Source organism: Callospermophilus lateralis, chromosome 7, assembly GCF_048772815.1.
Source record: "Callospermophilus lateralis isolate mCalLat2 chromosome 7, mCalLat2.hap1, whole genome shotgun sequence".
NCBI classification, from domain to species: Eukaryota; Metazoa; Chordata; class Mammalia; order Rodentia; family Sciuridae; genus Callospermophilus; species Callospermophilus lateralis.
In genome coordinates, this window is record NC_135311.1 from 71796317 (window position 1) to 71868405 (window position 72089).

Below are 72089 nucleotides of genomic sequence, written 5' to 3' on the forward strand. Positions count from 1 at the left end.
AAAAAAAAAAAAAAAATTACACTGGGGGAATAAATATAAAGGGAATCAGGAAAGGGGGACATGACTGTAGCCCAGGATTACTCAGAAGGCTCTCTGGTACACTGGCCACAGGTTGTGACCTTACCACAGGGACGTGGCTCTCTACTGCTCCTCATAGTTTGGACTGAGATCTAATCTGCTGTCCTTAAAAACTTGGTGGCAGGCACCAAAGAACATGGGGAACCATGGCCAATTTTTAGTAACCTATTTAATGGACTATAGGGGTTCTGGGAACTCTATCATCTTTTCTTTTCTGATTGGACAAAATCACTCCCACTTGAAGAAAAAGTTTCAGTACTCTCTTGCATCAGGCTTATTTTTTTCCTTTAAAATGTCCTTGGAAATGCTGCCTAGATATGTTGGTGTTTTATTCAAGGTCACACGTAACATTGTCACATGCAAAAGATGTATACTATTCATGTTACAAGCACCTAACTTTATCAACCTAATTTTATTTATTTTTTTCTCCTTATTTTTTCCTTCCTCTAAACCATGTGTACTCTTATTTTCTGATGGTGGAACATGCTTAAACATTTTCAGCCAACTTTGGGCACCACTTGTCCCCAAGTCATAAGGCTTTGTTCTTTATTCTTCCCTCACTTGTAATGACCTCATAAAAATCTGTTAATTATGTGTGGCCTCCCTTAGACTCTCAGCCCAACTGTTGGAAAAGTTTTGCCCCATGGCAGAGGATGTCTTGAAATCTCCCTGATTTTAACTGAATGCACAGGGGTAGGTACAAGAGTAAGATAAAGAGCCACTGCTTTGTGGTATTGTAGTATAAATTGGCTTTCTTCTAGATTGGTGTTGGCAGGATTCTTAGGGGTTGTTTTCTTACCATTTCCATCCATGAATGCATATATGTAAGACACACATGCATGCACACACACTTAAACCTTGATTCGGAGATGGAAGCTGAGCCACAGTTATGGTAAAACACTCTTATTAGTAAGCTCTTTGGGGGGAAACTAAGATGAAGCACCATAACAGCAGAACATAATGTTGAGTGCATTCTCTTTGTTGCCCTTTATTTACTTAATGCCTTGATTTACTCTTTTTTCAAATGAAGGTAACAACAGTACCTGCCTTACAGGGTACATGAATTACTACATATAAAGCACTGGGGACAAGGTGTGACCTGTCATAACTGTTACATAGGTGTTTAGTAAATTGATAAAATAATGTAAATCAAGAGCCCATGACACAGCACATCTCCACATGTGTTATTGAACAAGTCTTTAGTTATTCTCTGAAGATCTCTCACCCCCTTCAAGGAGCCACTAACTCAGGGTTTTTTGGTAAGCTGTAGCTGGGTAGTGAGACAGTTCCATGTTCACACCTTCGCCATGTGGTACTACTTTAGACACCCTTTAGGAAGTACTTAAGTTAAAGCAGATACAACCTGCCTCAAACCTGGAGAGCACCCCCATCCTGAAGTTGGGATAAGGCTTAAATACATTGATTTTAAAAAGTGTAAAGGTACCAGCTTTTTCTCTGAGTTCAACAGACCAGTATGTAGCAGATTTTTTTTGATGGTGACCTACAGTTAAAAAAAAAAAAAAAATGTTTTCTATTGTGATCCAGAGCACTGCTACATAATATAGCTGAGACAAAAACTTTCTAAAGTAATGCTTGTGCTATATACACCACACTTGGATAGTTTCCCTTTCTTCTAGTTCATTTTTTTTTAAAGAGAGAGTGAGAGAGGGGGAGTGAGAGAGAATTTTTAATATTTATTTTTTAGTTATCGGCGGACACAACATCTTTGTTTTGTATGTGGTGCTGAGGATCGAACCCAGGCCGCACACATGCCAGGCGAGTGCGCTACCGCTTGAGCCACATCCCCAGTCCCTCTTCTAGTTCATTTTTGAAATACTGCTTTTGACCATTAAATTGATTTCATAGCCCACCAATGGGTCATGATCTGCAGTTTGACAAACACCAAAAGTATCTTTAGGAATGGAATAATAATAAGAAATGGGATCCTATAAAAGACCCTAAAAGTTCTTTAATGGAAGAAAGATGACTATTGATTTGGGTCTGTGTATCCATGTTTCATTCTCCTTGAGAATTTAAATTGCAAAGATAAATTCTCAGCTGCAGGTGCATTTAAAAAAAAAAATGTTTTCTCTTCATAAAATACAAGTTCCAGTAGTGACACATCAGGCAGAGCTCTGGGACACACAGGTTTCTCTACAACAAGTAATTATAGTGAAGATTATCCAATTGAACTCCAAATAGGCATAACCATGTAATAGAGCATGGTAGAAACAGGGATATCAGTTGGTTCTCCCTGGCCCTGTTCCCGATTTACAAAAATCTGTGAAATACACCTGCATTTTATAACCTGCTAGCACTTCTGGCAAATGACATGAAAATGAAAGGAAGAAGTCCCATTCCTATTGGACTCTGATTTCCTCTATATAACAAACATCAGTAATGCTTTACTTCTATAGAGTACTTGTCAATTTATGAAGTGTTTTAATGCATATTATCTCAACCTCATAATAATCCTGTGAGGTATACTGGGCAGGTATTTTTGTACATTGTATTTATGACCCTAATGTCATTTAAGACTTAACTGTTTCCATTTTCATCATAAGGAGGGAGACTTTTGAAACACGCTATTGGTTAATGGTGAAGAGGAACACAATGTGGAAAGAACACTAGGTCTGGCCTCAAAGACATGAGTTAAAATCTGCCATGTGCTCCTTAATGGGTGTGTAACCTTAAGCCTGTCTCCTAAGCTCTAGTCTCATGATAAATTTTGTTAAGTATAGAGACAGAATTCATTCTCACAAGAAAAAGACTCATGTGGTGGAAAGTTACATGACCTTGAATAATGGGAAGAACAGAATTCAAATCCTGGCTTTGGCACAAAATATGGTCAACTTAGGTAACTCTGAATTGTATATTTTCTTCTTCTGTAAAATAGGCATTATCATAAAATATCACTGGCCAATTAAAATGTCCTCCTAATTGATATACTGTACCTTCTTCCAAATGCCTTTAATTTGTTTTCCTATTGCCAATTTTTAAAAGTACATATCTATTCCAGTCTCCTACTTAAAAATCTTGCATGGTTTTTAAGTAGGCTAAAACCTTTGTCTTCGTCTACATGGCCCCGAATAACACAGTTTCCATCTCCTCAGCTTCACGTCAAACCACTCTCTCTCCTTCTATCCCAAACATTCAGTTCATACTGGTTTTCATTGAATTTTTGTAGCTCTAGGTATCTTGCCTTTAGAACCCCGATACTTACCTTTACTCTCTTACTTACTCTCTTCCTGGAGGTCTCAATGTCAATGTTATTACCTGAGGAAGATGTTCCTGAATTTCTCCACCTGGTCAGAGCTTCATATTTCGTATCATCACAAGAGCCTATTCTTGCCTTTAAGCCTGTACCACAGATATAATTGAATTAATTGTTTGTATAACTCTTTGTTTAATATAGGTGCCCCCCCTACACACATATACACACATACACTGAAATTTAAATTCCAGGAAGGTAGTGACTGTAATCATTTTGCTCATGGCTGTCACCTGAGGCAGTGGTTTCAGGAATCAGACTCCTCTCATTTGAATCTCTGTAGCTGGGTAACCTTCAAAAAATCACTTTTCCCCTGTGTGCCTCACTTCCTCTTGGTAAAGTGGGCATGTAGGGTTACATGAAGATGAAACAATGAGAAGATATAAGATGAAATGCTATAGTCCCATGTTCAACCTGGAACAACAGATACTTGTTGGAGATCATAAGTGTTGGCTGCAGTAATATTCAAAGTAGTTAATTAAATCAAGTAAAAATTGTAAAGAACCACAGATGAGGCCTGGAATAATAGTAGACAATAAATGTGAGTGACACCCTCCCTTCAGTCTTGAAAGAATCCCTTAAGGCAAGCTGTCACCAGAGCTGAAGAAAATATGAAGTTATAGGGGGGAAAAAAATATGGGAGTTTGCTATTACCCAAGTAGCTGACTCAGCTGGCTACTTGGTCATTCCTGATACCACTGAGTGTCAATTTCAACAATGGATTGGGAAAGGAAGGAAGCCTGTGGTGGGCTGAGGGTTTGGGGACCAATCTCAGCACTTGGCTAGTGTGGGAAAGTGGCAAGCTGTGCACGAGGGCGCCCAGGGTCCCTGGAACCTGGTGACTGATATGAATGAGGACTTGGAATAGAAGCTGTAAGAAGAGCTGAGTCTCCACAGATCTTGAAGCACTGGAAGTAGGAAGAAGACAAGCTCCTATGGGAGCTTGAAGAAAAGAAGTAAAGGTAATGGAAAGTCTTCATCCCTGCCAGTTCCCATAAAAGAGAAGGAAGTTTCTCATGATAAAAAAAAAAAAGCACAGAATGAAAAATGAAACTAGTTCAGCCTCGGCTACCTGAAGCATTTCTTTGAACAAGAAATAATAGAAAGTATGTGCAGAAATTAAAAGGAAAATCACAGTTGTTAAGAGGCTGGTGTGCTGCATAGATAGGATTGGATAGTGAGAGCAATCTGGGGCTTCAGCAGAAGATCCAGGGAAGAGGAGGAAGTGGAGATGGAGCCAAAGAATTGCCAGTAGGGATTAAATACAGATAGCAGCTAAGAAGGCCATTGATGTGTAAATAAATAACTGAATGATAATAAACACCAGTCAAGATTACATAAGAGGGTAAGAAAAATAGAGTTGGTATGTTGCTAAGATTCAGGGTAAAGTTTAACTTACTCACCTCCCCCCAAGATATTGGAGAGGAGGTGTGTATATGACAAGGCTTTGGATTGAGTAAAACTTATTCATGCTCAGATCTTCCTACCTGGCCATCAACTCCTTGCCTCTACCGACAGCCCACATAGGGGACTTAATTTCTCAAGCACCATTTGGCGGCCAGGAAGGAAAGGGTTAAGGAATTGATGTTTGTGGCACAGCTGGGAGCCATTAACAATTAAGTTCTTGGGCAGAAACCCAGCAGGAAGCTGAAGGGGAGCTGAAGGAGGCTTGATGGCCTCTCAAAAGCAAAAACTTGATTCAGAAATGAATGAGCTGCCTTTACTAGTGAGCCTTCAACAGAACCCAAATCCCTCAACTAAGAATGAATAGCAGTTATTAGTTAAGAGCCTGTACCATGCCCAGCTATTAATCAGGTTCTTAATAAGAGAGAGGATGAGAAAGTTAGTGATTTCTAGAAATAGATTTTTAGCACGATATAAGTCAGAGACTTGATACTGACCTGATTTTAAAATACTACTTGATAGGCAACATAAAGTAGACTAGTATCTCCAGCCATTTATCTCACAGACTGGTTTATTTTTAATGGCAAGAAATTCAGTTTGGGAAGATAGAATAATAAATGCAGACTTCAGCATGATTCCATTACAGAACTGTGAGGTCCCATGATTTTCCCTACACTTTCTCTGCTCTTCCCACATTGAGATCCATTCTTCCTACTGATTTCTGCTGTTGGCTTTCTACTCCACCAGGGTCCAGAGTGGACATTCATGTTTCCCTAATATCTTCTGATGGAACTCAATTCATGACAAATTTGCAAAAACCCATGAGGTATTTCATATAGTTTCTCACTAGTACTCTGAAACTTTTATGTAAAATTCTAGGCCATCTTCATTTCTCCTGTCTATAGTCCTTATGGATATAGTCTCTCTCTACCATTCCCACTGATATAAACTGATCACATTCAGCTTGGCATCTAATTTTTTGTTGGTTTTGAGTCATTCTGTTGTCTAATATGTAAAATATCACCTTCTACTAAAGATAACAAACCACTTGATGTTAGGGACACGGACACGCAGCATCATGATTCATTTTTATCTTCCATACTGCTTTACATAGCTCTATTTACACAACAATAAGTACTTGTAGAACTGAACTGATCACCTGCTGAAGAAAACTATGCCAGCTGCCTTAGAAGGCAGTAAGCAGAGAAGGAGCAAAAGAGTATGTAGATATGTAAGATAGGAGGCCTGGGCAAGAAGTCTTCTTTGGATACCTACCTCACAGGAGCATATGACATGAAAAGTTAAGCAGAAGAGTATAGAGCCAAAATAATTTATATTGCTTTCACAAGACTTAATACAATGAATGGGCAGGTGAGGATGATTCCATACTTGATCACCATCATGGCTGGTTAGTACAAGACTTGACAATGTAGAGAAACTCAATCATATGTATTGAATGGATGAACAGGTGAAGATGATCAGTCAAGGACCAATGATAATGTGAATGTGTTAACAAGGGAATACTTCCTGGATAAACTGGAGGAGTATATTAATTAAATGATGAGAAGGGACTTAGTTTGAGGCTTCACAGTGAGACTGCTTAGGCAAAAGTTACGATCTAAGAAATCATGGGGATGAAAAGGTAGCAGAAAAGTTTTTGTTTGTTTTTTGTTTTGTTTTGTTTTGTTTAAGAGGGAAGATGAAGGAATGATGAGGGGAGGGTAATCATGAGTCCCAGAGAGTTATGGGCTTTGGGAATGTGAATATAAAATGAGCCTAAAAGAGAATAAGTTTTAAGTTGGTAGAGTCAGAAGCTTAAAAGGCCATCAGGAAGTTACAGTAATTATGTAAAACAAACCCAAATACATTATTTTAAAGACATTTTTTCTGCCTTCATTTGGGAGGTGAAGCCATTGAGTTCAAAGCCTATGAATGTGTTTCTTTATTCTCTTAATAAAAGGGAACTTCCCCAAAGCTCAGGGTGTGCAAATGCAAGATGCCTGAACCGGGTTGAAAGAGCTTTGCAAAATAGACGGTACCAATCAAAACTTGGAAACTTGTGCAATGAGACCAGGTTCTAACCAACAAGGCTATGTCATCTGACTGTCTTTCCCGCTAAGAACTGAAAAGTTCAGATGAAGGATCCTCTGATGATTAAGTTGTGTAACAGTGAAAACTAGATAAGGAGCCACATTTTACTAGCACCGAGAATCATCCTCACACCTTACCCCTTTGAAATGTCAATTACAATTTTGTCAGCAGACATAAAGGAGGATGAAACTATATGAAGCAATTACCAATTCATGAAAAAAAAAATGGTCAGGATAGTCTACAAGAGGTATAAAGAGTACAGATAAAAAACAAACAAACAAAAAAAAAACCCTAACAAACAAACAAAAACCTCAGCAGCATCCTGAGCTGGAAGGAAAAGATGACCACATCTCCAACATTCAGATTCATATTAATTTTTCTTTATGAATTTGACACACATTTTTCAAGCAAAAAATATTTCACTAAAGCATTTTTTTTTTAATGCTAAAGGTAGGAATTGCCTGTGCTTTCTAATTAGACCCTATAAAAAGCCAGTTCCCACATGTATGAAAGTTCCCTTGAGTTACCAATAGCAGACCTCCTAGGAATTCTGGGAAATTCAGGCAGTATCGTTGAGGCTAATCTCATGCCATCTGCTCAGCATCCTCAAAAATGCTATTCCAGAAGGCAGTTCTTCAAGTTCTTAAGCATCTTTTTGACTTGACTTAGTGTGGCTGATAAAAATAAACTTCATATTTTGAATCACAATCCCTTGCACACTTTCCTAAAAAAAAAAAAAAAAAAAAAAGGAAAAATTTTTTTCAGTCTGTGTTCTCACTCATTGTCTGTTTCATAAACAGTCCTTCTCTCTGACACCCAGTCTCCTTTCTTAATGATTGGATATTAAGAGACATTACTGTCTTGTTAAAGAGGGTGCCAAGTGGATGTCTCCCTTTGATCATTTGTTCTCTGTTTCTGTGGACTTAGAGTGAAGCAGCCTCTATTGTGTGAGTAGTTAAGTCCATATCTGCTGAACAGAGAAGCTGTTGATGTCAGGGTGAGAGGAATGTCTTTAACTATTTATTATCTGCTTTTTGTAAACTCAACTCAAATATAGAAGGAAGCAGGCAGAAACCAAAATGATGTCTTGTTAAGATTCATAGTGTTTTCTCTGAAAAGAACACATTCCTTATCAAGGACTGAAAAAGTGTCCTTTTCCCTTTTCTTTCAGCATATGAAATATTTACTTGTTAGGCCGCCTCTGAAATCACCGTTTTCCATAGAGTTATAGCGACCCAGCCCATCAGTGTGCTGGTTAATTAAGTGTGACCTAAACCAACTTGACTTGAGCTCTGCATTAAATGCACAAAACCCATTTGAGCTGACCAGCAGCAGAAGTGGTACTCAGAGAAATTGGAAAGGATTTCTCCCAAATGCTTTCTACTTACTTACAGCACTCAAGTAATGGTTGAAGATTAGCATATGACATGACAGATTACATTAAGTCATGTCTTTCCAGTGCTTTATGACAGCACTATCACATTAGCTTCTTAGCACTGGCACATCGAGGCATGCAAATGTTTTCAGACCCTCTTATTCAAATCTACAAGCTGACATGGCAGCCCTGATATGATTATTAGTCATTTGAGAGACTTTAATTCACGTCATCAGATAACAGGTTCTGCTAAAAGGTTAAAGAAACTGTCTGCTTTTAATGAAGCTCTCAAAAAAGACCCTCAAAAACCTTGTTACACACCAAGAGCCTGATTTGACTTTATTGACAAGATCCCCTCTAAGAATGAACTTGAGTGGAATAATTAAATAGGCCTTTCCACCTTGGAAATATTGTTTGCTTTTCAGAGAGAACCATGTTGGGTGGTTGTGTTTTTCTCCTTCCTCACTGTATTCCCCTCCAGCCCATTCTAATTTGACTGTGGCCTCCAGTACAGTATGGATGACCCTTAGGCATTTTTAGAATCTGATATCCAACATGAATCCAACAAGCATGCAAAGAATTATCCCCAGAACATTCGTTGCTGCTTGGGTGTGCGTAGAGCTATGACTCACAGTAACGGGTTAATGGTGTCTGGCCAAGCAGCGCACCACTAAGGGCTGAAATGACTGAAAGTTATCAGAGTTTGCAGTTCTAAGTTTGCTTGCTGTTCATCAGTTTTGTAGTCAAATGTTTAGTTTCCTAATGCAATGATCTGCACTTAGACCCCAGGAGAAACCCTCTTTTCACAATGCTTCCACAAGATCAGTGCAGTTTGACATCACTCAAGGTTATAACAAAGCAAGATGGTGCTAGGAAAGGTACTGGAAGATGAGCAGAGAGCCACAGAGTGCTTTGCAGGTGGAAAAAGAGTTTGATGAAGGAGTAAAGAGAAAAATCATTTCCTTAAACATGGAAAAGTGAATTTAAATGTTGCTATGTTGTTTTCTCTTCTTGTTTTCTTGCTAAGGTCCAAGACAGTGAATACTAAAAATCCACTGCTGAAAACTTCTGAGGAATAGACAGGAAAAGTACTGAGCTATCTCTAAAGTGTGTGTTTTTTTTTTTTGGGGGGGGGTTCTTGTTTAAAAATGTTTGGTGTCAACTTGTTTATGTAGATTTCTGAAGAAAAGAAAATATATTTGCAGTTGAAGGTAAAGTGATTCATAGTCATTCTGCTCTCTAAGAAAATGTTCAAAATAGTCTAATTCGTTCTGATTTCATTTCTTTCTATGTATAGATGTTAGCATATATTGCCTTAACTAAATTAAATGTGAATTTAATCTAATTCGTATTTCCTCTTTCTTTTCTTTGTTTCTCTTCTATTTAACAACCGTTCCTGTGATCTCATGTATGCTCTATTTAGGTCCTTGTTGCTTTTCTTCTAATCTAAATTATGCATTTTAAAGTTATCTTGGCTGAAAAGGTAAGTAAGCTACTGAATATGGAGAATATAAAGGGGCATTGATAAATGGTACTGTAAACAAGTTCTTACTTCTCTAAAAATGGTCTGGAAGAGAGGAAAGAACCCTGGAAAAAGAAGTAAAATTATATAAACTCTTGCCTGCCCTCCTCTTTTCATCATCCTTTCACTCCTTATGCACCTTCACCTGCCACCAGCTCCAGCTTGTGATAGCGAACCTTGCACCACAGGACAAAGTGCAGATGCATTCCATGTGTCTGGCACTGCTGGCTGACTGAAGAACTTGAGGAACCATCGAGAAAATGCTGCTGGTCCTCCCCTCCTCACTCTGTTTCCTGACCTTCCAAGCAAGATGGGAGTCGGCATGAACTGAATGTCTGCCCTAAATGAGAAGCATACTCTTGTCAGTGCTGAAAACTCAAGCCAAATGCACAGCAAATGTCCCAAGTAGTCTTCTCCATCTAGGTGACAGAGCAGGGAAGGCAAACAACTCTTTTTTTTTTTTCTATAGGATGATTTGATTTTGTCAAAGCCCTGCCTTTTCCGTGTTGTAAAAGCAATAATGAACCACCTTTTGTATTCCCACACTTTCCAACTCCAACTAGGTCTCTTCCTACATTTTCATGCTTTCCAACATACTTTATTTTTAATTTTTAAATGAGAGCTAACCTCCTCTTCACTTTCAATCACTTCAAAACAAAACAAAACAACAGAAAACAGAAACATTTTTTTTTCTCTTTTTAGAATATTTTTCCTGAAAACAACTTCTCTACATTCTAAGGAGGCCAAGAATAGTGGCAGTACCTTATCCATTCTTGTATGCCCTTTTTATATGCATGGTGTCTGATATGTTGCAAATGTTCATTAAGTGTCTAGGGTCTGAACAAATGAGTACGTGGAAAAATAATTTTGGAACTTTAAGTACACAAAGGTCTATATTCTCATTCCTGGTCTCATCTTCCATTGCCTCTTCTAACACAACAATCTTCCTGTACTGAAGACCTCTTGGCCTTCATATGTATGTATGAAGACATGGATATGAATGTAGATATCGCAGGTTGACTTCAACTTTAATTTAATTCCTCTACATCACACTTTAGGCATTTAGTAATATTTTTATGTTTGATTCATAGAGAGTTATCCCATGGATTGTAGCAAAATTATGAGCGCTGTATGACCAGCTCCCATTGGTATTTAATCTCTGCATCCTAGGTGCAGCAGCCACCACTGGAACCCGGATTTGTTCATTGTCACTTTGGCACACATACCTGTGCCTCCCAATATTTTTGAAATAGAGGAATTAACAAATGTTCTGAATATGTTCTTGGCTCACCTGCTTCTTCTATGGGCCTCAGAGAACAAATTCTGGCTCTCTAGGCTCCAAAACTTATAAAGAATATACAAATAATTTAAAAATATCATTTGGATGCCAACATTTAACATCCCACAAAATTTACAATGGCTTAAGCCAATTTCCCCAGCGTAATATTCTCCCATTTCTGTTCCTCTTCATCTCAGGGTTTTAAAAGAAAACAAACATCTGCATGCATAGATTAGAGCCCTCCCATAAACACATGTTCCTATCAAAACCAATCAAAGTGGAAAAAAGAAAGAACAGAATATTATACATTTTTCTTTAGATCTGATGTCTGATTTTCATTAGGTTTAACCTTATTTCTTTTAGATCCTAGGCAGTGACCCAATATTTCTTTTCCTGGCTGGGCCCTCTTCTTGCCAATATTTCACTCTAGCTCCTGGAGGAGTTCAAGGTTCTCACACTCCCTTTCTTTTCTGCTGTCCCTTGGAGACACAATATTTTTCACGTGTATCCTTCATTTCATCTCAGAGCTAATTCTGAGCCCTTTCTTTCCTTCTATTCAATAGTTCTTAATTTCTCCCTTTTTTATTGGATTTATGACTGAATTCTTTAATGTTTTTAATCATATAATGTCTTTATAACTCATTTTTTTTCTAGTAATTTACACTGGACCATATGCTTTCTGATGCTGCCTCCTGTTATATTGATCTGTAAAGTTTCTGGGGGTACTGATTAGCATGAAACAAGGGCTGCAAATGAAAGTTATACTGTTATCTTATTTGTTCTCTTTTGAATAAAATACATTTCAGCGTCCTCCATGTGGTAACAGATGTTTTTTTTTTTTTTTTAATTTTGCAGGATTTTTTATGTATATCCTCTGAAACTCAAAAAAAAAAAAAAAATAGTCTTTTTCCAATGTGGACAATGGCTTGAAGCTAACATAGACTTCAGATTCATTTGCATTTTGTAGGTCGCACTGGTCCACAAAGCCACAACTTCTCCTTGAATTCTTTATAAAAGGAGCTTGAGTCACATAGCAATTAGCTTGTTTTCAGAGGGCATTCTCTGCTATACCTGTTTGATCTGTTTGCACAGCTCACATGAGATAAAATACGGGCTAGTTCTTTGTGAACTGCAAGGATGGTATAAACATCAACGTAGAGACTGTACTCAAGGAGTGGTGCTCACCTCTCTGATTTCCTTGTGCATAAAAAGCAAAGCGGACATTAACACCAATCCTGGTAGTGTGGTGAAGATTGAAGAGACATGCATGTGAAACACCTTATGAATTGAAGTGTACAAAATATCCATAAATATTATTTAAAAAGCAAAATGTAATATATGTAACATAATTTAGAATATTTATAGTCTTTGTTCTCTGGTTTCAAAGGGAGGAAAATATGTTTATTTTAGTTCTATAAACAAAGTTTTGGCTAAGGATATTTGCGCTGACAAATAACTTGCCTTATCAACTTAAGGATATCAATCAACCCAAACTGTCCAGTGCTACTATTCCTAAAAAAGATCTTAAAAAAAAAAAAAAAATCTGTGGTTTCTTCATTGAACAAAATAACACAGGCAATAAATATCCCAATAACTGCTTAGTGGTCCTTCATAGCCTAAGACATATTGAATGTGGGAAATTTTGCAACTCCTGGTTATTTTAAGAATTAATCCTGGCCTCCTCCTTAAAGTTGAGCAACTTCCTCAACTCAGAGGGAGCCAGCCAGTGGGAAGGTTAGAATATCAATTTAAACTAGGGGCTCTGCTGCAGCACACAGTATTACTTTTCAGCCAGTTTCCTCTGCAATTCATTTTTTTTTTAGTGGATTGAATCATAGGATTACAAATTCTTTTTTTTTTTTAAGAGAGAGAGAGAGAGAGAGAGAGAGAGAGAATTTTTTAATATTTATTTTTTAGTTTTTGGTGAACACAACATTTTAAAAATTTTTTATGTGGTGCTGAGGATCGAACCCAGCGCCCCACGCATGCCAGGGGAGCAAGTTACGCGTTACCGCTTGAACCACATCCCCAGCCCTACAAATTCTTTATTAATGGAAACTTATGTTTAAATACAACTTACACAAAACCTCATTTGGTACCTAAGTCTTGCTCATATGAATTCTGCCCATGCCATTCCATATCAACTTCCCCTTTCAGGGTCACTGAAGTACCTTGGAACCCCTTTGGATGTAATGGTTTGTCCTATTCCTTCGGGCTTCTATCTAAAAGGCCATTTCTACTTTGTCCTATGTCATCAAAGGCTTTTCTATCCTCTTCCCTCCAACCCAGAAGTTCCCGTTCCTCTCTTCTTATTTGTGTACTTTTAATCTTTTTATTAGAGCATTGTTATTATACACAGTATTAAAGGGGTTATTTTGACAAAATCATACATGAAAGGAAGTTGATTTCAATCCCAATTTTCCCATCTTTTTCCTCCCCTTCTCCTCCTCCTATTCTTCCTCTTCTACTCTACTCAACTTCCTTTCTTCTATATATAAATATGAAATATTCCCTTTGGTACCTTTATATATGAATATAACATGATTTTTAAGAAATTCATTCTGTTTTCCTTCCCCTTTTCTCCCTTTCTTTGCCCTTCACTCTTATTCGCCTTCTTCTACTCCACCCATCTTCCCTGTATGTTTATGATATTTGATTCTCTCCCCAATCATCTTCTTTCCTTTATTTTGCTCTAGTTTCTACATGTGAGAGAAAATGTTTCATCCTTGATATTCTGAGTTGGCTTGTTTCACTTAGCAAGATCTTCTCCATTTCCATTCATTAACCATAAAATTCCATTATTTCATTCTTTTTTTTTTTAATGAGTGAATTAAATTCATTGTGTGAGAAATTTAGGACATATGAAGAATGGAAGGATAACAAAACAAATGTTCATATTCATGTCATAACAATATCATTTTTCTTACTCTTAATATTTTAAGAGATAAAACTTTACTTATATGCAATGTAAAATACGAAATACATTACTTGATGTATAGATTCATAAATTTAATTCAATTTAATAAAAAATTGAATAACATTTATTTTTCCTCTCCCTATGAGTGATCATTGTCTTTAATGTGCTGTGACTTTTTCCCACCATATTTTAATATGAAAACATAGTGAAACTTATATATGCTTCCATAAATAAGTGACATACATGTGAAAATTATTATTTTATATGACACATCAACAAAATTTTATAAACTTGTATGACACATAAGTGAACATTATAATTTTTACTATAATTTTATAAAATATAATGTTCTGTGTCTTATTTTTCACCCCACTTAGGGAATGAGTAATTATGTAAATAAGACATAGTCAGGTTGATTACATTTTTTTAAAACTGTATAGTTTTTTCATATGAATATTCCATATTTATTCATTTATACATTTCTATATCTATGAGCTTTTATGTAATTTCTTTCTTCCATTGAAATAATCCTAAAATATCTACTGTTATAGCTCATTCAACTCCACATACATGTAAGAGTCTCCACATTGTGCATCTAAAAGTTATATTGTTGAATTCTAAGGTATTTAATTTTGATCAATTCCTGTGAGCCTGTAATTAATTTAAAATAAGAAATGTAAAACTATCATGTATTTTTTGGAAATTCTTATTTTAATTTTCATATTACTTGCTCTTTCTGTTATTGGTTCTACTTTTGTTTGTGCCTTTTTAGGGAAGATTGCCTCTATTGTATTTAATTCTCCCTCTATATCTTTGCACCTCTTTAGAGCTCTTCTGACTACATTATCTCCCTTCATTTTTTATTCTTTTTTATGACTATCTAGTTGCCTATTCTTGTTTCAGAACCTTTCCATTATGAGTTATCTTTCATCTCTAATTCCCTAGGTGAGAATTTTTCCCTCTTTGTTATACATTTTCTATCATTGCTCGTGGGATTCTTCAATATCCTGTGATTGTTTTCTCCCAAGTGTGACCTAGATTACAGTGGTCCAGTATGGGGTGTTTTTGCAGTTACCATGTAATCAGGTCCTACAGTTTTCTAATTAATGTCTGCTCTGTAGACATCAATCATATAGTTCAAATTCAAACCTCATTCCCAAATGTGACAGATTACTATTCCCAGATCTGTCAGAGATTACTATTTTTATTTGTGGGCCCAAGAGGACAGCTAACTTAAGTCTTGAACCTAACCAGAAGGTAAAGATATTCAAATTCCTCTCTATGGAAATTAGCTTGTTACTGGATTTCAAATTTAGGTTGTGATCCCTATTCCATCTTCTTTTATATTCTGGTTGCAGTTTCAACAATTAACACTGAATGGATATTAAAACCACACCCCTAATATTTTCTTTTATAAACCATTTGAATTTCAATTAGTACTAAGATTTCTTAAACTTGTTTCATACCTTTCAATTTCCTTTTCTTGCATTCAACTTCAGATACATATTTTTGAAAAGAAAATTAATTATTTTTCTTAGCATTTCTAAGCATTTGGAAGAGAAGGGAAGTGTGTTTAATATGTTCTTTGCATCAATTTTTTGCTCCAGAATCTTGCCTTCTACCATGTATTCCTGGGCTTCTCTGAGTTTTCTTTCCTTTTTTAATGTGGGAAGAATAGCTTATTAAACTTTGAATCCCTCATGACATCCATGATATTCCCTGGCCCTGAGTAGATTCTTATTGAATAAATGCATTAATTGAAGGATGAGATGACTGGACAGAGATTTTTCTTGCCACACCCTACTTTTGATGAATACCTTTACTTAGACATGTAATTCATGAAAGATTTATTATCTCTAGATGTCTGAGATTCTGTTAATTATCTTGTCTAGTACCAAAGATAGATAGTGGTAAATAAGAACACAACAAAAATATTTAGTATGTTATTCATTCCATCCACTCCCAAGTCTATACCCTGGTTCACACTGGCTCCACGAATCTGACAGCAGTCTTCAGAGAGTTTTACTTATCCACTAATAATGCAGAGATGTCACATTTCCTGGTTAGAAAAGAGAGGATCTCCTGACTTCAAGGAAGATCCTTGTAAAAAAAAAAAAAAAAGAGAGAGAGAGAGAGAGATGGAAAGCAAGAAAATTAAGAACTCATTCTGTTTCTTTTTAGTGGCTGTGAAATTTAACTTGAACAAGTTTCTCTTGGTGTGCTATAATTCCTGAAGATTTTCTCCTTCCCTCAAATATTCATTTTTGGAAATGGTACTAAAATTAAACCCAATAGTTTGGTTGTTAGAACATGTTGAAGTCCTTGTTATTTTTCAATCATTTCATTACATAATCTTTAGTTGGCTCAAGATTATTCTGACCCATATGAGGCCTTTCTTACCAGACATAGGTAACCTCAGTCTCGTCTGTCATTCATCAAAGCTGTTGATATGTTTTCATATCTGATTTTCAAATGTTCTGGACAAGTTAGGCCCCCTGCATGTCTCTATCCTCCTACATTCATGCTGGAATGAATAGAGGTCTCCACCTCATGTCCCCAGCAAATGCCTGCCCGGGGTTTCAAGCCAGACACTAAGCCTATCCATTGCTGCTTTCTTCAGTTTTTCTTGGAAATCCTTCTACAAATTTTGATTAAAGCCTCAAATTTAAAAACTACAATATGAAATTAATTTGACAATTATACTATAAAATAAATTTATGGCTGACATTTTTGAAGTCAGACGTTTTCAAGGCAATAACTGGTACCTAGTAGGTTACCCAAAAACATTGGCTGAAAAGCAATTATTTTCAAATTTTTATGCATGCGGACATTTTCTCCATAGATTCTGACTCAATAAGGAGTGTGTGATTGGTATAGAGGAGATCTCTGTGTGGACCTGAGGTCCACTCTGCTTCTTTCACTGGGATGGCAATTTCCTTTTGCCCACCACCCACTTTTTCCTGTGTTGACCAATCCGGGACTAATTTGGGTTATTAGTAGAATGACTGTATCATCTACCACAGAGTTAATGATTATGCCAAGAGAAGAGGTATCAACTGAGGCTATCCAGAGCAAACTGGAATATGTGACTACTCTTACCCAATACTGCCCAAACTAGTATTTTTGCCTGACATTTGGAGACTAGAATTTTTCTAACTGAAGGTCGTATTCTTTAGTAATAACCCACCACTTCCAGTGCACCATTATAGAGTACATTATAATAAACTACTTCTTTTTGACAGATGAGGAAATCAAGACTGATAAATTAAGTGATTTAACTAAGACCACCCAGCTGTGAGTTGGATTTGAACATGAATCTCTCTGGCCACAAGACATCTTTTCTTTTTGCCACACAGTTCTTATTCTATACCACACCAAAGGGTCATGTAAATTCCATTGCTGCAGGCAATTTTTACAATATAAAATTTCCCTTAACCTAAGCAAGACATTTGTTAAGGCTTGGAAACATTTTGGGGGACTGAAGATTTTCTTCGATATGATGCAATCTAACTAAAACAGCTTAGATTTTCATTTTTCACTATGCCCTTCTCTAGGGGCTTCATTCACCTGCTTATTCTCTTCTGTGACGTCATCTTTTTCATTCTTCTTTATCCACTTTTCTTCTTACTATTAAAAGTCCTTGTGTAACTGTGATTCCATGAATCTCCTATTCAGAGAAATAAGCTTAGGTGTTGATTCGGCTCTTCAGCATGTTAATATACATTGCTCACAGAAATTGGACACTCCACACCTGATGAACTCGGAGTCCAGTGATTTGCAGTTGTTTCCCTAGGTTGTCTAAGATTTAACACTTATGGATGAGGGTGTAACTCCTGGGATAAGACCAGCTTTCCCAGGTGTTAGAGAACCTTGGGGCTTGGTTTAGATTAATCCTCCCTGTTGGCTGCATTTACTCTTGCAGGCAGGGCAACCTTGCGGTCCAGAGCTGCACACCAACAAGGAAAAACTCAGGGACTAACTCAGTGGCTACAAACTCCAGGTGCAGTGTGGGAGCACATCTGAGATAAGGGACAATAAAAGTGGTAGGAACTGTGAAAAATCTATTGTACAAGAGGTGAAAGGGGAGAGATTAACTGAGTAAGTTGTCAGCTCATTTTCTTACTGTGCTATCATGAGCTTTAACTTAAAAAAAAAAAATCTGTTTGATCTCCTGTGTTGGAGATGTATTTCAAGGCCTGTATCTATCACTGAAATCTACAAAGTGTGCTTCAGCTATAAATCTCTATCCTTGAATGTACACATGCAATTATCTCAGAGAGATCTGGCTTCCATAAAAATGACAATTGTCATTCCTGGTCTTGCTTTCCTTCGAATAAATATAATGTTTATGTTTAAAAATAACCTTCAATGGATAAGTAACAGAGAAATTTATGCCATTATCATATTAAATGTCATACCCTTACATGTATCTTAGGAGTCAGGAAAAATAGTCCTTTTACTTAAACTTTATTTCTTCTAGTAGGGCAGCTCCAAAAAGTCATCAGTAAAATTACTTTATAAATTAAATGTGGTGAGATTCCACAGGTTAAAAGCATTATGGATTTGCATGCATCCTGACTGTGATGTTGTTTTTAATTATGATACTGGTTTGAAACCACAATGTGTTGTCTCCAAGAACGAACTGCCATGCTACTGTCCAAGAATTGTATGGTTCTGCCACTGCCAGGGTGGGTTTTCCAAATCACTCCAAATTCTTACTTAATGGTTATGCACTGGTGGTGTTTTTCAAATATAAGAAGCTACACTAAAAATACACTTTATCAAAATGATAGAATTAAGTAGTCTTGACAAACTCGGGAGTTTTCCACTCATGGAAGTCAGGTCATGATTCTGTGGGAGCTGAGACTCTTTCCTAGCACCTCCTGGGGCTAAGTGTAGGTATTTAAAAAACATCCTTTAATGAAGTTAGCAATATTTGTTATGATAATAATAATAATAATAATAATAACAACAGATAACAAAGTACTCATGAGGCCTAGACCCTATTCTCTGTGCTACAACACACATCACCTTACCTTTCTAATAAAATTCTATGAGATATCACAAATGAGAATGTTGGAGCCCAAACACATTAAGTAGCTAGCCCAAAATCTCAGATGAGATAGGAGATAGGACAAAACAACGGTAGCTTCACTTCTAAACTCATTCTCTCAGTTACTACATTACACTGAGTGAATATTTTCGTGTTTCTATGTTAACTAACTCAGCTTAATAGCCTTCATTCCAGTGTTGATAGTAATACTAATGAGTGGTGATTATTTTTTTGAAGTTGTTATTCTGTGTCAACCTCAGTACAATGTACTCATTCTACTTATTGCACTTTGACTTTTCATCAGCTCAGAAGTCGTTGTTATTCTGATGCTGCTGATTAGGTAATGAACTCTCAAAGAAGTCGGGAACTGGCTCCAGGTCATATTACACAGGGAGCATCAAAACACAGGCTCTGAATCCAGGTCTATCATGTTCCAAAGGCCATGTCCTTCCCACCAGGATAACAAATAACTTACATGGTTAGACTATGCTTATGTGAACTAACCACATAAGATGTTATTAACACCAGTTTTATAAGAGCCAATCATCAAAAAGGGGAGACTCTCAAATGTATGCATCAGCAATGTGATTCAGATTAGATGTCAAATGTATTTTTAGGATTCTGCAGAAAAGATGAACCAATAGGTTCAACACACACACACACACACACACACACACAGTTTATTGTGGAATTGTCTCATGTTGTTGTGGGGGCTGTCAGGTGTAAAAACTTGGCAGGAGATGGCGGAGATGGCACTGCAGTCTTGAGACATAGACAATGGACTAGGATATAAAGACCTGACTTTGATATCCACTATGTCCCTCCACATTGCATACAAAAAAAGATGCTCTAGGATCCATACAAGTGATTTTCAAACTTTATCTAGTCTGTACCAGTCTCAGACTTGAGAGTGAGAGAAGCTTCGGACCAGGTTTCTGCACTTCGCACTTCATAGCACTTGCCTTGGGGGTCATAATGCACCCTACCACCCATAGGGTTATGGTCTGTCATCTGTGGGGAAGAGGGATGGGCCATTAGGAGCCAGTGCCCAAACTCTGGACTATGGTCTCAGTACTTGGGTCCCAGGATTTCTCTGGAAATAATGGTCTGAACCTAAACAGTACTTTTCCTGAAGTTTTCTCTCTCAATGAGGTACCCCAATGCCAACTGGATAAAATTGTGAACCATATTTCCAGTTGTGGGTAGAGTGTCCAGGGAATGCATGTGGAGAGTCCCACTGAAGGGATGGAGCTGGGAACAGTAGGAAATTTAAGTAGACCATGTTGGGTACCAGGCAGGGGCCAGGAGTTGGTATTCCTCATTCTAGAATTTTCCATGTAAAAATGAGGAGTCTTAAGAATTCAAGAATTCTAGAATTAAGACAATAGCTTTCTTCATCATTAATAAGATATATTTGACAAAGTTGGAGGCTAGAATATATCTTACATAATGATTTTTTTAGCTTTATTGATAAGAATTCATTTCAAAGAAGCCATATGGTCTCCATTTATCCTCTTGTCTTGGGCTCCATAAATATTAAACATGAACCTCTCTGCAGGACTTCTTGAAGATGCCTCTGGGTAACCAAAGATGAGGATGCTGAGAACATAAAGATTGGACTTCTCAGTCTTACCTTCAGTTAGAATAGTATTTTTATTTATTAGTTTTTTATGTTAGATTTTCTTGGGAAAAACAATGTTATGGACTTAAAAATAATGTTTTTAATGTTTAAAAAACATAGGCAATTATATTAAAGCTTGAAGGGACTTTAGAAGTCTTCTCCTAAGATTTCCTGAATTTTACTAAAGAGGAAGCCAAGATTCCTAGAAGACAGAACTCCAGTATCCTTACCGTTCTTTGTCTTCTTTGTTGTGATTATGTCTAATTTTGATCAAATTCCTTGAAGACATAGTGTAAGAAGGCAGTTTTGAATAGTTACTTTTTCTTTATGATAACTAGCATACCTTTTCAGATGACTCCTTATGCCTAAAACAGTGGCTTAGTTATCCTGTGTTCTCTTCTTTTGCACTGATGCTTATTGAATGGGGACAAGAAGGTACAATCATTTAGTGCAAATATAAATTATATGGTACCACTTCCTTTATTTCAATCTTTTAATTATAAAATGAGGTATTTCATGGTGACCCAACTAGGGAGGAATTTTATGTATAAATTGGAGTTAAAATTGAGGTGGGTTAGGGTGAGCTTTAAGATTTTCCATGTTACCTGGTATTTGTACCATTGAGGTCCCTCTGAAAGTAAATAATGGATAATGTGATGTAGGCTACTTAGAGAGAAGTAGAAATGTCTCTTTGTTTAAATTTCTGCCCCTTCAAGTTGCAGAGAGAGAGTTTAAGAGCAATAACCCCAATTAGCAATTATCTTACATTGCATCCTCCTACTCATCAAACTGTTGGATCTTATTGGAAGATATCTGAGAAGCTAGAAAAGAACCTTCTTACTTGGTAAACCAGGGATTTGGAGTCCATCCTTCCTGTACAGAGCACACTTATACAAATCCTGCTATTCTCAGGCCCTTTGTCCTTCTGGGCTTGATGCCAATCAATGCTTTTCCCAATCCTCCCTCACTTCTCCCTTTCACAGTTTTCAGTTCCCCATTTCCTACTCCCACATAGGGCTGATCCTTAGTTTCTTTAAAGCTCTGGGGTGCTCATTCTCTTCACAGCCTCTCCACTAGACTTTTTTCATTTTGCATTCAATGGCTCAAGTTTGTTATTTCAGGTAGGTGGTGGTTTAACTAACTGGGAGGCGGGGAGGCGGGGAATGCTGATACTGTCTAGAGCTTACATCTTACCTTACTGAAGGTCCCAAGCCCCTTGGCCTGGGGCTTTGGCGATACAGAGAGCCCTTGGTGGATGACTTTTACAATCTGGGTAGAAAGCAACTCCGTATTTGCATTTAGGAAGTGAACAGTTTGACTCCTAGAAGAACAATAGAGGAACAAAGCATAGAGAAGTCTCTGGGTTGAAGCAAATCCTGCATGTAAAGGAAACCAAGATACCAGCTTGTCGAGTTCAAGATATTGCCTCCTAATGTGCATGTCAATATAACTCAGAAAAACAGAGACTAATTATATATGTTATAATAATCTGCTGATGATGATGATGCATGTATACTGTAGGAACAAACAAAATGGGAAGAAAAATCATAGAGCATAATTTTGCTATATAAGGAAAACAACCATTATAGCAACTACAAGATGCTATTTGGTTTTTATACCTTACTTTTCAACTAAAATAATTATGCATTTTCTTATACATAGTTTATATAAAAATATTATGTTTAAATTGTTTATGTACTATGTTTTCTTGGATTATGTCATTTTGGGAATTACTTGCTCAGTTTTTTTTTTTAAATGTAGCATGATTAAATGCCCTCGACTTTCAAAAAATCCTTGAATATATATCCAAAGTTTAGTGGTAATTCAGCATAACCTTGAAAAAATAACATATGTGGTTTATATACACATTTGAAACTCCATGATATTTTGCCTACACATATTAAAATATATATAATATTAATAATGCAAATAAAATAATGTATACTTCGTAAATAAGAGAATGAGCTTGTTTTCTGAATTTGCAATATCTTTAAGGATGAGTTTGAAGACCACAAAGAAAGGTAAATAATTCAACTTTCCCTCAACATTTCAGGTAGAAAAGAATAGGCCCTTCCCTCTTGGAAGAATCAACTGGCTTATCAGAGAGGTTATGGGCCCTGGAGCCCGTGTGTCTGGGTTCAGATCTCAGTTCTATTACTGAACGAATTACTTAACCTTCCTGTGCCTCCCTCTCTGCAACTGTAAGATGGAAATAATAGCAGAACCCACATTATTGGGTTGTTACAAGGATTAAATTTCTTTCTGCATGTTTTATTTGCTAACTCTGTTTTCCTTTCTCAATATGAGGTAGTAGAGCTGGGAACGTAGGTAGTAAGAAAGGTCTTTGATAGTTTTGGCAAAGGAATATCATACCATATTTGTGATGAGTTATAAACTAAGACCAATAGAAATACACACAAAAATTGTGTACCTTCACCTGGAGGTTTCCAAAACGCTACACTCAAACACCATCTATCCCTGTGGGCTCCAAGATTAAGTTCAAAGTTATTGTAAATGTGGCTTTCTATTTAAGTATACAACCAAGGTTGAACTCAGCTGAGAATGCTTCTCAGTTCATGTTCAGCTACTCTAACAGAATACCTGAAACTGGGTAATTTATAATGAACAGAAATACATCTAATTCATGGTTCTGGAGCCAGGGAAGTCCAAGATCAAGAGGCCACATCTGGCAAGGGCCTTCATACTATGTCATCACATGGTGAAAGACAAAATGGCAAAAGATCATGAGAAAAAGAGAGAAGAGAAAGGAAGGGACCACATTCATCCTTTTTATCAGGGATCCATCAAGTGATAACTAAAATACCCCTGTGATGAGGGCATTAATTCATTAATCAGCTCTTAAAGGCCTTACCTCCCAACATCGTTGCATTGGGTGATTTAGTTTTAAACACAAGAACTTTGAAGGACAGCACCAAATCATAGGAGATTGTTAACAATTGTATTTATTTGCACTTAAGCATTATATTTCTTTGAATTGTAATCATACACACAAACATGCACACACACACACACACACACACACACACATACTTGAAAGTTTAGTTAGTATTAAAATAGCAGAAGGTTAAAATTTGCGAGAAGTGGTGCATTTTTATGTGTGTCTGTATACTTATCAGTACACTTTACATATACACACACCCACAAACCCACACGAATGGAAGCAGACACTAAAACCAGATAATCTATTTGGGAAACCTTTCCATTTACACAGAAACCTGCAGTCTAGGGACCATCATTCACCCAGTGACAGGTACCCAAGTTGTAGATGTGGTATCTAAAAGGAAATAAACAGCCTTACACATGCAAACCTTGCAAACCAAACCTGAAAGTGATGGCTGTTGTCACTTCTCCAGAAAATTTAACAAAATTCTTTCATTGCACTGAATTAAATGAAAAGAAGAGCAGGATCCTAGATCCTAAGCCTACCTCTACTTTTGAGCATCCTTATGGTCTGGGACCAGTTACTTCACCTCTCTGTGCCTCCTTATGAGGAGGTTTGAATCAGTGATTTATAAGGCATCTTCTCATGCTAAGATTATATGACTGAATTCTGTACATTTGAGGAGTGTGAAGGAGAATGGAGACAAATCAATTTTGACAGGAAATAGAACTTGTAAGATTCTAAAAGTACTGAAATAAATATAAACTCTAGATTAAATTCCTTAGAACTTTTAAATTACATAACATCTTTTTAGAAATGCTATGTACTCCTGCCCAGTAATTTCTAGTTTTATATATACATTTTCCAGCAATATGTAGAGTTTTGCTAACCATGAGCAATTGTCATCTCTCCTATAATGTTGACTGCTTCTCTTTAAAAAAAAAAAAAAAATTGGTGTAAAAGAATTTAAAAAAAAAAACCTTTCCTTCTCATGAGTGCCATAGTTTGATAGCTGCAGTCCAAAAAAATATGCCACAAAAAAAAAGTAAATTTGAGGCTTTGGTTGATCTTCACTGGGTTCTTAAAATTTCTGAGATTTTTATGCTTTTTGAACTCTATTTCTTGATAACCTGACAAGATATTGGAGTTTCATGACCAAAGGTATGTTATGCCCTCCTAAATGAAAAAACAAATTCTCTATATTATTGTGTGGTTACTCGATGTTAAACACTAAAAAAAGAAGAAAAAGCAAACAAACAAACAAACAAAAAAAACACTTTACAAGTAGTGCTTTACTCCTTGCCATAACCTATTACAAGAAGTACTTTAAAAACCCATTTGACAGACAAGAAAAGAATGTTGTAAAAATTTTAATAACATAGTTTGTAAGCCTCAGAGTTGGAATTTGAAACCTATGCAAGTTTGTCTCTAAACATTTTCTGATTTCTTTAAATTGGCATCATTGACAAGGCTGTTAATGCTTAGTTTCCAATGCTTTATTTTAATTTGAATATTTACCAGGGACAGAAATACTTCATGGTTAATGGATTTAGTTCTTTCTGGGCAATACATGTATTCTTCCCAGCCATGCTGCTTTTGGATATGATAAGGAAATAATAACATGCTCTGTGCCATGACCACATCATGAGTATTTTATTCAACCAACACCTAAATCCACTTATTTTCCAGGCACTAAATCCTTTATAAACATCAACCCAATTCATTTTAACTCTAATAAAGTGAATAAATACTATTACGATCCCCAATTTTACAGAAGAGAAAACCAAACCACTGAAAGATTAGGATACGTGCCCAACATCACATAGCTAGCTAGCAAATGGCTAGAACTGAAACTCAAATAATCTCACTCCAATGTCTGGGATTTTAATTAGAATATTGCATTTAATTTCTTGGTTTTGATTGTTTGCTTAATTTCTAATACTGACTTCCCACTTCATAATTTTAAGGCATGAGCTTGAATTTACTACTTTGCCTATTGACAAGTGTTTGCCATCTTTCCTGGGACTGAATGATGAGATCACAAAGATGTAACCAGAAACAATCCCCTGAACTTGAAAATCTACTTCCTTCTGGGCACTGTACAAAATGCCACACGCTGTACGAGTTGCAGAAAACAAATATATAGGGGCTACATCACTCTTTTATTGCACTTGATTGTTGTACAGTTTTTGCGGTGATCTTCTTAGCTGGTTTTGCAATGACAAGAATCCTAGGAATGAAAGCAGCAAGAAAGCAATTCAGTGTTGAAGTTTGTCCAACCTAGTTCATAAGGGTCAACTTAGCCTGTATCTGAAAAGTTAGCCTTTCTAAGCATGGCAGCTTTTCCCAAAGACTTATATTGGAAGCTGGATTCCTTCTTGGCTCCAATCTGCAGATGAGCTCCTTGTTTTAGAAAGCTCAGCTAACAGGAAGGCCATCAGCTCACTGTTGAGTGGGGGGTCCTGAAAGGTGGAGAAATTTGGCAATATACCAACTATATCAATTACACACCCTCACTTTTCCTACCCCCTACCTTTCTTACTCCCTACAGGGTGCCTAAGAAAACAATCATGTTATATTAGCTTAGCTTTATGGAAAAAACTCAACTAACATATTTAACACACTGGTTATGGGTTCATTAAAAACTGCCTTAAAAAGTTGGCCCCGATACTAAGCAATATGAAGAGGAAGAAGCAAATTGTATTGAAAATCAGGAATTTCCAGCTGTTAGAATGAAACACCCCAAGGGCTGCGGAGATGTAATGTCTCAAGAATGGAAGGAAAGTGCTGACAACATTGCATTTCTGAAGGCACCCACAGTTAGCAGATATGCAGGTGATCCTGATGAGCTAAAGCTTCCTTCCCAGTTGGGGGACAGATGCTGCAACTGTAGTAATAATGGGTGCATAAAGAGACCCCAGCAAGAGCGTAAGTGAAAGGGATGGAGTTTTCCCGAAGACATGAATATCAAAGACAGACGCTGGTAGAGGACACAGTCAATCAGCTTAGCTGGTGATGGCAAGCACCCGTGGTGATAAAAAATATGAGGCAAAATATGAGGAAAATCTGATAAAAAGCATATTTTTAAACTGCTGTGCTTGAGACAGCATGGTTTAGTGCTTAGGCTTCCTCCATCGTTCAGCTTCAGAGTGAACTGGCTCCGAGTACCTCTCCCTGCTTGGGAAGGCTGCTCCTCCAAGACAGGGCTGACATTTTTTGGCGTGGGAGTCTGCAGAAGTTTGCATTGGCACTCTCTGGATTGAAACTGGATTCTGGATAAACAAAGTCCTGCAGTTCCCAGTGCTGCCAGACCCTGAAACTCCATAAATATCAGTATTCATCCCCCTCTTCCCTCCCCAGTGAAAATGAAAAGAAAATGAAACTGCATTGGAGATTGTTTTCCTTGAATAAACACCAAACATAGTCTAAAAACCCAAAAGCTGCTCTCCTCTCTGATATTAAACCCGGTAATTACACTATGAAACCTAAGCCTATAAATTCCAGCTTGGGAAGGTAAAATCATGGAAAAGAAGAAACCTAGTAAAATGCATCCACTCTGCACAGGCATAGACCGCTCCCTTTGGAAGGATCCTCAGTGTGATATAGGCCTCCCTTTTGCTCAGTGGAAAGCATGACGCCCCATTCTTTCTACCATGGGCCTCCCTCTCATGTTCAGAATGCTCAACCCAGAGCGTCAGCATTCCAGGTATAAGGAAATCCATGTTCTTCAGTGTGTTAGAGTTTATTTTGAATGTCTAGGGCTGTGTTTTTCCCCATTTCTGAACATGAAATATTGGAAGAGATATGCCCAGGCTTTGACATTCCCCTTGAACAGGTAGCTGGTTTACAGGCTGGGGAGAAGCTGTGCATTTCAAAGTAGCCCCAATTTGGGGCTGTGTGTTTGTTCAGGTGGCACTGTCTTCCCAAATGAAATACTATCATCTGGGGCCTCCGCAGCACCCTGGTTACAATGACTTTCCTCCTCTGGTCACTCAAGGTGAAGTTCAGGCAACAGTTCTTTGGAACTGAAAAATTCGGTGGAAACACTGAGATTTTTTTCCCCCCTTTACTTCTTTGTCCTTACTTTGCCTCATTTTGAAAGTGCTAATAATGAGAGAAGAACCCTGAGTTTCAGTTCAGAATTAATTTATTTTATTGAATGTTTTAATATTAAGAAAGATTTACAATAGTTTGGACTATTAAAAAGTACACTATTTAAGATAAAAAGTTTTTTCTTAGGCTTTAAATAAAAAAGACTTCATCCTATTTAATGGATTGTCTTATATACCAGAGAGGATAAAGATAATATAGCAGCAAAATAAATGAACTCTCTGCCCACTTGGCCCAAATTTATCCCGTAGAACTGGATTTCTCAAGTTTATATTTAAAGAGAACTTGTCTACTCTTCAGGATATTTCTTTGTACTTTTGTCCTTTCCCCCCAATCTATTCTATTAACAATATCTTTCTCCCTCTCTTTCCAGAAAGATGCGATTAGGTTCTTATCTTGCTTTTTTAAAAATGTCTTTCTGCTTCCTTAATTTAGGTCACAGCTACATTTGTGCCAACCGGGGCCTTGTCCTGGACCATCTTGCCACATCTACGGGTACAGTTGCTGGATTACAAGGTCAATGGCTTGTAGCTCTATGTGGGGCATTCCCTTTGACTAACCCAAATTGAAACAATTTAAACTTTGCTTCTGGCCTTTTCTTTCTCTTCCATGTTCTATTTCTATGTGTTCTCAAGCCTTCTTTCCCTCAGGCAAAGATAGATGAGAGTCACCACATTTTATTGTCGTGGTGCCACAGGGTGTTTTATTCGGCAGAGGATGGTCTCTCTCTCACACACCTGTGAACACACAGATAAGCAGGCTGGTGCATAAAAACTCTTTTATTAAAGGGCAAGATATGTCAGAGACACAGCCATGTGGGGTTGGGCTCCCATCCCAGAAGAGCTTCCTTTATTCTTTTTGTTCAACTACGTGTAAAGAGTCATTTTTAATGTTTAATATTTTACAACTGTTTGTTAAGTTCTATGATAAAATGAGATACTACAAAATCCATCTTAAGAGCAAATATAGAGCAGAATAAGAAGCCCCAGCTGACATAAGCCATGTTTTTGAGCAGTATAACAAAAAAATGGAGCCCCAGTTTTGAGACAAGCCCTTGTTTATAAGTGGACAGAAATTAGAACTAGAACTCTAGTCGTGTGAGAAAGGATCAGTAGGAGTGGTGGGTGCAATTTTGAAGAATTATGTTAGCCAATGACAATTTTACATTTAGATAATGTGTTATCGTGGAGAACCAGAATTGGTTAGGACAGGAAGATGAGAGGAAGAAAGGAAGGAAATATATGATAAGAAATACCCACAGAGCAGTTAGTTAAGGCATCAAGATTTCTGGGTTCTATAATAGTCAATAAATTCCTATTGAAAATTCAGGTGATTATTTTGACAGACTTAACATGTGTAATGTGTCATACATCATGTTTAGAGTGGGAAGAGGCAGTGTTCCCTGGCCTTGGAGCCCTTCAAAGCTGAATTGTGCCTGGTATTACCTTAACACATGGCTTTGGGGGGGGGCAGCTTCAGAACTGTGCCAACCAGCTGATTTCAACATTTTTGGAATCCTTTCCCCAGCCTTTCTACCAGTGCTCCCACAGTGCTGTCTTATGTTGAAAGTAGAACGTTTGGCTAATCATACTATTTTTGTTTCCATCCCTACAACTTGTCTATAGACTCATGACTTCCTGCAACAAGGTAGGGAAGCACCAAGCTTAGAATCAGGGCACATAGTGAATGGCCCAAAATATTTTGCAAATGGAAGAAATAAGGCTGATAACTCATTACTTATAATAGAAAGTAAGAACAGACCAATGTGAGGGAGCTGGTCTAGTACATACAAAAGTAGTCACAAACTTCTCAAAAGATTTGAGGGACATGCCAAAGGCAATAAAAAGAATGAGGGATAATGAAAGGTAGGTATGAAAATGATGTCTGGCCAAAAATACAATTTCAATAAAAAGATACAAATTATAAAATGGAATCAAATTGAAATTCCAGAGTTGAAAGTACAATTACTAAAATGAAAATACACTAGAAGGGCAAAAAAGCAGATTTAAGCCCACAAAAGAAAGAATCAGATGATAAATCAATGAAGATTGTCCAGACTGAGTAAGTGGGAAAAAAAAAGTTGCTGCTATATTAATGAAGAAAAAAAAAAGAGGAAGAGAAGGCATTCAAATTTCCAAAATAAAAAAATGTGAGAGCATTCATCATGAATGACCTTACCAAAAATAAAAAAAGATTACAAAGAAATACAATGAATAATGATAGACCCCCAAATTAGATAGCCTACAAAGACATTAAATACTAAGACTTACTCAAAAAGAAGTCTAAATATCTGAGTACAATTTATTACCAGTACAGAGACTGAATTAGTAATAATAATAAAAATCTTGCACAACAACAGCATAAAACAGGCTTAGATGGTTTCACTGGTAAACTTTTCCAAATGTATAAACAGAACTAACACCAATCCTATACCAGCTTTTTCAAAAATAGAATAAGAGAAAAATTTCTCAGCTCATAATATTAGGGGAGTATTACCTTGACACCAAAGTTAGACAGACTTCTAACTTCAGGAAAAAAGAAAAATACAAATCACTGTACATTATGAATAATATCACTAAGGTCTTCAACAAAATACTAACAAGCAAAATCCATCCATTTTTTAAGGACAGTATAGCATGACCAAGTGAATTTTATCCTAAGAATAAAGACTATTTAAACATGAAAACTAATTAATACCCTATGCTTACAGAATAAACTTTTGGCAAAATACAATAATACCCTTTCATAATAAAAAATATTCAACAAATTATGAATAAAAGAAAACTTCCTCGACCTGTAAGAAATATATTACATATAAAATGATTCTATATATGTATATATATATATATATATATATATATATATATATATATGCATATATATGTGTTTATATGTATTATATAATACTTACCATATATATTCATATTTAATGGTAAAAGACAAAAAGCTCCCCTCTCTGAGACCAGGAGCAAGACAAGGATTTCCACTCTTCTGTTTAACATCATATTAGAGATGCTAGCCAGAGAAATTGGCCAAGAAAACAAAATAAAAGTCATCCAATTTTAAAAAGAGAATATAAAACAACATCTGTTTAAATATGACATAATCCTATATGCAGAATATCTCAAGGAACAATAAAATCACTGTTAGAACTAATAAATTCAGTAGAGTGGCAAGATGCAAGAAAAATATTCAAAAGGAACAATTTTTACTTCTACGTACTGGCGATGATCATTCCAAGAATAAAATTAAGAAAACTACTTATTTTAGTACATATGAGAATAATACTCATCATTCAATTTAACAAAACAAATTTAAAACTTGTACACTGAAAAGTAGAACATAACATTGAAAGAAACTAAATGAAAAGATGCCTCATTTTCATTGATTAGAAGGCTTAATATGGTTAAGATGGCAATAATTCCCAAGTTAATCTGCAGATTCACTACAATCTATTAAACCCATGTTGCCTTGCTTTATAAGCTGATCAAAAATCAGAAACCTAGACTAATAAAAGAACCATAAAAGGGAAATGAAAAGTTGAAGGACTCATATTTCCCAATTTCCAAAACTTACTACAAAGCTACTGCAATCAAGACAGCATGGTACTGGGATAGGAATAGACACAGATCAATGGAATAGAACTGAAAGTCCAGGAAGCAACCCTTAAATTTGTGGTAAATTCATTTTCAATAAGGATGCCAAAACAGTTTAGTGGGAGAAAGAATAGTCTTTTCAACAAATGATTCTGGAAAAAATAAATATCCATATTTAAAAAAATGAAATTGGACCCTGACCTAACATCACACACAAAAATTAACCCAAATAAACCACAGACCCAAATGTAAAAGCTAAAACTGTAAAACTCTTTGAAGAAAATGTACATGTCAACCATTATAACTTTGGTTAAACAATAGTTTTTTAGATATTACTCCAAAAGAACAAATATAAAAAAATTTAAACTGAACTTCAAATTAGTCAAAATTAAAAACCAAATTAGAAACATCTGCTCCTCAAAGGATACCTATAAGAAATTCAAAAGACAACCCACAGAATGGATAGAAATATTTGCAAAATGGATTTTTATCCAGAATATAGAGAATACTTACAATTTGGAGAAATTAGAACACTTAAACGTCATTTGTTGGAATGTAAAATGATTCAGCCTCTTTGGAAAATAATGTGCCAGTTTCTTAAAAAGTTAACATAAAGTCTCCATATGACCCAGCTATTCCATGTCTAGATAGACACTAAGTAAAATAAAAACGTGTCTGCACAGGCATTTCATGGCCAAAGTATTCATAATATCCCTAAAGCGGAAACAACAAAATGTCCCTTATAGAATGAAAGGATAAACAAATATGCACATAATGGAATATTATTCAGTCATTAAAAAAGAAGGTACTACTGACACCTACTACAAAGTCAATGAATCTTGTATTCTAAGGTGAAAGCAGCCAAATACAAAAGGTCACATATTGCATGATTCCATTCATATGAAATGCCCAGAACAAGCAAATTGATAGAGAAAGTTAATTAGTAAGAGCCAGAGGATAGCAGGGGGAAGGAACAGAAAGTATTCCCTTTGGGGCTCTGCAATTCTTTGGGGGATGATGAAAATGTGCTTGGGATTGTGATCATGATTGCATCATTTTATAAAATTATTTTAAAAACCCACTGAATTGGGTACTTAATTTAAAAATATGTATTAGTGCAGAAAGTAAAGGTAACATACCCAGATGGTGAAGATTTCTCTATTAATTTATCTAGTAGATATTAATGAGATCCTACTACTTGCCTATCATGTGACCAAAAATCATTGTATTCTTTTTAATTCCAGTACTGATTTTCAAGTCCAGTGAAGTTGATGAATGTAAAATAGTAATGAGATGGTGACCAAGGAAACAGGTGGCATAGGGCACAATGAGTATAAGACTTAGTGAACATGCTTCCCCTTTTCCATCTTCCTCCTGCACTTCTAGAAGGATATACAAGCTGACATAGGAATATAAGAATGAGTACAATGTGAAAAGCGTTGCTGTAGGTAATTATGTAAACAAGGTATTCCTGCAAAATAAAACAAAGAGTGACTAAATAGGGGGTGAGTAACTCATAAGGGGTGGTTTTGCAGAGATGGAGTTGGGCTAAATTGACAGGTAAAGGAGGGAGGCTATGCAAGATGATCACCAATTGCTAACAGAGAGTACAGAGATTCCATTAGTGAAAGAAGTTGAGTAGCAGGTAGGGCAGGACAAAGTGTATGGGATTAGATGTAAGCAATTTTAGTTATTATTTAACAACACTCTTATCATATTCTTCTCTTAACAATTCTATGAGATAGGTGGTATTATTCTTTCTCTTACAGATAAACCTATGCATAGACAAGCTAAGGAAATTAGCCCAAGGTCAATTAGATCTTCTCCAAGGTCTTACTCAAGAGTGGTAAAGTTGGGATTTGAACCCAGATGACAGTCTAGTTTCAGGGCCCCTGTTTTTAATCACTCCACTAAGATGTCTACTAGGTACTCTTAAAAAAGTGAAAAGCAGATTACAAAAACAACAGGGAGCAATGATTCCATATATGTGCTGGTAGAGAGGCTGGGGTAAGGGTTCCAGAAATGGTGACACTGGCTGGCTGGTAGGTTCTAATGCTGGTCCTACTCCAGCCACCCATTAAGGTAACATCAGGGACAATGTATCCCTGGAGAGCTTCAAGAGCTCTGACCCCTGTGGGCTCTTGTGCTGTAGACAGTCTCTCCCCGCTCTAAAAATGTTGCCCTTGAAGATAACTCCTTTAGGTATTGTCTATGTACTGTATAAGTAACTTATTCTTGAATAATGCAAATTTTGCCATAATGCACAAGTTGTTATATGTGAATTAAAAATGTTCAGAATCTTGAAAAACAGAAAAGGAAAGAAGAAAAGAAAAACATTCTGAGGCAGGATCTAGAAATAAGTAGGTCCAGCGCAAGGTGAATGCAGAGTTTGGTTTTTCATCTAAGTGTGTTCATCATTTGCTATCTCCCAGTTCATAATACAGACTCGCCCTGTTCTGAATGTTTCATTTTCAAGTATTCTTTGGATACTAATCACGTCCTTCTTTCCTCCTACCCAACCCAGTTGTCACTTACCTTACCAGATGCATATTCAGTTGTTGTAATCTGTGCCCAGAAGTCAGTCCCTTCAGACCAATGATCAATTGTTTGCACATCTCTCAACTCCCACTAATTTATCTTTATCAGGTGGCTATGAAGGTGTTTGGAAATAAGGACAAAAGTTGAGGTGTGGTGTCACCCACGCCGCTAGTCTCGATCGTACCCTGTGATGGCACCCATATGTGTGATTGGAAGGGCTTAGAATGAAAGGGGAGGAGCAGAGAATCTTTGATGTACTAAGTTCATTCTGATTTACAAACTATTATTTAAAACCCAGGTGAAAAGTCCTTGTGAGATCCAGTGCATTATACACTTATCAGAGTTTTACCAATTAAAGGGACAATTATTTCTTCTTTTAATTCTGTTTTTTAACTACAAAAGTAATCTTGCTTGCCACAAAATAATTGAAAGTATACAGAAACAGTAAAACAAATCCAATCTTCCCTCCCTCCTTCTCCTACATGGAATAGCTTTTTATCCATCTTCTACACCTTCTACCATGTATTCATAAGTTTTCAGCAACTGGGGCTACACTATCCACAGAAATTTGCAACTAACTTTCTTCACCTAACACCAAATCTTAGACTTTTATATATATCATTACAAATAGATACAACTTATGCTTTCCAACAGCCACAAATTTTTCCATTCTCTTTGGTCTACTGTAATTTACGTTATTATCTGATTAGTTTTCCTTTGCAGGTAGGTTGTGGTGAGAGCTCTGAGAATTCTCATTTGCATTGTTTAAAATTTTATTTTCTTTTTTATAATTGCTGTTTCCACTAAGATCCATTGTTCTCTCTTTCATTTTTTTTTTCAATCTTGATGCTTCTTTATAATGGTTTGGTTTTCCTCAATTGCTGAACTTTCTTTGGTTGTTGGATCATTCATATAAGTGATCTACATCTAATCAGGATGGTGTTAAGATTTCTTTCAGATTTTTAGGGGTCCATTTCCCAATAATTTTATTCTTTAAGATCCAGGATGGACTCTGGACCTTGGATTGGTGCACAAAGAGCATTAGGGACGGAGGAGAAGCCAACAGAATATTAGCAAGTGACCTAAAGAAGAACTTAACATATGTATGGAAAGTTCGATTCCTAAACACACCAGCTCTCCTTTCCCTCCTCCTCAGGGTCTGATATGGCAGACAACTGAGCCTCAAGCTTCATTGTACTTGCCTCCTATGCCTGTGCCACGTACATGCTTTGTGTTGGTGAACCTAGAGATATCATTCACTATATAGTGTTATCTCCACTCCTCTTTCCTCTTGGTGTCAAAAGAAAAGTCACTATCCTCTGTGCTCTCTGTAGAAAGAATATGAAGGGAGAAAGATGCTGTTTTCTCAGTTGCTCTGAATTCTTCTGTGTGAGGGCTCTCCAGAGAGACAGAGGCAATGGGAAATGTACGCAAATATATGAAAGGGGATTTATTGGGGTGTGGCTTACGTGGCTATCAAGGCTGAGAAGTGCCATGACAAGTCATTTGCAGGCTGAAGCTCCTGTCGGGCTGGCAGTGTGGGACATCCCAAATCTAAAAGCCCTAGACTGAGGGAGCTTGGTTCCGGATGGTGTAATTCTCAAGTTAAGGCTGAAAGCCTGAGAACCCAGGTAGGAGACAACTGGAATGAGTCCTTGAGTCCAAAGGCTGGAAAGCTGGAACTTTTGATGTCCAAGAAAGGAGCTGAGTATGTCCCAACTCTGGGATGGAAGTGGGGGCAGGGAGGAAGGAAATGATTCATCTTCTGTGTTATTCTGCCTGGGTCAAGGCCTATGGAATGGTGCCTACCCACTCTGAGGGTGGGTCTTCCTAGTCCACTCCTAGTTCATTGCTAGTTCTTCATAGTCCACCTAGTCCACTCATGCCTACATGCTGACCCCTGGAAACACCCTCACACATACACCTGAAATAATGCTTTACCAGGCTTTTATATATTCCTTAACACTGTAAACTTGACAGCTAACATCTACTATCACACCTTCCTATAATTTATTTCTCTGGTGTTTACCCCATTCCTATGTAAGAATTTTATTTATTTGTTTGCTTGTTTGTACTTTGGATTGAACCCAGGGGTGCTTAACTATGGAGCCACATCCCCAGCCTTTTGTATTTTGAGACAGCATCTCATTAAGTTGCTGAGGCTGGCTCTGAACTTGTGATCCGCTTGTCTCCACCTCCTGAGTCACTGAGATTGCAGGCATGTGCCTGACTCCTATGTCACTTCTTGAAACTTGAGACCCTAAGCTTGACACCTCAACAACAACACACTTTTACCTCTTATATTTCAAGTTGTGGATTTCCTTGGTCAGTCTAATCCCATCTACTTTCTGACACACAAGCTTCCCTCATTTTCTGTCTGTTCCTGTTCCCTTTTTTTGTTTGTTTGTTTGTTTGTTTCACTAGCACTATTGGGCATATACACAGCAAGCCTTCGGTATCCATGGGTTCCTCATCTATAGATGCAACTAACAACAATTTGAAAACATCCAGGCAAAAAATTTCATCTGTACTGAATATGTACAGACTTTTCCTGGTCCTTGTTGCCTAAGCAATATAGCATAGCAACTATTTTCATAGTGTTTATATTGTATTAGGTTTTACAAGTAATCTGGAGATGACTTAACATATATGGAAGGATGTGTATAGTTGATATGCAAATTCTATTGCCATTTTATGTAAGGGGCTTGCGCCTCCACAGATTTTTGTGTCCAGAAAGCATCCTGGAATCATTTCCTATGGATATCAATGATGGCTATGGACACACACACACACACACACACACACCCTTATATCTCATGCCCTAACTATGAGCAGGAAGGAAAGTAGAGTCACATACTGAGTCTTCTGTTTTGAATCAGGCTCTTGTGAGAAACCCTCCTTGGAGCAAGACCTCTACCTGTGCTGAAAGTAAGAAATGGCAAAGAATGTTTTAGGATATTGCTGTGCAATTTTCTATTCGTCCTATTTTCTGTCTGTTTTTATACTAAGCCATTAATCTGATTTTATGCCATTTTTCTATTCTTTTATATCTGCTGGTATAAGCCCTCCTCATTTTTACTTTTTAGTTATCAGTGCTCTTTTTCTTCTTCTAGATGATCTTGATACAATTTTCCTTTATGGAAGTCATTTTATTAATTCCTGATTACACATGCAACTGGTCTTTCACATGCAAATATAAAAAAAAGTTATCATCATTTCAAACTATAAGTATTTTAAGTTCATAAGCTAGATTTATAAAAGATATGAAAATATTCCACAGACTTTGAAACATGTAGTTATGAGACTATTATATAAGAAGGAATATAGGATATGCTAGAGATATTTTTTGAACTTATGTCATAAAAATTTGTACTTTATAATAAAGATGATTATAAATACAGATGGACTTTTGTTTAAAACGACAGACATTTCAATATTAAAACTTCTTATCCAAAAATAGTACAAATTACTTCATGCATTTTCTTGTGTCGCTCAGTAAATTTTTTTTTTTCCCTTAAATTCTCTGCATGTACTTTGTTAAGTTTGTTTCTAGGTATTTTATATATCTCTTTCCAAGAAAGAATTAAATATATGTTTGCCATAATTTCTAATTTTTTAGTTAATTATATAGTCAAATAATCAAGGAAATGTATCCTAATTTGAATATGTTTATTGGTTTGTGTGTAGTGTGTGTGTGTGTGTGTGTGTGTTTTCTAGGTAGGAATTTACAGATGAATAAGTTTTCTGTTTCAGTATTTAACTCCTTCATTTCTTTTCCTTGGTCTTCATCCTTTTCCCCCTCTCCCTCCCCCTGTCCCTCTCCCTCTCCTTCTTTAGTTGTCAATGGACCTTCATTTTATTTATATGTGTGTGGTGCAGAGAATTGAGCCCAGTGCTTCACACATGTCTTACAAGTGATCTGAGCCACAACCCCAACCCTTTTCCTTGGTTTTCACAGAGACTAAAATTCCTAGTGGTAATAGTTTACAACTAGTCTTATCCTTTAGTCAATAACATTAACTTTAGTCTTTAATCATTAAGCACAATTTTGACCAGAGGATTTTTTATTTGGTTTTGTTTTTAAAATAATTGTCTTTTACAACACAACTGAATATTAAGAATTATAGAAATACAAAGAAATAAAACAGACATCATTGACAAATTTAATAAAAAATGCTTGTATAATTATGTTAAAATAGATTCTGTTGTCATATATAACTAAAAAGGACCAATTGAAGAAAAAAATCCAATGGGAATGTAAGTGATTCTGAAATTTATGCAGGAAGGAGAATTCTTTAAAATAATAATAATAAAAAAATAGGGGTTGGGGTGCAATTCAGTGACAGAGCCCTTGCCTAGAATGTGCCTAGGCCCTGGACTCAATCCTCAGCACTGAAAAAAAATTTTTTTTTAAGAAAATAGTGAAAAATGTTTATAAAAGAACAATGAAAATGAACTTGTCGTTCCTGATAATAAATACTTACAAAATAAAATTGAAATTATAATTACAACATTAAGACAATGTATTCATTCCTTTATCTGATATTTGTTGATGACAGATTTAGCAAATAAAAAGATGGTACTAAATGTGTATTTGAAATATTTTCAGTATATGTATATTCTGTGTGATATTAGGGACACAATAATACTAAAAAATTTACTGTATATGTGAAATTAAGATTTCACTGGATGTTCTGTATTTTATCTGGCATCTTAATGGAGTATGTGCTGTGTGTCACTTGGGTATACCAAGGAGAAACGGACAAAGTCTGCCCTCAGAGAGCTCTCACAAATAGCAAAAACAGATCAATGATACACTGGTCAAAAAGAGATCTGTGTAATTTATAATAAAGATATCTTTTCAAATTAGTGAGACCAGCAGATAAATTAATTTAAAATATTATTGGTATATAATTGGCTTCCCATAGAAAGAGAACTAAAAAGTTAAACTCTTGCCTTGTGGTGCACACAAAGTTTAAATACCTGACAACTAAGATAATAAATAAATAAATAAAATTTTAAAAGTTGAAGAAAATGTAGAATATTTTGATTTTCTAAGTGTGGGCATGTTTTTCCAAATAAGAGGCAAAACTGCAAATAAGTAATGGAAAACACTGGCAGATTTTACTTTAATGAAAATTTCAACAAGTCTATAAGGAGCAGTAATAGATGGGTAGACAAAACTTGTAGCATATATAAGAATAAATATTAAATATCTATAAATAACAAGAAAAGTTAAAGATTAAAATAAGAAATAAAAGGAATTTTAACCCTAGTAATAAAAATTCAAATCAACAAGTTGCCACTTTTCACTTTTAAAGTAGACAGGAACAAAGTTGAAATATGCAATCTTGACAAAAATGTAGGAGTAATAGCTTCTCAATTAAGTGTTTTGGAAAATATACAATAATGTAGTAATATACATATATATGTGTGTGTCTGTATGTGTGTGTGTGTGTGTGTGTGTGTACATGAATGATTCTGTTGGAATTATTTAACAATATTTCTTTGCATGTACTTTTTGATTCAGAATTTTCCCTTTCAGCAATCTCATCTACTAAAATATTTATACAAGTGCACAAATATAAATGTTCAATGATCACAATTGTGCCATCATTTGTATTGAGAAAAAAAAAAGAAATCATTTAACTGCTCACAGAAAAATGCCCCCGATTTTGTCAGGTTCTAATTTCTGGAACCTATGAGTTCTGTTGTATATTTTTAAAACAAGGACTTTGCAGATATAATTTAATTTAAGGATTTAGGGGTGATGAGATTATCTTGGATTACCTACACGGGTTGTACGTGTAATAACAATTGTTCCCATAACATGGAGGCCAAGGGTGATTTGACACAGGCAGAGGAAACAGCAATGTGAATATAAAAAGGAGAAAGATTTGTAGATGCTGGCCTTGAAGACTAGAGTAACACAGCCAGAAGCCAAGGAATGCCGGTGGGAGCCAAAAAATAGAAGAGACAGAAATGGGTACTTGGACCTGCCAACACCTTGATTGCAGCCCAGTGACAATGATTTCAGACCTTAACCTACACACATGTGAAAGAATAACAATGTTACCTTAAACCGTCTAGTTTGTACTAATTTGAGTAAATACACCTATCAAAGGAGGATGATTGTATAGATTACTTTATACTCATATATGGGAACTTAACAATTATCAAAAAAAGTCTATATTTGTATGGAAAGCTTTCCCAGATATAATTTGCAGTTGCATAATATTCATAACAATCTTTTTTATGTAAGAAAGGAAGAGTAAATCCATGTGTGCACACGTCTGGATGTGATTATTAAATGTAAATATAGCAGTTTCCTATAGGAAAGGTGTAGGTTGCAGGGAGAAGAGAGTTCCTATAGTATTGTATTGTTTTAGATATTTTGTCACATGCATATATTTGTTATTTGCATCATCTTTTAAAGGAGCAATGTGGTGGGACTTTTTTCTTACACTTCATTTTTACAGATCCCAAATATTTCAAAACTTTGAATACTTATGTTTTTCTCCTTCACCAGACTTCAAGTTCCTTGAGAGTAAGAACCTTACCTGTCTTGTTCATTTTGGTCTCCGGCACCTAATGCAATGCTGGCACCTATTATACTCTCAAAAAAAAAAATGTGTGAAATGAATGATGGGTTGTAACAGCCATCAGCAGCAGTCAAAGGTGAGCACACCCATGAACTGACAGCAAAGGCAGTCAGGCCTTAAGAAATGACAGCACTTACCCTGTTTCTTCAGTCCTTCATCACCAAAATTATGACAGAAGCAGCAGCTTAACCAGGAAGATACACCCAAATGTCCCACCTCTGCTTCCATCAGATGACTCGCTCACTGTCACCGCTTGGAATATTCTGCGGGGTCCCCACTGCTGATGCTGATTGCAATGCTGAGGACACTCTTGTCCTTCAGAAGCAAGAGAATGATTCAGTCCTGGCAGACACAGGGCAAATGCCATTTGTAGAGACGAGTGCAGCTCCTTTCCCATGGAAGTTTCCAGGGAGATGCCAATGTCTTTGCCATCCATTCACCCTTAGGGAAAAGGTTTGCTTGATTGGGCAAGAAGATTTGAGCCTTGGGTGGTTGGCACCTCCTTCTCCCGGTGGCTGGCATGGACAATGTCTGTGAGGGATGAGTGCACGAAAGCTCTAGCAAAATGATGAGTTTGAGGAAAAATTAGCCTGAAAAAAAGTCACTTTGTTCTCAAATGTCTAGTGATATTTATAAAAGTTGTGGGTTAAATTTCACTTCACTGACTTTGTCCTTTACTTCGACAAACTAGATAAGATGATTTCATTTTAAATAATCCCTCATATTTAGGTATTTCACTAGCAGTTTTGTATTACAATTTAAAAATAGACTAGCCTATGCCTATACTCCTGTTGGCTATGGTATTTTGAACTTGATTTCTGAGGCTGCTGACAGCTTTTGAAAGATTTAACAACTGGCAGCAAGAAAAACTCTCATAGACTCTGTTCTATGAAATTCTTCCTCCTGGAAAAAAAAGGGGGGGCATCATTTAGCAGGTAATATATTGCAATAAAAATATGGTTATGCAATAATGGTTCATTAATATGATAAATCATAATATAACCTTTTCTAGTAAATGAAAACGGCAATTTTTGAAATGAAGACATTTTCTTTCCTATGGCACATTTCCACAGTTGGTTTGAAAGGATTTTTTTTTAATTTTTATTCAAAACAGTCATTTTGATTTGCATGGGAGATAACAGTTGTTCATGACATTTTTATTTCTTCATAAACAGATTTCCATTTTGGTGAAGGTTAATACAGTAGGAATTTGTTTTTACTTTTGGATATACTGTGATACCACTAGAGCACTTTGTTCAGGACAGAACGGCTAATTTATCCTCTATGCCTTTACGATCTTGTCAGAGCCGCATGTCTCCCTTAGTTTTTCTAATCTAAAATAATCCCAGTGAAATCCTTTGATTGTCCGTTTGGACCTGCTCCATTCCTAAAGCAGGAATATAATGGGCTTTATGGCACTTACTTGGGAGTCATTTATCCAGCAGAATGACTATAGATACTTGTTTTAATAAGAATATGCTTTATGGTAAGTGGGGACTGCTATTTAATTAGCCAAAAGGAAAGTAGTTCATGATACAATCTGTTCCAATCATCTTGGACATTAAACAAAAAGTCAGGCTAAGTTATTTATGTACATGCACTTTATTTGTAGTTGCTTTGAGCAAACCTCTTCTCTGAAACTTTATAGCATTTTCAGAGTGAACTGCATTGTAGGAGGAGGAATTGGGGAAGAAAAGGACATGAGAGCATCCTATAAAATTTTTGAAAAAGAAACAGAAGGTTTACTTATTGCTATCAAGGTTGTGAATACAGGCATGCCAAATGGAAAACAGACAGAGAACTATGATTTATCCTCTGCTATTTGGTAGTTTGCATCTTTAGTGCACAGCTGATGGAAGAATGTTGCAGAATGTCAGTAAGATATGAGATTGTGTGTGTGTGTGTGTGTGTGTGTGTGTGTTTGTGTTCCTGTGTATTTTGCTTGGATTTCCATTGCCTTCATAGATATAGTCCTATATTTTTCTCATCAATAAAATAAATTTAAAATGTTCAATGCATAGCCAATAGTTTTTAATTCTCAGAGCAAAATGAAGCACATGGGCACACTTTTAAAACATTTTTCTTTCCTAATGAAAACTATAATGATGGTATAATAGAGGTAAGTACTATTAATTTCTAATTGGCCAATATTTTGGACAAATAAGTAATGTTCTCATGAATGGATGAAATGAAAAGGGAAAAAAAAGAATCAAAATATGACATTATCTCCCTCTCAAGTTCTGGTTAGCTGAGTAGTAAACATACCTGTTCTCCTTTCGTAGGTGTAAGCTTCTCAGAGTCACCTACTATAAACATGAAGAGCCAAGGAGCTGAAATCTGAACACAAATGTGACTCCTCTACACTTGACTCTCATGGTCTTAGGAAACATCATCTAAGCAGGCTGGGTCTATTTCCCTCTGTGCCTTCACTTCACAGTCCTACAGAGAGGATAGCATGAGCTAATATTTGTGAGCGCCCTTTGTACAGTGAATGTCTAATGCAAGTTAGCACTTGCTTGTAAAACTCCTCAAGCAAAAGGTTTGGGTTAGAATCATGTTTGCACATCCTTGCACAGGGACCTGAACACGGTCCAGGCTCGCCAAAGTGGCATCTGGGGAAATTGCTCTGTGCCCGCACTTCCCTCCTGGCCTGTAGCATTCAGCTCTTATTCCTTATGTCTCCATTATTCTGTCTCTAGCACTTATCTTGCTCTTTTCAAAATGACCTTAGAAACTCAAATTCAAACTAAAGAGCTTTAAGTTATGCAGTTTTGTCTCCACCATCTAAGTAACAAAAGCATGTTCTTTTCTCAATTGACCTACCTCTCAGTAACAGCACAAAAACAGGGTACATGCACTAGAGCCACAAAGAGAACACTGCAGGTGAAGGACTCCAAATGGCCATCCAAGGGTCAACGTTAAATGCTTTCCTGTGCTCCATTGTGTAATTTTCACATAATTTTCATTTTGCACTTAGTTTCCTTTGCCATCAGCAAGTTTTCTCCCTCTCCCTTCAGTCTGTCTGGGGAAATCTTTTAAGCTGCCTGTTTTAAGCAAAAGCCCCAAGGATGTTGCATATTAAGTCATATCCTAGACTGCTTGGGGAGATCATGAAAGGTTTTGGAGTCATTACTCCTAACAATTGACTGCCACACAGTCCTGGTCATCGGGGAAACAGACAGTGCAATCAGCCTATGAAGTTAAAGCCAAGCTGACCTGTGTTTAGTACTTTTAACATAAAGAGACAGAAAAGGAAATACTAAAGACCGAACTTTCCTTCAACTCTGTGGTCTCACACATCCCTCGGTGACTTGGAAACTTTTCTGACATGAGACAGTGTGCAGAGACAGCTAGCCACTCCCCTTCCTCCTCCTGACCATGTGTAAACAGCTGGTGCTGCAATCCCCTGGCTGGAGGGAAGCGAATGTAGACTGATGTTAAACAAACATAGGCCAATATCAGGAACTCAGAAAATATTATATATACAATGTGATCAAGAGCCCTGCATGGTTCATGATCTTTCAGGTATTAAGTGTCAAAGGTTGGGGTATCAGAGCCAATATGTTTTTAAAGGCTGTATATCTTTTTCTTTTTTCTTTTTCTTTTGGGGGATTCTTCTGGTTCTTTTGCTATAGTTTTCTTAGCGTGGCATCATAAGATTGTATAAAATCTCAATTACCATAATGCCATTTTTTCAATCCATTTTGGTTGATTTTAACTCTCAAATTTAATTCACCAGCAACAGTCATGTTATTAGGGGGAACATGACAAATCAATGAGACATTATTTTTCCCTCAGCCCATGTTTGTGACTCATTGACACTAATGTGAGGGTGGGGATGGGACAGTGAGCTCAGCTTGTTAACCATCCGTTCCTCACGGCCAGGTGCATGGCCTTCGAGGCTCTTGGCTATTTAATCAAAACCTCAGATACACAATTAAGAGCTAAATGTAGTTTGCCTGATTCATCAAGTGACATTTACAAAATGAATCTGAGTGGCACCCATTCACACTGTCCTTGTCCTCCAGGACAGTGTCAAGACACTGAGACTAAGGAAGGCAATCATCTTCATCTTGTGATATGGTAGCTATTTGCTCAATCCACTGGCAAAATGGAATGAGAATTATAAAGTGAAACTGAAAATGGACCAACAAAGCACACCTGGAATGAATTCGATGGGCTGATTTCCTTTTTTATCATTGGTTTTTAACTGCTGAAAGCTCTAGAATCCATAGTTTAAGAAGAATAGACATCTATCTCTACATCAGGATTTATGCCATTCTAGTCACCCTTATGGTATTGGTTAGCTTACTTTTGTCTTCTTCACCAGACTGCATGTTACTTGTGGGCAGATCTTCTGTCTTATTTCTCCTTTGATCCCAGCACCTTGTACCATTTCTACAGTGTACTCAGTAACTGTTTCACGTGGGTGAATAGTGAATGAATGAATCAACACAGCTCCGTGAGCAGTTGAAGCCATGGGAACTAACTCAGAGTTGTTCTTTCTGTATTACTGAGGTCACTTCACACCCCAAATGATGATCTTTCTCCTACAAATAAGCTTACCAAAAAACCTTTACAATCATATTCAAATGGAGTTCAACCTGAAAATGTAGCCTTAAATGATTATTTCCATGTATCTGAGTGTCTTAATAATAATTAATGTCCTTTGACAGCTGGTGAGCTTCTTCTATTCTTCTTGACTGAGAACCTCTATTTCAGATTTTCTAGCTTTATTAAAAAGAAAAAAGGAGAAATATAAATAATTGAAACTGAAAATCCTGGTGATTATATTTGTATTATTATTCATAATCCTAACCCAATTCTTAAAATTCTGGGCTCAAAATTGAGTAGATGGTAATTTTTGATGGTAGAAAATACAAGGCAGATGGGCTGAATTTGAGGGTGTTGCCAGGTGCGGTGGCGCACACCTATAATTCCAGGGGCTTGGGAGGCTGAAGCAGGAGGATCATGAGTTCAAAGCCAGCCTCTGCAAAAGCAAGGCACTAAGCAACTCAGTGAGACCCTATCCTAAGTTAAATAAAAGAAATAGGGCTGAAGATGTGGCTCAGTGGTTGAGCGCCCCTGAGTTCAATCCCTGGTACCAAAAAAAAAAAAAAACCTTGAGGGTGTTGATGTAAAAAAACAATTCTCTTTGAATATTTTAAGACTGCAGTTCTCACATGGAGATTTCAAGGGTACAGTTATATATTTGAATCTGAAGCTCAGAACTTAGGTCTTGACTAAACACAACAACTTGAGTGTTATCTGCATATAGATGGTATTTAAAGCAATGGAAATGCATTTGCTCCCTGGAAGCCAGGAGTGTAGAGAGAGAAGAGGACCTGGAACAGCAGGCACACTGGAGGGTGGGCAAAGACAAGCAATAAGTAGCCTTTGCATAGAGGTCAGAGCCCCTGGGCAGAGGACTTGACCAAATGATCTAAGATAAGACATGAAAGGTATTCCTTCCTTCACACCCTGAACTATACCAAATCAAAATGTGTGTGAGAGGTTGTTTCATTGTTCTTTTATTTTTAAATTAAACTTTCAATTTAAAAAGCTAAAAAGAGAAAACCGATCTGTGCTGAGTTCAACACACATGCACACATACAATCTAAACTCCGTAAAAGGTTTTGCTATTTCTTGTTCTGAGAGGGCAACTAAAACAAGTCATTAACTTGTTTGAGAAACTGTTATAAATAATCTTGGAAAACTCCAATCCCTTTTACAACATGCTTGCATCATTTATATCCTCTCACATCATCTATGGAAAGTAAAAAGAACAGATTACATTGCTTTTATTTCTCAAGGAAAACTAAGGTTTATAAATTCATTCACTTAGTCCCACTCATATAGGACACTAACCATGCATAATCTAAAGGAATTGCTACCTCTACAAATTTGATTTTCCTTCAAGTAACCCATAGCCTAGGTGAGTCAGTATTGCCACTGGACTCACTACTAGGGCCTTTGCACTAGACACTGAATTTTAGAGAACCTTACCTGTCCCTCCTCTGACTGCTATTATTTCCATGGGACAAAGAATCCATTGGGCAAAGGAGATAGCTCCCCAGAGTTTAAGCAACTTCCCCCTATGTACCCTCACCCCATCCCTGTACCAAACTCCTCCCAAGTCTCAATCCTGAGGTTCAGCATTCCCCACCTAATGGGGGGATGCCCTACTTCCTGGGCTCGTGATGTGCCTCTTCCCAAGAACACCACTCACCACCCAGAGAGTGGGAATAGAAAAGTAGAGAGCTCCCCACAAACATTGGGTGCAGGTCTGAGAAGGAATACAGAGGGAGTAAGATGAATAATGGAAGTGAACAAAGAATCTTATGCAAAGACTGAAGAAGGACAACTCACCCTGCTGGGGGGTGAGTGTGAGAGAAAGAGGTGTGGGCAAGGACTTTTGGGGAAAAAAAAAGCTGAGTCTTGGAGGTCAGGCCAGGATTGTTACAGGAGCAGGAAAAGCCAGGATAACTTAGTAGAGGGAGAAAAGAAACTGTTATAAATAATCTCGGAAAACTCCACTTCCTTTTACAACATGCTTGCATCATTTAGATCCTCTCACATCAGCCATGGAAAGTAAAAAGGATGGGTTTCTGCCTGTCCTTTTTGTCTTCTACACCAGACTGCATGTTACTTGTGGGCAGATGGAATGGCAAATGAAGAGAGGATACATGGAACTCCAAGAACTGAAGTAACAAAAAGAAAGAAGCAGAAAATAAGTCAGAAAGGAGAGGGTGACAATTACTGACATTGGCTACCATTCATTTCACTTTCTTAGGCAATATAAACTTGATCTCATCTGGAGGGAGCTCTTTCTCCCTATTGGCCAACATTGGGACTGATCCCATGCTCTTGTTTATGATACCTTGTGTGACAGAAGGATAGCTCAGGTCCTTGTGCTTTCAGGTGCATTCCCAATAGAATGGTCAAACATCTCCTGAACTTCGACTCTTCTGAAAGACCCCGGGCCCTGCCAACTCTGAGTCTTGTTCCACACCCTATTCCAACATGTCAGAATCACATATCTTTCCAACAAATTAGATTGTTGGTTAAGTAAGTTATAGTCAATATCAGTTGTATGAAAGATGATATATCATGAGCTCTGTAATGTTTTGAACAATCAATAAAAAAAATTTAAAAAAATTAAAAAAAAATATCAGTTGATTGAAATCAAAGCTTCCTAGCTGATATTTGAGGAAAGCAAAGTCATGATTGTCCAAGGGTCTTGAATGCTATGCTATAAAATTTTTACTTTTTTTGAAGGCAATGAAGGACTTCATATGTAACAAAGATGATAGCATGAATGAAATGGTTAAGCGACTTTCCAAAATATCTGGCAATTCTAACTTACCAACTTCTTAAGTATCTAGAATTTTCTATGGGAGGGGTATGTTAAAAAAGAGGCCATCAGAACAACAACAAAAAAACAAATGCTGTTGTTACTCTTCCTATTACTGCTAAAGAAAGTGTAGCTCGGGCTGGGGATGTGGCTCAAGAGGTAGCGCGCTCGCCTGGCATGCGTGCGGCCCAGGTTCGATCCTCAGCACCACATACAAAGATGTTGTGTCCGCCGAGAACTAAAAAATAAATATTAAAAAAAAATTCTCTCTCTCTCCTCTCTCTCTCCCACTCTCTCTTAAAAAAAAAAAAAAAAGAAAGTGTAGCTCTCTGAATAACTTAATTTTGCTCATTAATAAATGAATATTCCATATTTTTTTCCTTTTATGCCATGAAACATGAGATAGCAATCCTTACTTAGTTTAAGACATTTTAAAATACATGGTAGTAGTGTGCATGCTTTCTTCTTTGTGGTTTTCATATACTTTTGAACATTCTGTGCCGGAGTATTTAGGATAAATTCTTCTAGAATTACTTAAGTGAGAACAAACTTGTTCATCTTGAAAGCATGTATTAATATGATTCATCTGGCCACCTTAATCAAGGAATTATTTTTGCATGTCTTAAAGGGGAAAAGCTTTGTAATATATTTAGCTTTTGAATTAATTTACTCATTCATTGGGCATTTATTAAGGTAATTTGATGCCAGGTGCTATACCGGGCACATTTTATGATGACTCATTCTTTCAAGAGTTCTCAAACATCCAGTGAGTGCCAAAATGATTGCACACTGTATATCATTTTGCAATCATCCCAACAATTCTAAGATTAGTCTTTTCAAATAAATCTCTTCAATCCTTTGGAAACACAAATAGTCCAGTGATCTGGCACATCCAGAAGCTCTTTTGTGACTAAGTGTATGTGCATGTGTGTATCTCTGCGATTTTTTTAAGTTGGGGGGCCAAAGATACAAATCAGCCCTGATACCCTTGTGACTTTATTAGCTATTTTACTCTGAAGACAATGAGACTACCTGTTCTGAAATGTACAGTTTTGGGGGGCATTTCCACAAACAGTTTTGACGTAGTATAAATACTTGATCAACTGTCACCCCAGGCAAATTGAAAGAAATACAGGAGATAGAACATCTATTTTGGACCTTGAAAATGCAAGTTCTTCTTTTTTTGCCATGATGAAAAAAATAAAATAAAATAAACCTTTCCCTTACAGAGAAGATCTATGGAACATTAAGGATGAAATTCCAAGCTCTGCATTACTGAGATTTCTGGACATTGTCACAAAGCCACTAAGCCATATTTGTATGTAGCTCTTTGCAAAGCTTGGCAGAGACAACTTTAGTGAGAGCTATAATTTTATAATCACAGACATTACACCTGACACAATCTCCTGGTTAAAAAAAAATGAATTCAGAAAGATAGAAGGTCTCAATTAACAAGCAGTTTTCCAGATATCCTCACTTTATGATACTTTGTCAGCTATAGCTATGTGACTTTAAGAAGGTTACCTAATCTTATTCAGTCTCAGCTACCTCATGTTTAAACAGAGCTAAGAATACCTACTTCGTAAGATTACTTCAACAATTCCAGGAGATAATGTATATAAAGCACAAAATGAAATTCCTGGCACACACCACAAGTTGAATAGATGCTCTGTTTCTTTTGCTCTTGTGGGTGTCTCATATGATTTACTCTCAGGAGAAGGTAAGATCTTTTTAAAAGTAGCATTCATTTTGTCACTAATAGGAATGAAAAAAGTGTCAATTATTGATCCCATTTTATTATTTCTATATTCCACCATTATCTCCATTTTGCAGATGAAGAAATTAAGACCCAAAGAGGTTATGTGACGCATCCAGAGACATACAGCTCATAAGTGAAACTGCAAGTGATTTTATACCTGATTACAAAGACTTTATTCTTTCTATTTATTCACACATATTAGACAGGAGACTGTGACTTCGGTGAATGGCTTTACGCAACATCAAAAATGTTTAATGACTAGAGATATCTCAATACTGTCTGGGTACTTGTTGTTTTAGTCATCTTTTTCACTGTTGTGACCAAAGGACCCGAACAGCACAATTATAGAGGAGGAAGAGTTTATTTGATGGCTAGTGCTTTCAGAGGTCTTAGTCCATAGAAGGCCAGCTCCATTTCTCAGGGCTTGAGGTGAGGCTGAACATCATGGTGGGAGAGTGTGGCAGAGAGAAGTAGTTCAGATCACAGTGATCAGAAGGCAGAGAGACTCCACCCTTCAGGTACAAATATATACCTACAGCCATGCCCCAGTTCCCACCTCCTCCAGCCACACCCTACCACTTCAGTTACCACCCAATTAATCCGAATCAGGGATTTTGAATTTACTCATTCATTGGGCATTTATTAAGGTAATTTGATGCCAGGTTCTATACCAGTCACATTTTAAATCACTGATTGGGTTAAGACTCTCAGAACCCAATCATTTCACCTCAGAACCTTCTTTCATTGTCTCACACATGAGCTTTTGGGGGACACCCCACATCCAAACCATAATAGTACTCTTTCTTATTCCTTTGACTTTTATCAATGATAAAATTGAATTTCTTAATTTTCTTAAAATTCTTTGGTTTCTTAAAATTGAAATTTACAAATGCACTCATTTGAATTTTTAAGGAGTAAATTTTCTCATGATATTTCATTTGCTAATGTGCAGATACTCTCCCTACAAGCACAGATTAATGCAGGGCTTTTTGGTCAAATGGGAGCAAGCAGCTGGAGGGATTGAAGCTAGTATTTATACCTTAATTCCCTGGTTGGAGTCTTAACCCAGAAAGATCTCATATGAATATCACTTGGCTTCAGGGCGCAGTCTTACCAGGCATTCTCAGTTAATTTCACAATTTGATAAAGAGTCAGGAATGTCTTATCCCAGGTTCTTCCACAGGGATTTGTCTTCCCCTTCATGCTCACTGTCAGTAGACTTGATAAGTTCTTGTTAGTGATCATGATCCATTGCATTTAAATTGCATGCCAATAATTATGTATATGAATATATTTATGGATGCCCACCTGCACCAAATAAGAAGGCTACAGGTTTATTTTCCCAAATGATGTTTCTGAAAAGCATTTTTCCATGCTGGAATCACTACACAGATGACTAAGTGGGAAAGGCATTCTCCTTCTCTTCCTGCTCTCTGTTTTTACTTACTTGGTGAGAGACTGCTCCATGGTGTAAGTAGCCATGCTCAGTATCTCAGCCCTAAGCACGTTGATACCTTGTCAAAAATTGCCATTTTCCTCTTCTTAAATTTTTTTTGACTATATTATGAATGCTAACAGTATTTTACTATAAAACACATAAACTCCTGCTATTTTCTTTTTAAAGATACAGAAGGTCTGAACTGTTTTGGGAGGAGGGAGGAAATGAGAAAGAGTATTGTTTTCAATTTCAATTTCTCGTTGACCAATATGTTTCCTCTGGGGAAAATCAAAATATTTTTGTTCCTGATTCGTTACCAAGTTAAATATATATACATATATTTTAACATTAGGCATTCTAGGATATACATCTAACTTCTTTCAAGAGTTGTGTCAATGGACAGGTCACAATTGCTTAAAGATGCAGTTGTAACTGCCGTCTCTCATGAGCACTTACTTATGATGACAATTCAAGTTTAGGAATAAATGTTTTCTCTTTGATTTTTTAAGGAGAGAAAGTGAATTTTGTTCTTGAATATTTGATAAACATATGTGGAACCCATATTGAGTCCAATTCAATGGGTGATAATGTCACAAATCAAGTGAAATGAATGATGGAGTTGTTAAATAAAATAGACTCATCAAATAAATTAATGAATGAATTCTGGTGAGAAATATGCCAAGGCTCTATAGTGCATTAAAAATAAATAAATAAATAAACAGGGATCCAATTTCTAGTGAAGGTATTCTGTTTCTGTTTAGCAGTGATAATTATGACAGCCCCAAAACGGAAGTGATATGAGAATAATGAGAATTTAGTATTCACTAAGAATCAAAGTCAAGGAGAGTTACTTCTTGAAAGCACAAAATTTCATTCTTTGAATATTCCTGAAGAAAAAAAAATAATAAGTTGAACAACCAATCTTTTGTTTTGAATTGGTTTAAGTGCTTTTTAGACCAAAATCAGATGACTTTTTTTAAACACACAAACACACTACACTTAAAAAATGAAAACATTAAAGAATAAACTAGAGTCCCTTTGAGTCCCAGAGGTAACCACAATTCTGAGTTTGGAGTGTATTCTTCGAATCCTTTTCTTCTTCTCTAATCCCATTGATTTTGTGTTGTGCCTTTTTGACTAAAGGTGCAGTGTGATTATGGTAATATCATTGATTTTCAGGTGTGGCCTGTAGAATTGGTCTCATTACTTTAAAGTCACATCTTGTATAATTCATTTTTGTAATTCTGTTTAGTATTTCCCCAGGCCTTCCAATACTTAAAAAAGAAACACACAACAGGGGAATCGCTCCTCGGGCAGCACTCAGATGGCGGGAATTCTACAATCACTTATTAAATTGGCCTCCTAAATCCTGAGCGGATTTAGTAAAATGGAATTTCAAAGAACTTCACAATGTACTGAATACCATTTTACTTAAAAGAAAACTAGAGTTCAGAAAATTAGATCTACTGGGGTCCTATGGGAAGCTTCCTTTCTCCTCCATCTCTTCTCATCTCCCACTTCTCTTAATATCTTGCAAAGATAGGGAAGAAGAGCCAAGCATGGAACTAAAGAAATTATCCACACTTTTTGTTCTTACTTACTTGACTTGAGCCACTAGGTTCTTTTATGACGCTACTTGGTCAAAGAGTTATTATTAGGATTTATAAGCAGTCCCGTGATAGACTTAGATTTTTTAGGTGTTTATAACTGTCATAAAAATTTAGTGTGGCATGCAAGGTCTCAACCTGGCAGTAAATTTTGCAATAATATCTCTCTATTGTAAGAAAGTTGCCTGCCCATCTTTAAGGGATGGGGTAATAATGGGTGGAACAGGACAAGAATTCCATTGCACTAGGAAAATGTTGACACCAGGAAGAAATTGCCTTATTTTATACAATGTATTCTAAGTACTATGAGGAATGTTGGTATATGGCCATGTAGATCAGAATGCCAGGGCAACTTTTGCATTTACCAATGGTTTAAACTTGGGCAACTTATTCAGCCTCTCTGTATAAAAATTCCTTACTTGCATAGTGAGATTACTAATAGTAATTATCTTACAGCTTTTTGAAGGATTGAGTCAATACATGGAAAACAGCTAGAATGGTGACCAGCACATTTATTAAAAAAAGAAAATAGAAAAGAAAACTCTCTGTACTTGATATTTCAATGTTTTCTTAAAGGACTGAGTAATTTTTTAAATTTTTGTCTAGACATCCTAACTGATTATGAAGCAGCATTTTAAAGCATATAAAAATTAACATATAATCATTAGAGATGGGCATGGTAGCATATACCTATAATTTCAGCAACTTGAGAGACTGAGGCAGGAGGATCAATATAAGTTGGAGCCAGCCTCAGCACTTAGTGAGGCCCAAAGTAATTTAGTGAGACCCTGTCTCAAAATAAAAAAAATAAAAAGGTCAGGGCTGTTCCTCAGTGGTTAAGCACCCCTGGTACCCCTCTAAAGTGTATAAATATGTATGCCCAGCTTTTCTTTTTTTTTTTTGCTCTACACAGTGTAAGGAAATGGATCGGGGTTGTTTGAAATGCCATATTACTTACAGATAAGGAGATGAAGAAAAACTTGAATCCCAAGTGGGAAAAATACCAAAATTGTACTGGAAGGTAGCATCCCTGGCAAAGAGCAAACCTTTGATCTTGGGTAACTCGAGTCTCAAGCAGATGTTAGCCTCAGATCTTACTTTTCAAAAGTCTTATCATTTGGGATTAGGCGTGTTAAACTCTAAGGAAAACCTCAAGTTTCTTCTAAACAACTTTCCCCAGAGATAAGAATCAGCTTAATGGATAGACAGGGAGATTTCCTAGTAGCCCCTTGGCAGGCTGCTTCTGAAAAGAAGCTTTCCTGCGAGTCTGTGACTTTTTGAATAACATCCTTCTCTCAGGATCACTTTAAATTTTTTGCAAAACATATAAGAATAAATAGGGTCCAAGCTCCATGTTGATATTTTCTGTGCAAATGGTGCCTGTTTCCTCTTTTTCTCCTAAACCAGTGATGTGTGTATGTGAGTGTGTAAACTAATTGCCTATAAATGATGTATTCATTTTATTGTGTGATTTCTCACTGGAGAGAAAAAGAAGTGAAGTTTACAGAGCATCTACTATGTCTGATACCTATCTTGGGTTTGTTATGTGTTACCTCTTCAATTCTCGAAGTCATTTTGAAACATATTATTTCCATTAAAGGGAGAGAAAGCAGAGGTTCCAATAAGTTAAGCTTGGCAAGAAGTGAGCACAGGCCTGACTCAAAGGCCTCTTGCTCATCTTAAAAAACAAAAAAACAAAAAACTTGTTTCTGAGGTGTGAATAGCTTTAGGTGTTTGAAAGTTGCCACGTCATAGAAACAACCATTGGATATAGATAGAAGTGGGCAGAATTTGTTTCTGGCTCTCTATCATCTGTCTTCCTATCATCATTCTTCTCAATCATCCACTCTGATTTCCATTTTTCTAATTCTGTCCTAAGCTCACCAAATCTAAATTCAATATTCCTTCAAAACATGATTTCCTAAGTCTCATTCATCATTGCTATGCTTGGTAACTACCGCTAACCTGATAGACCAGTTTATACTAAACATATTAATCTCAAATAGCAGTGATATATTTTTGGCCCTTCCATACAGTCGACTCTGCTGCTTCTGAACACCAGGACGTTTTAACATTGAACATACCAGCATGAATTTAAAACTGACATGAAGCAGAGGCAGAAAATTGTTTATCTATTTCCCCATAAACAATGTCAACAATAATTATTGTGGTACTATTTTGTCTTCATTCTTCCAAAGCCAATGACAAGTTCTTACTTGAAACTTTTTGAGGTGGAAGACTGACAACTTCCATGATCAGCTCGCAATTAGCACTTCTTTCTTTTTCCATTTTCAGCCTCTATTGTGTATTTGTGCACGTCCCTCATCCCAGTATGTCTGCAGACAAGTTTTGGTGGATTTGTACACATGCAAACCTCACTTTTAGTTTCAGTGTCCTGAATGCATTTCAGTGAAGCACAGGTTAGACTGAAGCTATTACATGGTCAAATGTGTGAATTCAAATTCTTGTTCTGGTACTTATTAAAATATGACAATAGGGAGATTGTTAAACATCTACAAATCTGTTTCCTCATCTATAAAATGGAAAGAGTAATATTGCCAGCTCATGGAGTTGTTATAATGATTCAACAAGACAATTCATGTAAAACAGTGTGGGATCTGGAACATAGTCATCAATCATTAGTGTATCTGGAAAAGCTTTTGAAATTGTCAAAGCCACAGCATCAGGCCTGTAGACCTGTGATTTGGGAAGATTGAAGTAGAACACTGAGCATCACAGGAAATGTGTATGTTGAAGATGACATCAGCTCTGGATTATTCAACTGGTTATCGAGTTATATTCCTTGAAGACAGCTTAGAAAAATCTTATAGGCTCTTGACCTTGTTAATTGGTTAGTACTCATTTAGTCATGTGCACTGCTGAGAATCTACTTTGTATTCAGGCCTTATTTATCAGAAAAATGAATCTTGAAGGGTGCAAGATAGTAACCAATATCACAAAAGACATTGTAGGCAGGGTGAAGCTCAGTGGTAGAGGTCTGTCTAGCATGTGCTATTTTGGGTTCAAGATATTACCAACACTGGAAAAAACTTCAAAGATAATTTACTTCATTATCTATAAATTTTTCTATTTTGTAATTTTGAAAAATATATATGCCATGTAAATCATAGCCAGGGAATAAGAACTTTTCTAGATCTGATTTAAGCAAGAAGTTTTTTGTGAGAAGGCAGAGTGCATTTTCAGTTTATGGTCAGATTGGTGACTCCAAAGTGGTCTTTACTACTGTCACAATTTAACTCAAATCAATGTTATATAAACAATAATGTATTATTACATAGCTTATAATATCAACAAAATTCACTACAACTTGTATGTTGGAAGAGCTCAGAGATTTTTATCTATGAATTCTCTGCTCCTAGACTAGTTCTTGACACATAGTTACTGACACATCTTGTTGCACATAAGAGACTTTGTCTAGATTATGAAAACATGAATAAGAAATGACTCCTTCTAAAAAGGTGCTCATCATCAAGTGGGGAAAAATAAGTAAATCAATTAAAGTAGAGTAAAATAGATGTACCTAGTATAGAATAAAGGCAATTCTACCTGCAGCAAGAAAGACTTAGAAAGTTTGGGTCTTTCAGGAGTAAGAGTTTGCCAGATGAGCATGAGTTGAAGTTGGAGAGCTTTCTGGGCAGAAGAAAAGCCTAGAATGGACATATTTATGTAACACCATGATGCCTTTAGGGTTTTCAAATAGTTTAGAATAAATTGAGTCCACAGTGTGAAATGAATGTTAAGAAGTAAGGCTACAGAGAAGGGCAATAGCCAGATCATGGAAAGTCTTCTTCCTTGAGAAAAATTCTTCTATCTTGTGAGCAGAGGGGAGCCATTAATATGGAGTTAAAAAGATCATACAGCAATAGTATGAGGATTTGTTGGATGATATTAAGACTGGAGGGAATCACAGGCAAATTTCATCACTTAGGTTAGAAACAAAGTATGAACTAAGACAGGCTCGGTGGTGGCAGCTTAGAGAGAAAGACTCTATTGATATAAATGTGGCAAACAAATAAAGGGAGGTCACGGGATCAAAGGCATGAGTAAAGGATTGGTAGTAGAACAGTTAATCCCAAATGAACATTCAGTTTTAAAAAATAGGTTTTTATATAGAGGTATCCAGTTGATAGTTATTACATATGTGAACTCTAGCTCAAAAGAAAAGTCTGGTTGGTGGTACATCTTGTATCTTCAGAGTATTATTAAATTACCCAAAGACATTATTAAAAATTAGAAGAGGTGAGACATGAGACCAAACTCAAGTCTATTAATTAGGACAATGGCCTCCAAACTTGCATATGTATGTAGACAGGATCTATTCCACCAGGTGATCTGTTTGAGGTAGAGAAGAAAGTAATACAGCTTGCATGTATTCTTACAGTCTATATTATTAATAAAAATGAAATTAACCTTTACTAAGAGTCAGTAAATAGATTCTTACTCAGTCTAAATTTCAGAGGACATGCGTCCTTGGGAAAAGGATAATAATTCTGTACAGCAAAATCATTAACAAAGTCATCTTCAATTTATTTGTTTATTTTCAGCATATTATGGTATAGTCTAGCTTATGTGTGGCTATCGATGCCAAATTATGGATTATGTTATTGGGTTTTGACTAAGAGCTAACAAGAGGTCCACAAGTTTCCTAAGAAATAACAATGATGGAAGGTAGTACAGTAATGCAAGCCCAGGTGAACAGGAGAAAAGTACAGATCTGACACTTCAACTCATAGAATGAACTTTTCTTATAAGTCAAAACAAAGAAGATTTATTTGGATCTTTCAATATTTCCTCTAAAATAAATTTTTTAAAGATCAAGAAAAATGACTTGAAATGTGGGTTAATCATCCACCACCATAGCAATAAACCTCAAATGGAAAATATGCCTTGAGCTATTAGCTAATGATCCTTTAAAAGAATGTTTATTTAATTTTCATCTCAAATCTATAACTTTACACTTTGGGTGCATGTATGTACATATATTCATGTATCTATTGAGAGATATGGGGTAATATAATTGATAAACAAAGTCTGCATATAGAAGGTGGTTGGATTTTTGATATTTTGAGTTTTTCTCAGATAGGAATGAATAATTAATAAGAGTTGGAGAGTATTGAGTTAAAGGGTAGAGGAGTCTGAGTAGGATTAGGGAGACTTGAAAGGGATTGCCATTGCTTATCCTTTTCCCATACTAGCAGAAAAAAATGGTTCCCTGTATTTCTCCGAGAAATGCATCCCTGAAAAAAAATCCACACTCTCCTCATCACACTATTGATTGCATTATTGAAATTTAATCTCTGAACCATAACAGGGTACAGAGGCAAGAAAAGAAATTTCAGCAATGTGATGATTTTATTAAATGTTTGAGAGCCTTAGTGCCAGAAATTAAAAGTGCAATCATTGGTCCTAGTTTCACAGACCATTAAGCAAACAACCTGTTTCTGTTTGGACTATTTTATTTGATTCAGGTAACATAAAAGACTTTCATAACAAGAAATCCATGAAGAAAGTTGACTTATCCCATATTTGTCAATATGCCTCTATTTAATCATGCAAACCTTCATATGAATAATACAGCTATATATTTCATGCTGTGACATTTATGCCAGAATATTGGTCATCCTTAACATTCATGAATCCTCCCCTTCTGCTCATAGCCTTCTGTTGGTTCTGGGTGATCAGAGAACATAATCTTCACCAGGAATCTTAGGTAAAAGTTTATAGGAGTAAGTCCAAAATGGAAATCGTAGACTGAACTCCATTTATTCTCAATGCTTGAATTGCTTTGGTGGATTGCAATTCCTAGGATGTCAAGGGCTAAGAAAAAAATAATAGCAGTACATTCCATATAAACAAAGATTAGACTTTCCAATGACTCTGTTACTTTTGCATACATTACAAATATCTAAGAGTTAGATGAGTATGAAATGAATACGAGATTTAAAAAGAGAGACTTAGAATAGGGTGAATTTGAGTTACATTCAAAGAAATTAGCATTTTTTCATAGTTTGGGGGGAAATAATAGAACTGAGGGAAACTGGATGTAAAAGTGAATAGCATTTGACTGTTGCATGGCATACTACAGAAATGTGTTTAGGCTTGTAAGAATTATGATGGGTGGACAAAAGATAGGTAAATCCCAAGGTGGAGGAGGAATATGGCCCCGACAGGGCCCTTTTTTTTTTTTTTTTTTTTTTTTGGTGGTAGATGAGGTTAGAATCTAAGAAATGCTGAAAAAACACATAGATGTAAGAATATTGAGAAAGTACCTTCACTAACCCTTTCTAATCATTAACTACCACCAATGACACATGCAGGTAGTAACAAGAAAAATATTACAATCATCACAGGAATTCAGATTTTGATCTAGCCATAAAAATTCTTCACTTGCTTTCCAGTTGACTCAAGAAGTTAAGGTAAACAATCTCCATAAATAAAAGATGAATAGTGCCTCTACAACTTGTACTTGATTTTTCCTAGGATCCAAACTCACCGCTGTGCAGGTTCTACAGTGAGTGATAAGGAGCTGCAGAAATTGTCATTTGGGAAAAATCTTAGCTGCTTGACCAAATATATGTACTTACTCTTACCAAAGGGAAGAAAAATAGTTTGTTGAATTAAAATATTTTGAAGAAACTAATGTGATGAGATAGGGCCAAAATAGATGACGAAACCCCACAATCTTCTTATTTGAGGATGGTTTAGGATACCGGTGTTATCCAAAGACTACCCATGAAAAGGCCCCAGATGGAACAACTTTAGGTGTCAAAAGGCCTCTTGTGTTTATCTAAGCAGAAGCTCATGAGCATCTGGGGGCAATTTTGTAAGTCTACTGCAAAATTTGCATTATGTGCAAATCAATTGTAATCAAATGGCAATCAATTTCATCTTCAATCTATCTTGAACCACTTTGTAGAAGTAATTGCCTGTGATTTAACTTTGTGTTTGAATATGGACTATTTTTTCTTTTTTCTCTTTGTCATCATTTTCTACCCTTACCAATAGTCCCTACACTAAGTGAAATATATCAAAAATAAAAACACCTGCACTTGGTACACCTTTACGTTGAGTTACTAACTAGTTATTCTTTGGTTGGTCTTTGATCCCAAGTGTTACCCCAGCCTCTGGACCCTCGTTCCATTACTTTCTGTCTTAAGACGAGTTCTTTCATTTTCTTGGCATTTATGCCTCCTCCTTTTCTGTCTCTATTCTCACTAGCGTAAGAACTCTTCTAGAAAGATTTCAGTTTTCCTGGATTTTCTCCCTCTGATACTTTCCGTGATTCTGCACCAAATGCATTTCTTAGGCCTATTTTACTTGGTCTCTTTACATATCTATTAGAGAAATCTTCCTCTTACCAAGGTTTTATGAGCCAGTTCTTGTACTTCAAATACTAATATTACACTTTTCTGCAGACATTACCAAAGCTCTAGAATTTATGTCTTTTTTAAAAATATTTTTTAGTTGTCAATGGACCTTTATTTTATTTATTAATACATGGTGCTGAGAATCAAACCCTGTGTCTCACAGATGCTAGGCAAGCACTCTGCCACTGAACCACAACCCCAGCCCTAGAATTCATGTCTTAAGAACAATAGGCATTGGCTTGAGCAATTCTGCATACTTTTTTTTCCCAATGTGTCTATACAGTGGGCAGTCTCCCTTTTAATGGAAAAGCCTGCTTTCATATTGCCTAAAATGGAACACATCATGCAAACAAGATTTACGGATACAGTTGTGAAGAACTCAACATCAGGAAGCAGATAAATAGGAGAAAAGGGAAAGAGAAATAAAGTGCTTATTCTTTGTGGAGGACCAAGAGTTAAATGAAACAAAAGCTGCCACCATGTTGACAGTCATTATTATGAATGAGTATAAAAATAACCAACTGGGATACATCCAATTCTACACCTAGATATTTTGTTTCTAAATCTGAAACCTCTGCTTGTGATTTCAAAAAGGTAATAACAGTGGTAAAGTCTAGTTTAAGCAAATACTCCTCCACAGCAACACGCATATTCTAGAGGCCAATAGCAAAGAGGGAGGGGATACAGCAAAATAAGATTTTAGTGGAAAATATAAATTAACAATTAATAACAGGAGGTGGGGAGTGTGTGCTTCCTGTATGTCAAAGGACTGTTCATGATGGTATGCATAGCAGTTCCTGGACTTGGTAGTAGAGAACACATATCTCTGGGAATCAAACAACCTAATTATGAGTGAAGCCCAGTAGATTTTCCCTGGTGACATGGTCCCATTATTGGTGATGGCTGTCTCTTGCTATCCATTAGTACTTTGGGAAGCTAGCTGCATAATCAGGATTTTGTGAGCTCAGAAAATTATGAGATGGTTGGCGTGTCTGCCTTTCTGTCTTCCTGTAACAATGCACTTTATTGTTTGGAGACTGCAGGAGTAAATTCACTTGAAATAAAAGTGATGAAAGCTTCTAGTAATGTTATGGTTATATGTGAATGCACATTTGGCAAATTCCATTGCTGAATGATGTTTGGTATTGGCCATAGTGTCATTCCTTCTGCTAACTATTTTTCTCTTCTAGCTCCCAGTGGCCATGTTCTTTCCATTTTCCTAACCCCTTCTCTCCTACCTCTGAAGAATTGAGAACAAACAGGTTTACCGCTCTATCCCTGGAGGGGATGGGGGACTTCTCTTTTTACATATAGGTGATTAACTAACAAAGGGATAAGTGCCACTCAGTTTCTATATCTATGCATAAGGATGGCTGTATTACAAAGGTGATCTTCCAGGGGGCCCAAATCAAGGCACTTTGCCAAAGTCACACCGCTAATAGCTAATCAGGGAAACCTTAAAAGGTTTGAAATTAGAGTGTTGAGAAATCATCATAAACTAGGGCTGCTCTTTGCCCTCAGTCTGTTTCTGTTTCTAATCAGGCTGCAGTAGTCCGCTCAATAAAAACCACATCAGCTCAAATCTTCAAGTCCTAGGTGTGTTCTAGAACCAAAGGAACTTCTCCTTGGAGCTTGCTAGAGTGCTTGGACCTAACGGGTGTAAATGGTCATTAACCTACATCTTTTCTGATGCTTGTAGACTAAAAGGCAGTTCAGTGGCGCTGTAATTCTAATGGAAGGGATGGTGCTGCTGCTGCTGGTGGTAGTGGTGGCGGTGGTGTGTGTGAATATTTATTGCAAACTTATTCTTCACCTAGGAAGTTCTTGGCAGGAATTTTAAATGTGAGGGTTATAAACTAATAAATGTGCTTTGAACAGTGCCAGCTTTACAGGCAAGAGAGGGCAGTACATGGCACTATTAAGGATAACAAGAAGAATTCTCTGATGGGAACTCTAATAAATGTAGTAGCATGCTGTAATAAAGAGCACTAGAAAATGGATGAGGTATAACAAAATTATTCATAAAGAGAAATGGAAAAGGATGTCATGCTGAGTGGTTACATGCAGTTATATAGACACTAACAAGGTTATCACTAGAAGCTGAGTGCTAGTACGTTCACATATGTTTTCTAACTAGCACAAAGAGAGACTGTTTTTATCTTGAAGAACAGGAGAGCCTGGAGTTAGAGGTGTGCTAAATCTTGCTACTGATTTTTAATAATTCAGAGCCAAATAGCAATAATGGTTCATGTAGGGTCAGTTTAATGAACAAAGCAACCTCACTTCAGGTTGTTTGATGGAAGGTTCTCCGCCGAGTTGCTAACTGGTATACTTTACAGCTATCTCCAGGGTTCTTTTTGATATGATATTATCCTCCTCACACACTGTGCTTTCTATACACCAAAATATAATGTGGTGCCACGAGCTAGGATGAAAACACTAAAAGAATTTTCAAATGAGCCCATGAGCTTTGCTCTGAAGCTGCAGTAATACTAGAAAAACAGAGGCAGCTACCCTGCTCACATACCTCTCCAATAAGTTTTCTAGGAAGCACACTAATTCAAAGAACTGATTAGGAAGTCTTATGACTGTCCTTGGAGCTAAGGAGAAAAGTTTACCCACAATATGTTCATCATGCATTGCTAATAACTGTTCCATGGAAACAGACTTGTGTGATGTTGGACACACACAGTGATTATCGTCAGTTAAAAGGAGGCATTGATAAGCGCGCTTCTCACTGACAGGCAGGATTCTCTATTTCTGTGAATTTTCCATCTGTGTTAAGTTTAAATAGTGCTTTTATTACACCAATGAGTTTTAAATTCAACCCATAGGAAGAAGTTTAAACTTAGAGATTTATGACATTTAAATTTTTTGTTATTTTTAAGACTGGAATCAGGTCAAGACATGACTATGAGTATCACTGGCAAAGTCTCAAGCCAATAAAAATTATTGAAAGCATTTTTTTTTCCTAATGAAATTGACACTTGGGGATTTTGCATTTAGATTTCATTTTAATTGAGACTCGGAGTCAATTGTGCAAGACAGAAGGCCAGAACATTCATGAACATTGGAATTCCTTGCTGAATTCTACTGTGCTGACCAGGTAACCCTCTGCACTAACCTGAGCCTTATGGAATGAAGACATATCTGAGTTTTGTTCCTCTCCCAAAGCCTGGCAAGATGTGAGGTGTACTACTCAGAGATACTGACATAAGGATTGCATAACGGTGGATTGTTCAACGTTGTAGCTTTCAGAATGTTTTTTTCTTCTCCTTTGTCTGCTCTTCTCTGGCATCTCAAAATAGATATTTACATGTTTTGGAAACATGCAGGAGGCACGGACATGGGTGAGAGGATGCCTTCTGACCCCCAACCTCAAGAACTTTGTGCAAAGAGGGTTCCTTTGACAACTTGCTCCACCTAGATGTCACATAAGGCCATACAATATTCAGTTACGAGCCACTTCTCCCAACAGAGTTTCCTAATGAGTTTGAGGCATGTTCCATATCTCTAGAGTGCCACTTGCCCTGAATTTTTTTTAGGGGGTTGCAGACTTGGAATGGAGGCAGGGTTCTTACTCCCATGCTATAAATTCTATCACTGTGTGTGTACTGATTCTCCAAGGTAAGTCACCTACCCAGAGAAGATTGGGTTTCTTGGAGTTTTCACACTGAAGGCAGACTGGAGTTAAAGCATTTATGAATGAAAAGTTTGGGAGCAGGGGATTGGGTATGGGGTTCAAACTGAGAAGTTGGGTGCTGCTATGGTTTAGATATTAGTGTCCCCCCAAAGCTCCCGTGTGAGACAATGCAAGAAGGTTTAGAGGTGAAATGATTGCGTTATGAAAGTGTTAACCTAATCAGTGTATTCATCCATTCATCCCCTGACGAGGATTAACTGAGGGATAATTGCAGGTGGGTGGGGTGTGGCTAGAGGAAGTGGATCATTGTGGCTAGAGGAAGTGGGTCATGCCTTTGGGGTATATATTTGGTGAGCTGAACTTAGTCTCTCACTGCTTAGTGATGGCCCTGTCCTGAACTGATTTTCTCTGCCATACCCTTCTGCCATGATATTCTGCTTCACCTGGAGCCCTGAGGAGTGGAGCCAGCCTGGTATGGACTGTGACCTCTGAAATCGTGAACCCCAGAGTAAATTTTTCCTCCTTAAAATTGTTCTTGTCAGGCACTTTAGTCACAGCAGTGAAAAAGCTGGCTGAAACAGGTGTTCATTTCTGAAATCATAAGAACAAACCATCCTTTGCCCTCCAGCAAAAGCCCTCTGCACAGTGGTGGAGCAGGTCACAACCTTCAGGCTGACAATAGAGAAAGACCAAATTTCTTTCCCATGTCATTAGTTAAAATAACATTGTACAGCTGGAAAATTTACAATTTGCAAGCATATTCACCTACTTTAACTAATTTGAGCCTTGTAACCCCACAGAATATATATTGTCAACCCTATTTTATTTTATAGGTGAGAAAACTAAGGTTTATAAACTACGAGATTTGTCACCCAAACCCTCAGTGAAGAATTGGAATGTGAATTGAGGCCTTCTCTCTCCCAGTCTATAGGTATCTGTCTCCAAAAACATGGATACAGTAGTCCCTCTTGTCTGAGGGAATGTGTTCCAAGGCCCTCAGTAGATGCCTAAGACTGCAGATATTACCAAATTCTTTTTATATCCTGTTTTTCCCCCTCTACATATATATCTATGATAAAGTTTAATTTATATATTGACACAGTAAGAGATTAGCAAGTAATAAAATAGAACAATTGTAATAATATATAATGTCTCTCTTTCTCCCCCCTCCAATTAATAATTTTAGACCACAGTTGACTGCGTTTAACTGAAACCATAGAAAGCAAAGCCCTGGATTGGGGTGGGGAACTACTATAGACCCTTTGTCAGATGTGAACAGCTAGTGTTTCCATAGCTACCTTCGGAAACAGGAAACAGAAATCTCAGGTGGAAGGACATAGGCAGGTGAACTTTGAGGGAATATGGGTAGATGTGTGCCATGACATCAAGCCATGAGGGAAGGACTGGGTCAAATTCCAGACCTAGGGAAGCTGGTGCTTGGGGCCTCAGGGAAGGAGCAGATGGCAAATATCCTTAATAGAGAATAGAAGAAAGAGGAGACAGGCAGGGAGCTTGGATAAGCTCTAAAGACCAACTTCTCCTTGCAGAGCTTGCCTTGGGGAGCAATACAACGAGAACCGATTAGTGCAGGCCTTAATGCTTAGTGCGTGAAAGTGAGTAAGACTTATTGAGGGGAGACTAATGCAAGCAAAGCCTTCCATTTCCAAGGAGTAATTAAAATTCTGCTTGTAAAAGTGCCCGATTCTCCCATCTCCCTGGGTCACACAGGGTGACAGTTAGCAGGGTAGAACCATGGTACAAGTTCTCCTGGAAAGAATGTGTCAAAGAAATGAGTACTACAGAAAGAAAGAAAAATGGGAAATACCAGGAAATGTTTCAAAGAAAGACACTGTATCACTGTTATTGGGAGGAAATGCCACACGTAACTTCAGAGTAACTGTTCATAGGGTGGAAAATCAATTTTGAAAAATGTAAGCAGTGGCCACAGTGGGACCCTAGCTAGAATTTGAAATAAACCGCCCTTAAGTAGAATATAATTATTTTCTTTGGTTTCTACAACATTGGCTTTCATAAGCAATAAAAACATTTATTTAATGCAACTGGTCCTAACGTGTTTCTCAAATGTAACCATAGTTGGGGACATGAAGGCCTGACATGGGCACTCAGGCCCATCGGTGATGTGTGCTGCAGGCAGAGGTGGTCTCTTACTGAGACACACTGGGAGAGGGATTGCAAAGCTAAGAATGCCAGAAGCATGCACCATCTCCTTCTCCAAGCTGCATGCCCATTAACCTTGTCAGCCATACCTCTTCTATGAACAGATTGATGATGTAAAATGAAGAAAAAAAATTCATCACATGAATTTATTTTGAACAATGGAGTCAAACTGAAACTTTTTTCATTGCATTTGTGACTTTTTACACTGAATCTGTATATAGTATTTTATCCTTATTCAGTGTGGAAGAAGATCTGTCCCTCCAGGACTGAGTATTTGTCCTACCTACCTTCCTATGAACCTTTGGGAAGACTTCAACTCTCTCATCTCAAAAAGGCCATTCAAAATCTACAGCTTTGTAAGTATTCTAAGGACCTGAGAAGTTAGGTTACCACTTTCTTGTTTTAATACCAGCAGGCCCTAGGGAAATTATCATCTAAAGAATATTCTGCCCTTAAATTTATTTGTACATAGTAAGGACAACGGAATAGTTACTTAATAAAGATTTTCAGTTTGCAAATGAATAGTTAGACAGTTACTTTGCTATCTAGGCAAAGCTTTGAAAACATAGTATACAGAGATTTTGTTGCTGCAGACCATTTTGACCTTGATAGTAGAGAACTACTTTGTATAGCCAGTAAGTAACTAATGTATTGTGATTTTTAAAAGTTTGGGAGTTTTTTTGTTTTGTTTTGTTTTTAACCTTCCTCTTTCTTGAATATAACACATACCCAAAGAAACCCACACATTGAAAATAAACAGCTCAATGATTTATTAGAAAGTGAACACCTCTGTGACCACCCCCAGGTTAAAGAATACAATGCATGGTAAGGTGTTCCTTCTAATGTTCAATAATTATTTCAGCAGATACTTTTTTTGTGTGTCCCTACTTTGTATCAAGCACTGCCCTCTGCCTACTTAAAACACAGTGAGAAAAACAATATGCAAATGAGGCAGATGAATATGTAACATGAGGTTATAAGTGATACGAAGTGAAACAGGACAGGCAAGGGGCATAGGGAGTGGAGGAGCAAAGAGGGCAGTTACTTTAGACAAAGGTTGCCAGGGGAGTTTTGGAGCACAATTTGACTTTGTGTCTCTGAGTGCCCAACCCACAGAATCAATTACTAAATGTCTGTCAAGTAAACTGAGTGATGGCAGAATCATCTATTCAGCACAGAACAATGAGAGCACAAAACCAAACAAACAGGAAACAGCAAAAACTGAGTCGGCTAGCATAGCTAGGCAAAAGTCATTTTGTCAGGGCACAGAAAAAAAAAATGACCATTGAACTTCAGACAATGTTAGTACAGGAAATGTGATTCATTTTCAGGCACTTCCTTCTGAAACTATTGCATTGAACTAAGATTTTACAAGTTCAAGAGAACTTTAAACCTAGACTAGACTATTAAATTTTGCCCAGTGTTCACACATTCAGCACTGACTTTCAACATCAAACTAATTCAATTTCAATTCAGTTAATTTCAATATAAGAAAAGCAGGGATGGAGGGGCTGAGGATATAGCTCAGTTGGTAGACTGCTTGCCTCACATGCACAAAGCCTGGGTTCAATCCCTGGCACCACCAAAAAAAAAACAAAAAACAAAAAAAACAGGAAGAATGAGTATCTCAAAAGGTAAAGAAAGCAGCATTCAATTTAAACACTGGCACTGCTAAATGACCCACCAAATATCACCCTAGTTCTCTGAAGATGAGGAGAACTGGATAGAAAGTTCAGAGTTCTCAATCTGTCCTAAAGCACGCATCAGTCATGACTGCCATGACCAGTGCTATGGAACTCTGGAAGAAATTCCAGTGGGAGTGGTCTTCCCATCTCCCTCTAGAGGTGGCTCCCGTGCCAGCCACAACAGTGCCTAGTGGAAAATCTCAAGGACCAGCTTCACAGAAAGATTAACATTGCCAGGGTTTTACATTCTCTCTTTGCTAGTTAGTTGGTCTAAGGCATCTAAGAATGTGGTCTTTAAGAATGTGGCCTGCTGAGAAAGAAAGAGAAAAAGGTGAAGGAAAAAGAGAAAGGAGAAAGACAAGGAGAAGAAGAGGGAAAAAAGGAGGGAAGGAGAGAGGATGGGAGAAAGAGAAGGAAGAAAGGGAGAGAGAAAGAGAGGGAGAGAGATGGAGGGAGGGAGGGAGGGAGAAGAGTTAGAGAGAGGAACTTGACATTGACATTTTGAAGTTTATTAGATATTTGCAAAAAAATGCAATTGAAATGTCTATAGGATTCTCATATAGCCCCTTTTTATGCTAATTATATATATAATATATATTATACATTCTAATAATAGGTAAACTGAATAATTATATATATGTGGGTATATATATAGTTTATAGTTATATAATTAGAATATATATATGAATATATATAATTTGAATACACACACACACAAACACATATATATAGTCTTCATGTTAGGTTATCTTCTGTTCTTTGTTTTTTTTACCCATTACAAATTGATATTCCAAACACTGTGCTTTATACATAATAGCCCCTCAATAAGTGTATTCTGATGACATTGATTTTACTAAATATATTTCCCTCTTCTTTTTTAATGACTCCTAATAATCCTCATAATTAAGTTAGATCAATAGTAACACAAGTGTGGAATTCAGCATTTAAAAAACCAATGTAATTATTCATTCTGTCAATCAATAAATATTAATTGTGCTTCCAGCAGTGTGCTTAAATGCTGGGGTTTTAGCCCTAAAATAGGCAGAAGTGATCCGTACTTTATGGATTATAAAATCGATCTAAAGTGATGTTAAAATACATCATCATCATCTTCTTTTTTGATATCATCATCGTCATCACCACCACCACCACCACCTGCACATCTGAGAACTTCCTAGACGCCAAGCATTCTTAGCATTTTGCATGTATGAATTCATTTAATCATCACATTTTTGTAAATAGGCAATACTACTAGCCCTGCTTTTCTGATGAGAATACTGAGACCCTAAGAAATCGAGAAATGTGAAGAGTGCTCCTCAATACAGTACTGGGTTTTAATGAGTCATACATGATGAGTGAAATACCACCTGAAAGCAGTTTTCAGTATCGATACAGACAAAGGATTGAGTCCTCTTGCCTGTGACACTTCCTCCCTCTGCTTAAAAGAAAAAAAGAAAAAAAAAAACAGCAAAGTTTTGTGAGTCTTTAAATATTTTTATTTTCAATTTTATCTTTTACTTTTCTAACTTTTCAAGGACAGAATCATGGGTGATAATAGTTACAATTGCTTTATATACTTGATGTTTTGGAAGCTATTTGTTCAGATAGAGAAGGTAATACAGATTATGTGATGTGATCCGGAGCCTTCCAAAACAAGGGGAAAGGGCACACCAATTGAGACGTAAGCAAAGGAGCTCTCCTTGGGAATTTAAAGCCCTGTTTCATTTTCTGACCTCAACACATAGACTTTCACACCATCCAGGCCTGCCATTGGATAATAACTGTGTCCAGCAACCCCAGGGACCCAACCAATTTATCATCTACTCTGCTGGAGAGATTTTTGGTTCCTTGCATCCTGTCTTGTGCTGTGGGGTCTAGCGAAGCCAAAGGGTTGCTAATTGCCATGTTAAATTCTCCTGGCCTCAGCTATTCTCTCCCTTGTGTCTCTCAATCTCTCAGTCCAATTGGGGACGTCCGTAGGAATTTATCTGCACGCCAGGAGCTCAAAAAGCATTTACTGCTAGTTTGTCTGTATCAGCAGAGGAGAGAGGTGGTTTTCGTCAGGGTGGTTGTGCTCTGCATTTTATGATGCTATTTCATAATAGGAGGTTGCAATCTTCTGCCTACTGTAAGATAAAAGGGAAAGGAATTCACAACAACTTGTGTTTGGGGAAACATTTTCTTGAATTTAAGGTTATCCATCAAGATAATAGTTATTACTAATGTCCTTATCTGATGTTGTCTAAATAAAGTCCATTAACTGACTTTACATTCCCAGGTCTAGTTGCTATAACTTTATTATAGCTGTCAATACGGTGTTCAAAATAATAATTCTAGCATTGATTTCTACTTCTTCTTTGCTTAAAGACCCTTTGGCATCTCCACAGAATATCTAGTGTTTAAAAAAAAAATTGTGACATTGGGTGGGGGGAGATTTTTAAAAGTCATCATATAAAAAGAGTTCATAGGAGACCTTCCTTATGAAATACTTTATACAATTTAATTTTGTTCCACAAAGTATAAAGCCGGTGACTTGTGGTGAATTTTTTTTTCTCTCTGCACTTTCAAGTTTAAAAATATTTCTAGACAGAATGAGATACATTTGCAGCACTTTCACAACATTTTACAATGGTTAACCATGGTATCTTCCCTTATCTGAGCTATAATTTTTTAATTAATCCAAGAACACGAAAAAAGCTCTTCCAACAGATCCAAATATGAAATATTAGAATTTCTTTTACTGACATATATTTGATAGATTGGACTTTGTTTTTCAAAAATTGAAAGGAAGGACAATGATATTTCTATCAGCAACCAAGGGCAAGATTAACATCTCTTTTCTCTCTGGACAGAGGTAGGAAAGGCAGTTTGATGATGCCAGGTGTATTTGAATATTATATTACAGGTGTGTGGTGAAGATTGTTATAGTTTGGATATGAGTTGGCCCCGTGAAACCCCTGTGTTCATGCAGGAAGGAATTTTCAGAGGTGCAAAAATCAGATTATGAGCCCTGTGATTTAATCTATCCATCCTAGTTTGAACGGTCTGCCCAGATGGTAAGTGTAGGCAGGTGGGGCCTGGCTGGAGGAGGTGGGTCACTGGGGATGTATCCTGGAAAGGTTCATCTTCCTGGCAGCCCTTTCCCCTCTCTCTGCTTCCTGCACCATGAAGTAAGCAGCTTTCCTCCACCTTGCCCTTCCACCATGATGTTCCACCTCATCTCAGGCCCAGAGCAATGGAGTCATCTGAAACTGTGAGCCAAAATACTAATCTCTTCAACATTGCTTTGGTTGGATATTTTGGTCACAGTGATGTAAAGCTGACTGACATTCAGGCACCATAACCCAGCCACAGGACTCCTCCAAACGTGGATTTGAAAGACTTGTTATTGCTCTTGGTGGGTCCTTTTTGCCTCTTCATTTCTCTGTAACTGCTTGTTCTTTCCAAACCAAGTGATGGAGGCTATCTTCCAGTCACTAAGAGGATTTAGAAATCTGGATTATATTCCTGAACCAGCCATACTTTGTTCTCTTCCTTAATCATGTTGCTTCTCTTTCCGGTAGAATCATAGCTCAGTGTCTCTTCCAGAAGCCAACTAACTTTATAGAAAGGATGCCATTTTTGGAGTCAGAAATACCTGAGTTGGAAACTGTAAGAGTTTCTAATTTTGTTTTTCCAGTTTTAATGTGATTTCACAAAATTAAATCCTTTTAAATAAAAACAAACAAACAAAAAAACTTAAAAAGTAGAGATGGGTCCCAGTGAGTGGAAAGAAGTTAGGTCAGTGAGACAATCCTAGAAAGAGGTATGCAGAACAAGGCTCTTTCTCTCTCTGTTTGCTTCCTTGGCTGAGAAAGGTGAGCAGCTTTTGTGTTCCCCACCAGTCTTACTACAGGTCTGAAGTGATGGAGCCAAACAAGGGATCATTGACTGAAATCTCTGAAAGCGCGACCAAGTTAAACCTCTCCTTCTTTTGTTTATCTCAAGTATTTGCCACCACAGTGGAAAGGCACCAGCACAGTAGGACTTACATTTTGGGGGCCTGATGAAAATTCTAAGGAAATATAGATAGATAAATGAAAACACAGGGTATTGTGATCTGATTTTTCTCTATGGTGGATGTAATGTTACTTTTGGAGAAATCTTATTTGTTAGTAAAAGAGGACTTAGAACTGAAGTGAGCTATCATCCCACTCCTGATAGAATTGCTATTATTAAAAGGACAAAAGATAATAAGTGTTGACAAGGATGTAGAGAAAAGAGAATTATAGTATAATCTCAGTGGAAAGATAAGTTGACAAACCCCCTATGTAAAATATCATGGAAATGTCTCAAAAAATTAAAAATAGAACTAACATATAACCCATGTCATTTCTAGGTATATACACAAAGGAAATGAAGTCTAGATTTCAGAGACATCCTCTCTCTCCCCATGTTCACCCCAACATTGTTCACAATATCAAAGACATGCAGACAACTTAGATATCTGTCAAAAGATGAATGTGTAGTGAAATTGTAGCAAATATCGACATGCAATGGAATATTATTCAGCCTTAAAAAAAGGAAGTCATGCATCCATGACATGAGTGAACCTGAAGTACATTCTGCCAAGTGCAATAAGCCAGACACAGAAAGAAAAATACTGCATGACTCACTCATATATAGAATCTAAAATAGG